The 56,280-nt window shown below is 31.9% G+C and overlaps 5 protein-coding genes across 6 annotated transcripts in view; 3 read left to right on the top strand and 2 right to left on the bottom strand.

Annotated features, from left to right (window-relative positions):
• The first annotated feature begins 20,999 nt into the window (after window positions 1-20,999).
• LOC8287417 (phosphoglycerate mutase-like protein AT74H) lies at window positions 21,000-23,184 on the top strand. Its single transcript, XM_002509796.4, has 5 exons — window positions 21,000-21,820; window positions 21,906-22,025; window positions 22,137-22,350; window positions 22,468-22,548; window positions 22,653-23,184. The coding sequence occupies exons 1-5, from the start codon at window positions 21,328-21,330 to the stop codon at window positions 22,744-22,746; spliced, it is 1,002 nt and encodes a 333-aa protein (XP_002509842.2). The 5' UTR covers window positions 21,000-21,327; the 3' UTR covers window positions 22,747-23,184.
• Window positions 23,185-31,223: 8,039 nt separating this feature from the next.
• Window positions 31,224-32,176, top strand: LOC8287413 (brassinosteroid-responsive RING protein 1). Its single transcript, XM_002509792.4, has one exon. The coding sequence runs from the start codon at window positions 31,444-31,446 to the stop codon at window positions 31,936-31,938; it is 495 nt and encodes a 164-aa protein (XP_002509838.1). The 5' UTR covers window positions 31,224-31,443; the 3' UTR covers window positions 31,939-32,176.
• A 3,209-nt stretch (window positions 32,177-35,385) lies between these two features.
• On the bottom strand, window positions 35,386-39,152 carry LOC8287412. The gene is made up of 8 exons (XM_002509791.4): window positions 38,778-39,152; window positions 38,667-38,688; window positions 37,771-37,827; window positions 37,605-37,686; window positions 36,366-36,461; window positions 36,138-36,262; window positions 36,030-36,048; window positions 35,386-35,930 (listed from the first exon to the last, which is right to left on the bottom strand). The coding sequence occupies exons 1-8, from the start codon at window positions 38,875-38,877 to the stop codon at window positions 35,697-35,699; spliced, it is 735 nt and encodes a 244-aa protein (XP_002509837.1). The 5' UTR covers window positions 38,878-39,152; the 3' UTR covers window positions 35,386-35,696.
• Window positions 39,153-41,048: 1,896 nt separating this feature from the next.
• Window positions 41,049-43,076, top strand: LOC8287411 (two-component response regulator-like PRR37). The gene is made up of 4 exons (XM_002509790.4): window positions 41,049-42,012; window positions 42,095-42,277; window positions 42,385-42,513; window positions 42,668-43,076. Exons 1-4 carry the CDS (start codon window positions 41,380-41,382, stop codon window positions 42,770-42,772), a joined length of 1,050 nt encoding a protein of 349 aa, XP_002509836.1. The 5' UTR covers window positions 41,049-41,379; the 3' UTR covers window positions 42,773-43,076.
• A 7,978-nt stretch (window positions 43,077-51,054) lies between these two features.
• LOC8287410 (general transcription and DNA repair factor IIH helicase subunit XPB1) overlaps window positions 51,055-56,280 on the bottom strand; it is a 7,169-nt gene continuing 1,943 nt past the window's right edge. The window contains exons 7-20 of one of the 2 annotated variants that reach the window (XM_015715598.3): window positions 56,076-56,216; window positions 55,231-55,311; window positions 54,949-55,036; window positions 54,411-54,748; window positions 54,238-54,313; window positions 53,961-54,154; window positions 53,703-53,866; window positions 53,540-53,612; window positions 53,013-53,126; window positions 52,611-52,691; window positions 52,433-52,492; window positions 51,919-52,002; window positions 51,699-51,841; window positions 51,055-51,622 (exon numbers count right to left, since the gene is read on the bottom strand). In XM_015715598.3, the coding sequence (XP_015571084.1) occupies window positions 51,451-51,622; window positions 51,699-51,841; window positions 51,919-52,002; window positions 52,433-52,492; window positions 52,611-52,691; window positions 53,013-53,126; window positions 53,540-53,612; window positions 53,703-53,866; window positions 53,961-54,154; window positions 54,238-54,313; window positions 54,411-54,748; window positions 54,949-55,036; window positions 55,231-55,311; window positions 56,076-56,216 (1,809 nt within the window). In that variant the 3' untranslated portion in view covers window positions 51,055-51,450. The remainder of the gene's footprint in view (window positions 51,623-51,698; window positions 51,842-51,918; window positions 52,003-52,432; window positions 52,493-52,610; window positions 52,692-53,012; window positions 53,127-53,539; window positions 53,613-53,702; window positions 53,867-53,960; window positions 54,155-54,237; window positions 54,314-54,410; window positions 54,749-54,948; window positions 55,037-55,230; window positions 55,312-56,075; window positions 56,217-56,280) is intronic. The other variant, XM_002509789.4, reaches the window with a different exon arrangement.

Genomic DNA, 56,280 nt, shown 5'->3' with positions numbered 1-56,280 from the left:
CTTTGCATTTCTTTCCCACTTTTTTTCTCCTCTTAGCACTTCATAAAGACTTTTAAAGGAGATTGAAAAGAAAAAAGAAAGACTTATTATTGAAAACTGAATATATATATATATATATATATATATGTATGTGCATCTTAATTATTTGTGTAAAACTACTCCAAAATGACAATCAGCAAAAAGGATCATAATAAGAAACAAAATGGTGATCCATATCCCACTTTGTCATCCCCTTCTGATAATGATCATACATGTAATTCAAATTTAATTAGTATAGTAATCACATAATTTATTAAGTTAATATTTAATGGTGTGCAATCGAACTCAAATATATACATATGAACGAATTTAAAATTTTTAAAATTTCATAACCAACTCGAATCAGAATTTAACAATAGTTCAATTTACATTAATTTAACCCGAATTTGAAGCTTGAACAAAAATACATATGCATGTGCAGTTGCCAAAAGGTGAGAGTGGGAAAAGAAAGCATAGAAATGGAGCTTTAATTTTTGTCCGTTAAAAGCAAGTGGTCCAGTAATGAAGCTTTCTCCGCCGCTTGCCAAATTTTAATTTGCCGTTCTCTTCTCTTCTCTTCTCTTCTGCCCTACCACCATCACCACCACCACCATCACCACCCCCTATACTATATTGGTACCATCAACCAATCTTGTGTTTCAGTTGCTTGTACTTTCTTCCTATCAATTTGCCTTATCCTACGCACCCCTTGCTCATCTTATATTCATCCTCAGTTGAGTCACACACAGATATGAAAGTGAGTGAGGTAGCTAGTCATACACATACTACAGTAACTCTCTTCCCTATCCTTGCGTTACTTTCATTGGATTTTATATGTTAATGGGTTCTTTTCTAACTGACCAACTGAAAAGCTTCCTGTACGGTTATGTATATGTTTTCTTGATGGGTTTTTCATCTTCTTGTTCCTTTGATTTTTTAAGAGATGGATAGGTCAATTTAGCACCCACCAAAGTCGGGGGTTAAAAGAAACTGTGGATTTCTGAGTTCTCACTGCCACCAGAGTACATTTTTAGACTATGTTTTGAAACTTGGAACTATATGTTACATAGGGTGGTCCAGTACTATTTTTAATTTTTTTTTCTTCTTTTTTATTATAGTTTCTTTGCATGGACCAACCTATGTTTATAAACATATATATCCATATGCGGGTGTGGTACAGAGCAGGTCTTAGGTTATGCAGCTTTATTATGATGGTGATAAACAGGTTGGACCTAGCTAGGAATGGGGAATCAAGAATCAAGAATCCAGATTGATGATGATGATGATTAATAAGTCAGAGTCTTGAGAAAACAAATCGAACCCTTTTAAAGTAATTAGTAACAATGTAAATCAAATGGTTATTAATTATTGGTTTGGACAAAAAAGAATTTGTTACATGCATGGTAATATAAATTATGGCTGTAGGGACCATTAATATTAGACAAGGTGTCCTTTTGACAGTAATCCATGTTGGGATATTAGGGTTATAAGGTTTATATGTTTTTGCTCTATGTTTATTCTATATATATATATCGTATGTGCTTGGGAGTTGAGCCCTTGGTGGATGGTTCTTTGCTACACTGCAACTGAGGGTACGTAGTTGTCTTGTCTGTGATCCAGAAAAAATTGCAAGGTTCGTTTCACATTTTCCTTTTAATCTATTTTCATTTTTATATTAGTTTCATTTTGTTTTTTGGTATGTTTCTTGAAATTTATTGTTAATGCAAAAGAAAAATTTATGGGTATTGCACGACAAATATCAACCACAGAGAAAATATACGCTTTCATATTGACAAAAACTACATATATAGTAGCAGAATCAGACTGTAGTTAATATATGGTCCAAGATTGAAGTTACTTGTATTAGTCGTCCATCATAAATACCGACTTCGGTCCTGCTAGTCAATTGCCACATCCCTTGAATGTCTGTCACCTAAAATACCTTTTGCCACATTGTTAATGGCGGCTGCATGAAAATTCCAGGGCATTTTTCGGTGCATATGCCTATGATTGATTCTTTAACCTTTTCTTTTCCTCTTAAAAATATTGGTCCAAACCATAAATTTTACTTATATGTAGTAACTTTAATTAATTGCAAATGTAAATCCCAATCTGGGAAGATTAGAAAAATATTTAAAAAAGCACCATTCAGATAATAAAATTTAATAAAAGAAAATTAAGACTTTTTTTAGTGGTTAATTTTGAAAAAGATATTAACAATTAAATTTCACAATGATTATTTCAATTATCAAATTGCTTTCCCCCTTTACTGTGGAACTAACTTTTCAAAAGGAGAAAGACTTTCTCATTGTACCTTCCAATTGCAATCCTACACATCAAACTGAGAGAAACGAATGCAAAACGAAAATGGTGATGTTGAGGTGTAAAATTTCCATGCTTTCAATAGTGACCTTATCTTTATTGGCTTCTTTTATATTCCAACTTTCGTGGGATGAGATAATGCAAATTGGCACTAGTGTGCTTAATAATACACCATAAAGATCGACGGCCCACATCAACATGGCAAAATTTTTATTCCATGTAGGCCACCATATATTGTTACTTTCATTCAATAAGTCCAAATAATAAGTTAAAAATGGCTTTCTTCTTATAATAATAATTATTATTTTTATTACTATATATTTCTTTAAGCTTTCCCATATAGTCGTTAAACCCAACATCAAAATCCTCACCCATTTCTTTTGTTATTGAATGGACTGTCAATATCTCTCATTGATCGTGATGCTTTTTCAGCAGCAGCAGCTTCCATCTAAGAATGTCATCCGTCAATTTTAATCCAATGTTTTTGAATTTGATCAGAACATATCAAGCAATCTAGTTTCATACAGTATCTTCAGATAGCTAGGCAGTTAAGAGACAAAAAAGATTTTCAACTTGGCCCTTCTTTCTTTTAAAAATGTTAAGTGAAAATGAAAGAATTGATTTTGATATATCTCATAAACCTATTGAGATAAAAGGAAACTTTTTTCCTGTTGTGTTTGCTTTTGGTACAATACTAATTAACTCTAAACTTATATGATCCTTATTGCTTGCATTCCAATTAGGGTATGTTATTAATTAAGCAACCATTGCAATAAATAAGAGAATATTGGGATCACACTGGTCCATTTGCATGAATCATTAATGATTCTAGTTTATGGGTATTGGATTTACTATAAGCATTAATTTTTTTCTTAATTAAGGAAATAGATTTTCTTACTAATAGGTGCAATTTAATTGATATAAGACTTTCATTAAGACTATGGGATATTGAGTTTAAAACTAATAAAAAAATGAAAAGAAAGATAGCCTTGTGATGACATGATACGGTATTGTGTTAAATTAACCTATATATTGTTCAAAAGCCATCAATTATTCCGTTATGCTGTTAATAATTCAGTGGTGAAGGTTCCAAGTTCTGAATACACCCATTTTTCCAAAGAAAAAAAAAAAGATTTCAATGTGCAGAAAAATGATTTAATCATAGGCCAAATAAACCCATTTTCAATCTCACCCTATTTTCCATTTCTGTGTCGGCATGTATAGTAAATTAATAAGTATATTTGGCATAGAAATCACGTTATCAATGCACATTTCTATTGACAAGACAAATCCAATTATCTAAGTTGAAATATCAACGCAATGATTTGATAATTAATTAATCTTAACCACGCTTTTGATTTTTATTTTAGTTTTTAATCTGTCATGTTATTTAGGAATATGATGATTTTAATTCATAATAAAACTCACTAATGGCAAGAATTTGAATATTAAACCACTTTAAATTACAAGATAATTAGTCCTCCACTCTAAAAAGTACCCCAGATTTATCATCAAACTGTTAATCCAATTACACTAAATAATATTTTCTGTCCATTGTTAATAGAAAAAAGAAAGATAGCTATGGTGCGTAATGCAAAGAGTAAAATTTGTATATGTATGATGCAGGTGCAGATGCAGACTGTAGTCTCACTGTCTTGCGGCAGTCCAAGCAAAATACAGGCAACAAGTTGTTTGACTTATATAATGTAGGAGAGTGGCCCCAAAAAGGAATTTGTTGGTGGGTTAATTTCAATTTTAATTTTGGTAGGTACTATGTTGATGTTCAAAAAGTTAAATCACTTGTTTCTTGACACTCATAATACTTAAAAGCTATATTTGCCTCATAAAATAGGTAACAATATAATTATTATTTCATCGTTATAAGAACATTTATATTCAATGACATATTTTAGCAAAAAAAATTATTTTCGTTGATAATTATCGACGGAATAATGATGCTTCAATCATAAAAGAAAATTTTAGAAAAGAAGAAAAATGATATTTAACAAAAATGAATATATTTGTCCTTAAATTAAAATTAAACTTAGTGCAAATTTTGAATAGAAATAATTAGCGTTATTTTTTTTAGTATCAATTTTAGCGAGAATTGAATAGAAAAAAAAAACACTTTAGCGATAGAATTAGAAATCTATAACTAAAATATGAGCATCCAAAACATTATCCATGAAAACATTTTGATCTGATGGTAATATAAACTTCAATTGGGTGCAAAAGATCTTATGAATTAATAAGTTCCTTAAGACAAGCAGAACTGACCTTCTAAAAGGCCAAAAAAATCAAGAGAAATTGATGGTCATAAAAAGCGCGTTTCCTTTTGTGAAAAATAATCTAATTGAAGAAAGGTCGGCTGATCTATCAAAAAGTAATTTATTTTATTTCTATTATTTTTGGTGAAATGCACATTTAAACACCCGTGATTTTAATCATTTAGTTTTTTAATACTTTAACGTTGGATTTGATTTGATAGATACATCAATTTTATTATTTGTAATATTTAAAAAAAAAAAAAGAATGGTTAGAATGTGGCTTTATTTAACATATCCATTTATATTATGTATAGCTATTATAATATTTTTATTAAATAAAAATTTAAGTGTCTATTAAATTATACTGGAAACTGAAATTCAAAAGATAATGAAAATATAATTTAAATGTTTGTTAGATAAACTGAAAGTTAAAGTATCAAAACAAATAAATCATCAAAATTTAAATATCTAAATATGCACTGTGTCTACTACTTTTAAACTATATAAATACTTTAGTAATAAAATTAAATATAAAAAGATAAATATAAATGTTAAGCACCAAAAAATATATATGTAAAATTATTTACTGTTAATTATTATCAATAGTGTTTGGGAGTAAATTCTGCTTTTATGAAAAGACTTTCTATTCAATAATACTAAATTACTTATTCACTTGACTTTTAAATGAATCTAAATATATACATACTATATTTTATATTTTCATTTACTTTGCTATTCTTATAGAAAAGGAATTTCATCCGCATTACTAGTTTATTAAAAAGAAACTCAACGCTTTTATAATGAAGAAAATATATATACCTATTTTATAATATAATAATATTTATCTATTACAATTCAATAAATAAATTAAAGCACTACTACCTAGGTTAATATATATATATATATATATATATATATATATATAAAGAACAAGATCATTGTATAGACTTGGCTAGATGAGCTCATGACACGATTCAATTAGGTGTAGGTAGAGTCTTTTCCTCATATTTTTTTGGTGTTCGAAAAATCTATAAATATATGAAAAGCGGTTGTTTTTGAAATGTGGAGGTCTGGAATTCAAATCTCCACTTCTGTATTGTATAAGATTTTATTTTTATTGCGAATGCAAAGAAATGACTACTTTCTATTGTGTAGTTTACTGTCCATTGAGCCTCCAGTGGATTAAAAAAAAAAAAAGCCATATGAAGTTTAGAATTTGAATTAGATTACAAAAGCACAAGTAAAGAAATTAAAGACCCAATTAAAAATCGATGAGAAAAATAAACCGGATAAAAAATGGTGTAAACCCAAAACCCTTTCTTGAGGAAAAGAAACCTCATTGGATTGGAGTGGAAAAGAATCTTAATGAGCAACAAGAGAAGTGGGGTTTAGTGCTCCAAAGTGCAAGTGCGAATTTATATATATATATATAGTGTAATGATAAAAACGTTATGAAATTTCACCCAATTTTTTATTATGTCATTAACTTTAATTTTTACCCAATAATTTAAAATATATTAAATAGGATTTTTGCGGATAGTGAATTGTTGTCTCAAGAATTTTAATATAAATATATATCTAAGAGTTAAATTTAAAATCTTAATTAAATTAAGAAAAATATTATTATCTCATCCATACCGTTGATTATATTTTTTATCTACCTAGGCAATGTTGCATCATGTTAGAAGACACTTATAGAACTTGTAATACAACGGTAGTCAACATATTTTAATTCTCACAATACAATCAACATAAAGTATTAAAAGATTCATATATTCAATTAAAAAAATATAAATTAATTACAGATTCAAAAATAATTGGATGATGTCATTAGGCCTAGAATAAATTGGGTGTAGAGCCTAATAAATTAGGATGAAAGGAGTGCTGTATATATTGAGGAGGTCAGGTGGGCGCAAAGGGGCATGCAAATAGGCAATAATAATAATACCAAAAATTGTGGTCCACTACTACAAGTCTACTGTTATTATCTCCAACACCATATCTTTTTCTTGACCTTATTCACTATAAATACAACTGAACATCCTCTGCCACCCACCTCCTAAATTTATACGTTTCTTGTTTTACATCTTATGGTCCACTATTCAAGTGTGAAAAACATCCAAGATGTATACAAAACACCCAACTTTTCAATAGGGTGGAGCATAAATTTTCTCACAAAATAACCGAATGAAAAAATTAGTTTATAAAATTATATATGAAAATGCAATTTTCTTTTTGATATTTTAGTTCGTAATATATATATATATACTGAGGGCGGGATTTGATTTGCAGACAAATCCATTATTGAAGGGTTAGAGGCTGGATCGCTTGCTCATCAAATTTTACTTCTCCCTAATAGGAGCTTTTACTAGCAAGGGCGTGTGGAGCTAAGGAGGTGGATGAGACTCTATTTCAAGGCTTCAGGTCAAGTCCCCTCACTTCAATAATATCGAAAGATTATAAGAGTCGCCTTTCTTTCTCCCAACATCATTCTCAAATAAAGAAAGTATGGATTGAGTGGGTCCTTTCTATCTCCTGTAGGGAGCGATAGTCGGTGTTTGGTTTTGGAATCAAAAAATAGTTGCTGAAACAGCTAACAGGGAATGGCCAGCCGCAACAATAAAAGGTTGCTCAACTTCATATACATTGGAAAAAAAGTCATTTATATCGTTCCATTATTCATTCCTTAGTCAAGTCACGAAAATCGAAAATAAAAATTACCTCATAAAAAAATATAATCCTTCGATTCTAGAATGATCCACGCACACTACTCTTTTTGTTAGGAATTTAGCTTATTAAAGCGGAAACCAATAACAGAGAATTGAGAATTACAAAGAAGTTAAAACTAATACAAGGCATTAAAATGCAGAGCCTATTTATACAAGCAAACAAGGAGATAAAAAATAAAAATACATGGCAAAGCAAAGAAATAGCAGTAATGGGTAGAGGCCATTACGGAAGTGCAGGTGAGTGGAGTTGAAAAAGTCCTAACTACTTTTGGGCCACTTATTATTTTAACAATCTCCACCTTGGACCAAAAACCACCATAAGATTAATAACTGGAACAACCAACTAAACTCAAGCATTGTTTGAACTTAGCAATAGGAATAGGCTTGGTGAGCATGTCTGTAGGATTCTCCAGTGTGTGAATCTTCTGAACAACTATATCTCCTGCAGCTACAATGTCACGAATGAAATGGTATTTGACATCGATGTGTTTGGTTTTGGCATGGTATGTATCATTCTTGGTGAGGTGGATAGCACTTTGACTATCTGAAAACATAATGGTCCGACCTTGTGTAGCACCAAGCTCCGTAGCCAAACCCTCGTAGCCATGTAGCTTCTTTGACACCCTCTGTGCTGCAATATATTCGCCTTAGTCGTTGATAATGCGATAGGCTGGGCGTAGCTTTCAAACGATATGCGATTCTGAGTGAAAATATAAGCTGGATAGTGATCGGCCTCAAGATCACCACCATAGTCAGAATCTACAAAGCCCACGATGTCGGTGAATACGGAAGAATTTCGATCAAAGACCAAGCCCAAAGAAGAAGTACCCTTTAAGTACTGTAGAATCCATTTTACCAGCGTTCCGGTGTTCCTTGCCGGGGTTGTGCATATATCGGCTTACAACACTGCATAAGCCAAATCAGGGTCTAGTGCATACCATAGCATACATAAGACTTAAATGACATTAGAGTAAGGAACATTTTTCATATAAATCACATCGGCATCCGATTTAGGACATGAATTAGAGGACGACTTGAAATGTCGCCAAGTGGGGTAGAAACAGACTTACAGTTTGACATATTGAATCGATCAAGCATCTTTTCAATATACTTTTCCGGGATAGATAAAGTTTACCGGCGATCCTGTGTATCTTCATACCAAGAATCTTCTTGCCGCACCTAGATCTTTCATCTCGAACTCATTGCTTAGTTGAGACTTCAACTTATTCACAAGAGACATGTCGGGAGAAGCAATGAGCATATCATCAACATAAAGCAATAAATAGATAAAAGACCCATTAGAATTTCTTTTGGAAATAGACACGGTATCATATTTGCTTCTTGAGAAGCCTTGTCTAGTCATAAAAGCATCAAAACGCTTGTACCATTGCCTAGGTGCTGTTTGTTATAGAGATTTTTCGAACACGGTGCTCTTTCCCGGGAACTTCAAACCCCTCGGGTTGATACATGTAAAGCTCCTCTTCAAGATCTCCATATAGAAATGCAGTCTTTACATCAAGTTGCTCTAATTCCAGTCATATAAAGCAACCAAAGCAAGCAACATACGTATAGAGGTATGACGTACTCTGGAGAGAAAATCTCATTAAAGTCGGTACCTTCGCATTGATCAAATCCTCGAACAACCAGTCTTGCCTTCCACCGTGCTTTCTCAACACCGGGATGCCATCTTTCCTTTTATAGATCCACTTACAACTCAGTGGGCGTTTACCTTTCGGTAAATCTACCGATTCCCAAGTCTCATTTTTATGAAGGCTTTCCATTTCCTCTTGCATAGCAACCGTACCACTTGGATGAGTTAGTACGGAAATAGCTTCCGAAAAACTAGATGGATCACTTTCAACTTCCCGTACAGCGGAGAGAGCATAAGCAACTAAATGAGATTCATCATTATCATCATACCTAGAAGGTTTCCGATTATCCTCCTAGGGCGATCTGGGCAATAGAATACTCTTATTGTGGCTGAGTAGGAGGTGCAATTGTAGTAGATGCATCATCAGTAACATCATCATTGATGTGAGTAGTATTCTCATTGGTCTCTAATACAAACTCCACCTTTTGCCCAATATTCTGCTCATCACCTGTACTGGGAGCAACAGTAGAATTTTTTCCAGAAGAGAATAATATTTGCTCATCAAAAGTGATATCTCGACTCATAATGATTTTTCTAGAATCAGGAGACCAAAGACGATACCCTTTTGACTCAGAAGCATAACCGAGAAAAATGCATTTAATAGCTCTAGGGTTTAATTTACCCGTACTAGAATGAGCATAAGCAGGACATCTAAAAACTCTCAAGATAGAGTAATCAACAGGATTACCTTACCAAACTTCTTCTGGAATTTTAAAATCAAGAGATGAGTGCGGAGATCTATTCACCAAATAGCATGCAGTGGAAACAGCCTCGGCCCAGAAGTCACGCCGCTTCCACATCCCAGCATTAGAGAGCATACAACGTGCTCTCTCCAATAGAGTCCTGTTCATACGTTCTGCGACACCATTTTGCTGAGGTTTTCCTGGCAAAGTCCTGTGTCTGGCAATTCCATTTGTTTCACAGAACTCGTTGAAGTCTGAATTGTAAAACTCCAAACCATTATCTGTTCTGAGCTTCTTGACCTTTTTTCCACATACGTGTTTCAACAAGAATTTTCCACCTTTTGAAAGTAGAAAATGCTTGATTTTTGTGCCTTGAAGAAATAAACCCGGACTTTACGTGAAAAATCATCAATAATTGACATGAAGTATCTACAACCTCCCAGAGATTCAACCTTAGTTGGTCCCCATAAATCTGAATGTATATATTCCAATACATCTTTGGTACGATATGTAGCAGTAGAGAAACTAACTCTCTTCTGTTTCCCAAAAACACAATGCTCACAGAAAGGTAATTTACCTGTACCTGAATCTCCTAGGAGGCCTTTCTTGCTCAGGATATGCATGCCTTTCTCACTCATATGCCCCAGACGCATATGCCATAGTTGAGTGAGATCAGTATCAACCACTGATGAGGATATTGCTACTGAACCTGTCACAGTACTGCCTTGCAACACGTACAAGCTTCCGGAGCGAGAGGCTTTCATGAGAACAAGAGAACCTTTGATGACTTTCAGAACTCCATCTTCAGCTGTGTATTTGCACCTTCCAGAGTGCCCAAGGATATCAAGTTTCGTTTCAAATCAGGAATGTATCGAACATTGGTAAGCGTCCGATTACATTATCATGAGTTCGATCCGCACACTTCCAATTCCATTAACCTTGCATTGAGTGTCATTACCCATCAAGTATTCCACCATCAATCGGTTCCGGAGAGATGAACCAATCTTTGTGAGGACACATGTGGAATGTACAACCAGAGTCCAGGATCCACTCAGTTTTGCTCCGTTTATCATTGCAGCTAACAGATAACAAAACGTCATCCTCTGAATCACTTGCAACAACACTAGCTTCAGCGGATTTCGTTTCTCTCTCTTGTTTGTTCTTCAATTTGAAGCATTCTGACACTTCATGCCCGTGCTTCTTGCAGTACTTGCAGGTTTTGTTGGATTTGCGTCCTTTGGACTTAGACCTTGATTTTTTACCGGTATTCTCCGTTTCAAGTGGACGCCCCCGAACAGCCAAACCTTCACCTTTGTCTTCGGACTTAATTTCTAAGTCAAATTTCTCCTTGGACAAAAGATTATACTTCACGTCTTCAAAGGTAAGGGTATCCACATTACCATATAACATTATTTCTTTGAAATGCTTATATGATACAGGAAGAGATACCAACAACAGAACAGCTCGGTCCTCATCATCAATTTTGATATCAATATTCTCCAAGTCCAAAAGAATCGCATTGAATTTATCTAAGTGAGACTTAATGGGAGTACCTTCTGCCATACGAATGGTGTAAAGTTGCTCCTTTAAGCGTAGCTTGTTTGCTAGAGATTTGGTCATATAAAGTGATTCCAGCTTTGACCACAACCCCGACGCCGTCGTCTCACCAACCACCTCACGTAGAACCTCACTAGATAAGCACAATTGAATGGTTGAGAGTGCTTTTTCATCCAAATCATCCCACTGCTCATCGGTCATTGTAGCAGGTTTCTTTGATTTCCCAGCCAATGCTTTGTTTGAACCATTCTGGGTGAGAACGGCTTTCATCTGGACCCTCCAGATAGAAAAGCTAATTTTCCCGTCAAACCTCTCGATGTCGAACTTGCTGAACGTCGACATATCTGGAAGTAATTCTTAATTAAGACAGCTCTGATACCAATTGTTAGGAATTTAGCTTATTAAAGCGAAAACCAATAACAGAGAATTGAGAATTACAGAGAAGTTAAAACTAATACAAGGCATTAAAATGCAGAGCCTATTTATACAAGCAAACAAGGAGATAAAAAATGAAAATACATGGCAAAGCAAAGAAATAGCAGTAATGGGTAGAGGCCATTACGGAAGTGCAGGTGAGTGGAGTTGAAAAAGTCCTAACTACTTTTGGGCCACTTATTATTTTAACACTTTTCTCCCTCATCCATATTCTAAGGTATAGATTGGGGGATACAGTTGAATACTCATCCAATACTCATCTTTTTTGCGAGGTAGGGTGGGAGAGTCTGAAAGAGTTGAATTACCGGTCCAGGCAGGACAAGAATGAAAGTCGATCGGATGAGCTGCTAGTTCTCTTGACGGGCTTGCCGAATCCTAAAAAATTGATTCTTAAGGAAGCGTGATAAGGGAGGGTAGGGGTTGTCGATGCCTAATGGAGGCAGAAGTCGGACCATTGGAGTTATTTAGTCGAGTGGGCTGATTGAAAGAGGAGGGAAGACAACTCAACTGCCAGCGCAAAAATAGAAAAAGTCATGCCTTTCAAAATTGAATTATTCTAAGATTTATTGCTCGATTTTGCATGCTCTGCACCCAAAATGCATAGAGACTCGCAAAGGCAGATTCGAGTTGATTGGTTTGAAAAATAATGATGAGAGAAGCAGACTAAAGTTAAATATAATAATATATTGGTGCTACTGTAGAATCTTATAAATGGGGTGCGCATATATATATAGTTTATGCTGCATGCTAAAAATAGTGTCACTTGATTGGAGGGTTAATTAGCTATGGTTATAAATGGGTGCATGAGATGTGGCACGAGATCATGGTAGCTTATTGGATGAATTATGTAAATTAATGATTTAACTCACACGGTCGTATAATTTGATAGACAAACCTCATTAAACACGGTACACTAATGCAAGATTTTCGACATCTTGGTACTTACGAACTTTCCACAGGCATGAATTTCTTATGTGAAACAATAATTTGATTTTTTTTTTTTATTTTTGTTTCGTTGAAAGCTATAAGTACTTAATTCTATTTAGAGTTTGTCTTTAGTTTCTCATCATTAACATAGCCATCCTGCTTTCTCTAAATTCAAAATTTAATTTTTGAATTTACAACTTATTTTATATTTGTGAGATTTATTCTCTTTATCCTATTATTACATGCTGCATCTATATACATAAACAAACCCTGATTATTTAATCCTAGCTCTTACCTTTTGGCAATTGGGTATATATAATAATAATAATAACAACAAAAAAAGAAAAAGAAATTCGAGAATAATATAAATGTTGAGACAAGATGTGTAAGAAGCTTAACAAAATGAATGGGGGCCTTGCAAATAGAGAAGAGAGAGGATGTCTTCTGATGGGTAAGTGAAAGAGTGTCACTTTCGTAAACCCACCTAAAATATTCACTTGGCACAAAGCTCTATCGTACAAGGACCAGCCAGCTCCATCATAAATAATGCCCTTCTATTCTATCTAAGCTCCACCTACAATGGGCGCGCTTCTGCATCAAACCGCTCCACCATTATAAGATTATATTTCATATATAATATTAACCGGAGTTATTTTAATGTATTATGACTGTCCGTTACAGTATAAATTTGTAAAAAATTAATTTTATTTTTATTTTAATATTTATTAATATAATAAAATAATATGTTAATTAGATATTATATAATATTTAATTATTAATCGATTAAATATATTATTTTTATTTATTTTTAAAATTTAATCAATAATACTTGATAATTATAAAATTAACTTATATAATTTTAAAAAATATATACAATTAATAAATTATTTAAAATAATATTGAATAATTGTCTATAATTAAAAATACATTTATAGTCAATAGTACTGTAACATATTTACAACTGATTTCGAATCATTTGATTATGAATCATAAACCTATAATGGTATTATATACTAATCATTTCCTTTTCCATTAGCCACTGAAATATGGTTCTCAAGAAGTAAACAAATAAATCTGCAATATGCATAAAAGTAGGAATAATTTGATAGCAAGCAGATGATTTACTGGGATCGGATTAATATAGTCAATTATTAATTAAATATTTGATTAATATAATTAATTAACTAGTATATTAATTTGATTTGGATAAAAAATTGAATTTAATTAGTATAATAAGAAATAAAATATTTTATATTTAAAAAAGTATAATTCTTGAAATAAAATAATTTATTCAATCAGCTTAAAAAAAATGAAAGATTTAAATCGATAGCTTTTCTAGAAAGGAAATAGATCATTAAAATTCTTGATGTTGGATCACTTTTGGATAAGTGGCGATCTCTCCTACTCCGAAGAATTGGAATCATCGAAACGTCAAGCTCACCAAGGGATCCATTCTCAATTTTTGAGTGGGTTCTTATTATGTTACCGAATAAAATAATTTGTCCTTTTAAAGTTTTTCATATCACATTTTGACATATTGAAAATGTGTTTTATATTTATTTCATCCTAAATAGCAATCTTTTTAAATTTAATTTTAAATTATTTTACGTTTCAAAAAAAACTACATATTTTAATCCAAAAAACATTTATTTTGTTTTATTATCAATTTATAAATATTAATTAGTAATACTAGAAATTTCTAAAATATCATATTTGATTTATTATTGTCATTCACAATGTGTTTAAAATTCATTATATCTATTTAGTTTACTATTAGCCAAGTGTTGTTTATTATTATTTTTAAATAAAGATTTTATAATAATATAATCAAAATAATAGTATTAGTATACTCCATGCTCTCGAGAGATGATTAAAAATAAACTTAAAGAAATTTTAGACATATGTCAATGATTTATATACATAGACATAGTATTAATATATTGCATTTAAATTTTTTTATTATTAATTTATAAATTATTAATATAGTAACTATTAATATTGAAAACTCCCAAAATACTAAAGATTTTATTGCAAAAATTATAAATATTTTTACATTTGATATAATGTTGTTAAAATAAGAAAGTCTATTCAATTTTTCCAAATTAACAAAAATATTTATTATAAAAATAATAATAATATTTTTATTACATGCATTTGATATATTATTTGTCAAATTTTATACACAATATCCTTTTAAAATAAGGCGGTGTATCTTTAAATTCTGAATTAAAAAAATATTTATAATTAAAATAATAAATAACATGCAGATAGATTATTAGTGTTTAAATTTTTGTAATATCATATTCAATGAGATTAATTGTTAAAATATTCAATAGAATTAAAAGAACATTTTAATAATTTACTGTTTGAGAAAAATTAACATTCTAATTTTTATATTTGTATCAAACAAAAGAGTAAAATAATAAAAACATTATTTAAAATATATATATTTCTTTTTTTATCTATTAGAAGTCCAACGGACATAAATATACAAAATTACAAATTATTCATTATGAAAACGATAACTCTCATTAATATTAAACGGTTTAGAAATGTGAATTCATTTGATGGTAAATATATAAAATTATAAATTATTTATTATGAAAATAAATTAGAATAGGTGTTATCGACTAATCAAATTATATTTATAAGTAAGTCTAAAAATTATAATTTATTATTAATCATTTAAAATTATTAGGATAGTTCAGTTCAAGTAGAAATAACGATACAACGGAACGAGTTATGTAATCTTAATATTTTATTAAATCTTCTAACAACAACCTTATACTTGTGACATGGGTGTTAATTAATTTGATTTGAGTATGAGTTTTGATACAAGGCGAAAATTCCGATCCTTAGATAGATTATTTATCCATGATTTACTTGCAAAATACGACTTAGAAGGGTTCATACTATGTGCCTAGAAAACCACTCTGAAGCTTAAATTAGTCATTGAATGAGATTTGAATATAAATGTTTACAATAGTTAAAATTGACCTTTTTCTTTGAGCAAGTGACCTCTTTGGATTTTTATAATAATGATTGTTGGGATTTTATTTTTTAGAAAATAGTTAATAGTGGTGTATTGGTAGTAGAATAAATAGATTTCTATATTTATGGAGGAAGTGGTGAACGTGGATTATAACTAAGTATGTTGCGCTAGTTCGGTTATGTGAGTAGCTTATGTTCTATGACAGGAGACCTGATCGGTATAGTGGCGAGCCATAGCTCGCATTATAAACATAAATAACTCACAACATTTATGTTAGTAAAATTCAAATTGTTGATAAAAATATTCAAACCTAAATCACATTTATTTTTAAAATTAATTGCTCGGTAAAATCTTTTTTTAAGAACTTTAGTTTTAATATAGTTTCTTTCAATCATCAGAAATTTTATTGTAAAAGTTAAGTCAGTTATTTTGAGATGAGCTGGTTAAAATATTTAATTCAAATTTGGATTGAAAATAATTAGACAACACGTAAATTATTAGTCTCTCTTAAAAATTAACAAAACATACAGTACTATGAGTATTTCTTAATTACAGTATATCAGAAATCTATGACCAGAGATTAGAGAAGTGTAAATAGGTTATTAATTAAATTAATTTTAATTTGGATGTAATTTTTAGCATGATGTAAATTAAGTTACCGGATTTACTTTTTTATATTATAATTTTTTTTTATATTTTCTTATTTATCCGATGTGGGATAATTATCACATCTTTCAACACAATAGATAAATTGAGTTAAAAGAAAAAGATATTTATAATTTTAAAAAAGAAAAAAAATCCATATTGAATAAGTTAATAAAATAAAGAATAAAATCTGTAAAATTAAATATAAAAATGAACAATTTAATTATTAAAAATAACAAATAGAAGACATCAAAAGATGAAAAATATATGAATAAAATAAAATTTAAATATATATATATATAAAATGAAATTATTATCCTCAATCAAATTTGAAACAGAATTTAAGATTTTTCAAACTTAATGTATTAATATTGCAAAAAAGTTGAGTATTTTTATGAGCTTTCTATGGGAATAAAAATTTAAAATTCTAATGATATTTTATTAGATAATAATATTTTTATGATCATAGTATATTAGATATATAAATATAACTTGTCAGGTGTAAATTGTATGAATCCAAAAACAGTTAAGGTAAAATAAAATAAAATTGTGTCATTTTGTAAAACTATATTATCACCCCTCAATTTCAGTTTATTGGTTTATAAGTATAATTATGAATTTAGTAGGAGTCCTCACTTGTCAAGATAATAGAATTCAAGACCAAATGTAGATGGTATATGGGTTCTGTTTTCTTTTAAAAAGAAAAATAATAAATGGGGTGGGGTGTGAGAAAATATAAATTATTTCCAAATTTTGTTGTTAACTTTAAAAAAAGGAAATGTTAAAAGAGATAAAGCTTTCTTAATAGCGACCAACAACTTCCTTCAACAAAAAAAAGAAAAAGAAAAAGTGACTAATAACTTAAATTCTGTGCCTAGTTTCCTAGTGCAATCAGCTCATAAATAATATAATTAAAAATAAAGTTAGTTAATAATAACAGGAATAATAATAATAATAATAGGTCAACCGTCAACTTTATTTAATTCAAAACATAAATAGGGATTTGTGACTAATGTCATATGTTGTAATAGTTAAGACCAGCTTTCCCCACAAAAATAAATTAAAAAAAATGGACCACTTTGGATAAAACCTTTTACCAACCGCAGATTGGAATTTAGTTTCCAAATAATCTTCAGGAATATTAATAAATGTCAAGTTGAATTTTCTTTCAGATTCCTCCACATATTTTGATTTCTTTCTTAGCAGAATTTTCTTGATACTCAATCATTTCTTTGATATTATTATTATTAATCAACTAAAAGTATAAAGTTTTAAAAAATGTAATAAAAAAAAATATGATTGCTCTTTTTTGAGAATAGTTACTTGTCTTATTTAATATACTTATGTTGTTTATATAGCAAAAGATAATGAAAAAGGATCCCTCAGTTGAGTTATGAACCCAAACATGCAAACATGCTATTTAATCTTAATTTTCAAATGGAATTTTTGCTAACCTTAACTAGCACGTAAGGGAAGTCACCGACAGAACTAAAGTCAATACAAATGACAAATGAAAATAATTAAAAATCAACCAAAAAGAAAAGAAAGCTTTTGGCTTCTTGCATCAAGTGGAGATCTATCTGTTAAAGCATGTTATTTTGTTTGCTAATGATGGGTTTGTTTCTTAATTTTTCTTTTTACAGTTCTATAAATATAAAATACATAAGAGTGCACAACGCTTTGTAAGTTGATTTTCCAGAATAAATTGAAGTTAATTATGCTTGCACGTATGCAATATTATATAATAAACCCTTTTAATTGCATTGTCAATCACAAGAAGTTTCTTTGAAGGGTACTGCCAGTTATGCGATTGGGTAATTAACAAAAGGTTAAATTTTGTTTTTGTTTTGGGTAAGAGACAAAATCAACGAAAGCTACTCTCTTGTAAATAATTGCATATTGAATAATTCTAATAAATTTCTACGAACTGGGTCCTTGTGTTTGTAATGGAAAGAGATAGCTAGGGGATAAAGAAGATGGAATGCATGTGTAAGTAAGAAGTAAAACAAACTACCGTCGATTTCCACAATTAATTCAACATCTACGGATAAGGTTTCACATTCAAACACACTCCCTTTTTAGAATACTCGAATAATTTCTTCAAGAGGTAACCAAAAAGACACATAATTGCAGTAGAATGTATACTTCCTAAATTGTGCATCACATTCTTATGTATGGTTATTAGTTTAGTTACTCCTTCCCTCTCTCTCGATCCCTCTATTATGTCTAGCATTAACAAAATAAATGATTCTGAGTTCTGACCTTCAATTCTTACTTATCAGTTACTCAATTCTTACTTTTTGAGACTTTACTGAAATTATAGATATGAACTATAAGAGGGGGAAAACCAGAATCCTATTAGTAGAATGCCACCAAAAATTAATAAATAGCCATCTACCTCATGCTCCGTAGGAAATATAAGAATTTCAAAGCTTAATCCAGTTTGCCAATTGGGGACGCACCCTAACAGTTGTTGTCAATATCCTTTACTTGATCTGTTTTAACTTCCAAAGGGCTTCTTTCAATTCTTTTTTCCTCTTAAGTGTTTGGAGTTAATCACTCCATCCCAAGAGTTAGGGGTATATATATATATATATGTGTGTGTGTTTCGTTACAAAATAAATATCATTTTCCATTGACTAATTGACACTATTTTTGAGCTTTATTTCCATTGTCACAAAACTAGAAGTCCAAGTTTCACTTCCCATGATCACCGAACAGATTTATTCCATCCTTGCTTGCTCCATCAAGACTTAATTTCACTTAATACCTACAAAATATATGAATTTAATTGTCAGCATATATGAGGAGATATTAAATTCCAAAAGTCAGCCCAAGAACATATTAATGGTAGCCGAGAAGAATCCCTGAGATGCTCTTTGTGCACATAAGCGGATACAAGGAATGTCACTGCCAATTTCCAAGAATCAGTCTCAAAGGGTCAATATCATAAAGAAATCTCTACATGCCTTAAGCCCAATTTGCATCAATATTAACTCCAAATTATATAAACCTTAATGCAGGTCAACTATATAATGCTTACTTTAATATTTCTTGCCTATGCCTAGTATTGTTCCTCCAAGTTATCGACCACCTTTGTCAATAACCATCTTTTGTGGTACTATTAATCTACAATAATTAGTAGACTAATATCTTACACATGTGTGGATAGTCTTGTTGAAACTAAAAAGTCTTATGTGCTTTTCCTCTCTCTATTTATTTTATGCATAATAACAAGATAAAATGAGGCTTTTGGGAAAGGTATTAATTATTAAAAAGATACCCCAAAACACACACACGCACAAGAGAGAGATAGCGATAATAAGTAAATGGTTTTTATTACCCAATAAGAGTGATTAATCACTACAAGCCTTACACTTCCCTAGCTCTTCCTCCAAAACTGGAGGCAATTCCTTTTGGTCTACGACAAGACGCAAGACAAGGTATGGTCGTAGTACCTTAGGTTTATAGAATTCTAAATATACATATTAATGTCTAGAACAGCATTAAAGATTCTTACATGAATTATGCTCATAATGCTGTACGGGACAATGTTTGACTAAATTAATAGAACTTGAGCCAATTTATGTGACTAATTTTGTTTGAATGAAGTTAACGAATCATGGGTTCTTACTGAAAAAACTAGGGTTTAGTAAAAATATAATCATTTGCTTATAGGCTACGGTTAAAGGAAATGACCTTATTTTTATTAATGAACTAATTAAGCATGAGAACAATCCACTTAATTAATGCCTAAGAATTTAGTTTCCCAAGTGTAGGGTAGTAATAATAGTTCTCACCTACTCAAAGAAAAAGAAAATGCTAGATTTCCGACTTCTGACTATTCAAATCAATTAATGCCTCATTATTTCGATGGTATAATATTCCCACTAAATCAATCATTCTTTCCTCATTGTTAATTTTGAGCACATACTTTTAAATACTTGGAAAATATTATGTTTATTTTTTTGAGGTCTACAAGGTGAATGGACCACTTCCAAGGCATAATTTTCATAAATCACTCGAGCATCTTAGAAAATTCAAAGATGATTGATACGTTTGTGTTTTAACTCGGAAAACCTTTTCAAGGATTTGCAGGGTCCATTCTCAGCCCAGCAGCTCAAAACTCGGCCCTAATTTGTATGGTTAGACTATATAAATATACAGATTATTGGGCTTAGACATCGCCTCATTAGAAAGAAATTCACATATTTGAGATCCCAAGATGGGGAAAGATTTATGCCGTAAAGCTGAACAATTTTTAGTTGGATTACTTCACTAATATAAGTATATTTTTAATATTTATATTATGAAAAATCTAGTTTTAAATTTCATATAAACACTTTCTTTTCACACGTGAGCATTAATATATTAGCAGTTTTTTTAGTTATTAGCAACATGTTAATATTTAATTAATTCGTTATTCTAAATAGCTGTTTTACATTAAATTTTGGATTTAAAGTTTTGAATCATTTGGTTGATGTAATTATTCTACTATATAGATGTAATTAGGACAATTTATTTATATAAAATGAAATTAATTTTAAAATATTTTAAATTTTTGATATCTGTAATAATAAGAGCGAAATAACTAATATAAATATATTTATCGATTGTCAAAGATTTAAAATGAAGGGAAATTGATGGCATCACCAAAGAGAGAAAAAGAAAATCGTTGAAAGGAAAGACATAACCAAAGCTCATTCTCATTACCTCAGTTCCCTATGAAGTTATGTACCACAGTATAACAAAATAACGAAAAGGGTCCCCTACCCATTTGTACCGCATAGAGCCATATAGATAGATAGAACAAATATTGGCCACACACGATGGCATAGGGCACAAAGCAATAGCACAACTGATGCCAACTCTAGCAAAGAAAACCAAAATTTTCATCCTGAGTGCCTATCGTTTTAATTACTTGTCCTTGCTGCAGACCGCATTGAGATTTTGCCAAGTTTTCATTAGCCAGCAACCGTAAGCTGTATGTGCTTCGTATATCTGCAATCAAAATTAACAAAAGCTACACTTTGAACATGACTCAACCACCCACTTTTCACCTCCTAATTCTCTTGACATTATCTCTGTTTCTTCTCAAGAAATGGCCTCATTTTCTCTTGCATTCTTCCCAGCATTATCTCAGTCACTTCCACAGCAAAAACTGGCTAGTTTCAGCTCCATTCAATGCTGTAAGAACCCAAAGGAATCCACTGAAGTCTATACGAATGGGCAGGTTAGTTTTCCTGAAAGGAATCCTCTTTTGTTGCACTCAACAAGAATTCCACCACCTAGGCCTCGCCGGATAATACTTGTTCGACATGGAGAAAGCGAAGGAAACGTTGATGAAAGTGTGTACACAAGGGTTGCTGATCCAAAGATTGGACTTACTGAGAAAGGTAAGGCCCAAGCTGAAGAATGTGGGAAAAGAATCAGAGAAATGATTGAGAAAGATGGAGTTATTGATTGGCAGGTTTACTTCTATGTGTCGCCATATAAAAGAACTCTTCAGACATTACAGAATTTGGGTCGAGCTTTTGAGCGTCCAAGGATTGCTGGCATGAGAGAAGAACCTCGTTTAAGAGAACAGGATTTTGGTGTGTATTTATGAATGTTCTTTTTATCCTCTAGTAAATTCAAACAAGATATGATGAGTGCATGTCTTTGTTCTTTCTTTGTAAGGAAATTTTCAGGATAGAGAGAAGATGCGAGTTGAGAAAGCTCTTAGAATGCTCTATGGTCGTTTCTTTTATCGGTTTCCTGATGGAGAATCTGCAGCTGATGTTTATGATCGAATTACTGGTACTTAAAAACTATTTATGTCTTGCCATTGCTATTCTAGCAAGCGACTGAACGAAAACGATCTTCTTTAAATTCCATGATTTTGATACTTTTTTTAGTGCTTATGAACAGGATTCAGAGAAACGCTGAGAGCAGACATTGATATTGGACGATTTCAGCCGCCAGGGGAAAGAAGTCCCAACATGAACTTAGTGATTGTGTCTCATGGCCTCACATTGCGAGTGTTTCTAATGAGGTGGTACAAATGGACTGTGGAGCAATACGAGGCCCTCCACAACTTTGGCAATGGAGGAATGATGGTTATGGAAAAAGGTTATGGCGGAAGGTAATCCTACTTCACGTGCAGTTGAACCAAAATTGGAAGTTAATCATGTAGAAACACTTGGAAGTTTAGGTAACAATCTCTGCTAATTACAGTAGAGACCCCATCTAATATTTGCAGGTACACCTTATCAATGCATCACACAGAAGAAGAGCTAAGAAAGTTTGGATTGACCGACGAAATGCTGATTGATCAGGAATGGTAAAAGCTAAAAATCTCAACTATACATTTAAAAGTTTCAAATAGTGAATTGCATAACCCTGTTTTGCCCAACTTAAAAAAGTATTATATGGCTTCTGATAAAGGCAAAAAACTGCAAGACTTGGCGAACTAAACTATGATTGCCCTACGATGAATTCTTTCTTCACCCATTTCGATGATGAGGGCTGTAAAACATGATTCCTAGGAACATGTATTACTCATCAACTCAGCGTCCTGCAGCGAGAAAAGCTGAACAACATCAAAACAGGCTACAATGCATTGCAGAGTTGGCTAACAGCTCCAGAAGAGCAGACCATTTTTCCGTGGTGAAACATTTTATATTGTGTAAAAAAAGCCCATGGAAGGTAGGCATACTTTAGCAGATCATGGCTTAAGATTTGTATGCTTTAGAGATCTTGGTTTGGATTTGTCTAATGCTGTGTAAATCCTGCACATAAGCAAAGGGATGCCAACTTTGCCTTGTGCTTGGCAAGTCTCTCCCCTGTTAATTTTACCTACTGGTGTTGGTAAACTTTTGTGTTATCAGATACAAGCAATGATTTTGGCTTGTAAGAGACTGCTGAGATACTCAACTCAGTTAAAGAAGTGGCTATAAAAATGTTCTTTTTATTTGAATTATTACTTTTTTTTTTTTTAAAGATATCCAGGTGTATGAAATATTTATATGAAAAAAACCCACAGTTCATTCTTAAGTATGGCTTCACTTGCTGAAATTTGCATGTTTTCATGAGCATATACAGGTCACCAAATTAGTGCTGAGTGTTAAGAACATGCCAATTTAAGTGTTTCGGGGGTAAGCAATAAAATTCAGGATGCCAAATGGTAACGCGGAAGAAGTTAAGGTGCTTACATATACAATTAATGTAAAGAATTAAATAAGAATTCATTTGAAATTAAAACATATAGAAATTGATACATAGAAATTTTTTAAAGAAAAACAGGAATCAAAATATAAAGAATAATTGGAAAAAAAATCGTATTCATTTGAAACTAATGGATTCATGTTGATGAGCTAACTATTTTTCAAAAAAAAAATGTTTAATGCCAATACAAAATAATAAGAAGAGATGAAAATAGGAAAATGGGGAAAAACTTAGAAAAATTGTAATTTGTTTGTATATATGTATTGGGTTGATTTTTATACAATCAATGTTTTGTTAGATCATTCTTAGCCCATCATCTATTTGGGTTGGATAATTCTTATGTTTGGGTTTAATGGACCACAATAATGAAACTTGCCATCGATTTTAGGTTTGTGATATTGTGATTCCATTCATGCAAAACTGCTAATGGCCCAATAGGGAATGGAATCTAATTAGCAAGTCCTGAAGAAGATATTGATAGGCTTATGGTCATTCAGCAAGCAAAAGGGCTCGAAGTATACTTTGTAATAAATAAATAAGTAATTGAAACTACTGGGTTTAGCTGAAGTTCACGAATATATCATTGATTTTTGTACGAAAAGAACTATAAAAGTTTTACTTTTGCAGCAGACAGACAAGTGGCCCTCCAAACGTTGATGGGTGGTGATCTTGTGACCTCAACAGGGTTTGCACTTTTGAAGGAAGCAATGGAGATATCCTTCCAGAGTAATTAATGACCTCGACACACAAATATTTCTACTTTTGCTTTTGAATACTTTTTCTTGGACATTTCGAGTTACATTAACTGCAATTTTCTTTTAAATTAACAAACAATAAATTAGTTAACATTGTGTTTGATTTAAGAGATTTTATAAATTCTTGTGAAATTTGTCTATAAATTTAGTATATGATATAAAACCAAACTAATTATAAATTTTATATCAGTAAGAATAACCAGTTTTATCACGATAAAACTATTTGTGATTCAACTATATACTTCCTCTCTCAGTGAATTATACATTTATTATAAACATCATTTTTAAACAGAGTTTATCTCAAATTTATTTATAGATGAAATAAATATTTTACATAGTATTAAAATCAAATGAAACATTATTGTATGAATGATTATAAATTAATAATTCAGGAAATTGACAAGGGCACTTCCAGATTCCCACTCGTATTCGTGTATGTGGGCTGGGGAAGAAGGTACCTAACACAAATTGATCTTTAAATTTGTACTTTCGACACATCATATGTCAAAATCCTAAAAATGGGCCTGGATTGCCCCACCTAAACTCTACGAGGTGAACACAAATGGCCACTAATTTCATATGTTTGCCCAAATTGCAGAACCAGATTACTAGAGTCGAACTTTTTACTTTATGTATTTGGAATGAAAGCAATAAGTTTCTGACTTATTATATTAGAACAACAAGCATTCCATCACTAAATTATCATCACCATAACAATTTACTAGCTTTTCATATACAGAATTTCTTAGGAGTTGGATTTTTGGTCACATGTAATAGGAGACAAATAATTTGATGATTGGCCAGCTGCATGGATATGCACAATTGATTATGAGGAAGAGCTATGAATCACATGTGTATATATACATGAAATTCATGTATTGTATTGTATTGAGAGAGAGAGAGAGAGAGAGAGAGAGAGACAAGAGTCACATGGAGTCTATGTATATAAGTACATGTAATGCAAGTAAGGTAAGATTTAGAAGGAAATTTGAAGAGAATGGAAGAACAGCAGACAAACCCACATGCCAAAATGACCCACTTTTCTGATTTATGTTTCTCTTCATATCGTTATCTGTTCCTGTTCTTCATCCCTTCACTATTCCTTCTTAGTTTATTACTTCTCTCTCTCCACATCTCCCTTTCAATTTTCTTGGCCCTTTTCCCTCTCTTTTTTCTCAACTGACTATATATAATAGCCTTCTGCACAAATTCTTATTCTATTTTCTAGACCATAATAGACTCTATATTTCAATTATATACTAGTAAATGATTTTGCAAGATGCTGAGAAAAAGTAATTTAAGGTATATGAATCACAAAATTATTGATGTTCCGCTTCTATTAAGATCTATTGGCGAGATGAAGTAACAAAAGGGTAACCTTTTAAACTAACATAAAGAAAATTGGTCCAACACAGTGCAGGTATATTCTAACGGTTGATTTAATAGTTCATTCATTAATTTCAAGTGCAATATACATGTAAATAAAAAGAAAATGCTATTGAAATCTGAAGATTTCCTTGATTAACTGTGACAGGATTAAAAGGGGAACATTTATATCTGTACCCAAGAAATTGACTAATGGCTAAAGAAGAGCAATCTAGACAATGACAACCCATAGAGAAGAGAATCCAAATCAAATTTCTGAAAAGAACACCCACTCCCAAAGTACATAAGGAAAAGATTGGAGAGAAAGAGAGAGATTAACGAAATTGATAATTGTCAATAATTTCCCTGTATATATTAATTATTAATTTAATTATACATGAATAGGTACCTTCTCCAAAATATTCCTCATTGTTACATAAACAAAAAAGTAGTAGAGTAAGTTTTGCTTAAAGCAAAAACATTAGTCTCTAGTACTAAAAAAAAAAAAAAAAAACATGTCTGGAAGCCACTCTTAATTCCTTTTTCAAAACACTAAGGGAGACATAGAGACATTTGTTTCAGTTGTTACATCTCATTACCTAGCTGTAATTTCATCTTTAATGATTCTCTTGATCTGCAATTTTCTCTGTAATTCTAGTAATTTATTCCATATTACTTGAGCAACTTGTTTGAAAAGATAATTAAGCTAGCTAACTAGTTACCTACTCTCTCTCTCTCTCAGCATAGTTGTATCTAAAATTAAAGGTGAGTAGAATCAATTCAATTACTTAAAATTTTAAAAATTAAAATAAATTTGAAAATTATCATTCAAATAATTATAGATACATGCTTTTCATTTTCAATTAAATCAGTCAAACGTCCATACTTATATTTTTATAAAAAAAGTTTAAACTCAAATGCAGCTTGACTAAATCTTTTTCTGGAGAAGGAAATTGAGGTGAAGTTGATAGAAAAGAAAAGGATTAGGATTGTAAGAAGCAAAATTGAATTGTATGGTTGTATAAATGTGGTCAGTTATTTTTGCACAAAAAATAACAAATAGTATGATAATAGGGGCAGACATGATAATTAGGTATAAACAAAGAAAAAAAATGCAACAATGATTAGTCATTCAATTTCGCAAAAAAAGGGAAAAGGACAGTAGAGAGATTAAAAGGCACATGGTCTTAGTCAGGGGTAAGCTATATGGCCAAAATTGCTAATGATCAACATGCTTTCACATGTCAATTCTAGGCATGACCCAGAAGACCATTTTGCAGTAGCTTTACATTGCAAGTTGCTCTTAATTGTCTCATTGTATAAAAATACGCATAAGCCCATTAATTATGATTATTCAGCTTGGCATTATCTTCTCTTCTGCTATTTGTTTTGAAGGACAGACCGTTCCTGACAAGCAAAGTTGGATGCAATTTGATTTTTATAGCTTTCTTGTAGACAGTTTCTGATTCTTAGTTAGACGTAATGGCAACCAATTTCTGATTTTCCAAATTTGAATATTAGATTGGAGTTTTGGAACTAATCGAGAACAAAAATCATGGTCTTTTTTTTTAATCATTATTATAATATCAAGACAGAAAATGAATTACCCCAAGAAATTAATAAATAAATATATGGAATGAATGTCTTACACTTTCGGTTGATCAATGTTGGATTTAGCTGGCCTACCTCTTAATCTCATCCAAATAGGGCCAAATGCCAGCAAGCTTAAGCCAATAAATCACATAAGCTCGCCTTGCCTCATTTTAATTGTGTCCGTCTTTTTTCTTTTTCTTCTTCTATTTAAGTTCAAAAAAGAAAATTCAAAACAACCAATCAGCCAATCAATGATTTTCTTTTTTTTAGGCCCATAGATGGAAATGGTAGCTCTCTAAATTTATTTATATTACAATTTATTAGGAGATTTAAATTTTGTCAACTATACATATATGAGTAAATAAATAATCATGTCGTATTATCAATTTAATTAATTTCATAAGAATTTATATAATACATATACAGGACGAGTAAGATGATGCACATCAATAGATAAATTCATCTACGTCATGGATAAAAAAAAAAAAAAAAAAAGGTTCTATGAATGAAAACCAAACCTTATCATATAAAAAATAATAAAAAAAAAATGAGGAGGCGAACGTACATAAGGAGAATATTATGTACATACATAGGGAGATAATATATATATATATATATATCGTTAAAACAAAAATGATTGTGATTCTGATGGAGACTCAAGGGTGTGTACACGAAGACAAGAAAAGAGACAAAGGAGGTGGTGAGCAGTAAGAGCTCCGCCCCTAGCGGTCAGGGGTTGGGTCATGGAAAGGTGTGGTGGCGACACTGGTGGGTGGGGCCTGAGCTGTCTTGGCTGTATTGGACAAATGTCAGAGGCAACTTTGGCAAGGTGGTGGTGTTGTGCATGCCATTGGTAGGGATGAGTTATATAATCCCCTACCCACATAAGGCCATGCCCTAGCCCATCTTGTTTGGCTCTGTTGACTAGCTAGCCCTCACTCTCTCTCTCTCTTTACCTTAACTCGACACTCTATCCCCCACCACCAACACCATATTACCAGTTCACCAGTCACCGCCACCATCCCCACACCCTCTCTCAATTACCTAAGATTATCATATCCATCAAGGGCAATACTAATGTACTAAATACATAATCACTAAATGTCTGTCTGGTGGTATAGCTTCAAATTTTGATAGCTTTGTTGTTGTTTTCTGAAAAAATTTAATTTCCTAACTAAAATGATTTCTTTTTTTCTAACTGAATTTCATAAAAATATATAATTATTTCTTAAACTCTAATCATGGATCTAACCACTAAACGTAATACAAAAGGAAATAGCTAGCAAAATTCAATTAATTAAATAGGGCAATCAAATAGAAAAACTTTATAATTTTTGACCAATATATACATAATAATAACAATATCCATAAATTGGGATGGGAATTCTATAAAAAAAATGAAAAAAATAAGACTCTGGAACAATTCAGTCCTTACACTACTGATAAGCTTCAATTCCATGCAATTATTAGGCAATGTATATCATATAGGGATGGGTGAATCCTCCAAGGACAATTTGTTTTATTGGTTTCATTTTGATGAAGTACTAAATTATTGGGTTAGTACTTTCAGAAAGTAATGAGAAAATAGGACTAGGCATGCTAATTCTCTTTACTAATGGGATTTGAATACTTGGCTTTCTTCTTCCACCAATAATTAAGAATGAATTCATATAAGAGAAAATGAAAAACCCGTGCCAATATTAACAGTAGAAGAGTCTATTTTATTATTACTTTTCTTGATTAACATTCATAAATTAGTTATATTGTTATCGGAATTCATATATTTTTAATTGTCAATTTCATATAGATTAATAGGATTTGAAATTGTGATAGAGTTAGAGGGCCCTCTACGCCTTATCACCATTGCTTAATTGACGCCTCCTGTGGCATTTTGTGTGAAATTACTTTTATGATGATTATGAGTCCATAACCACTACTTAATTATAAAATCATACAGCTTCACGTGACCATATCATATTGATCGTTTGTTTTTTATTTTAACATATTTATGATTTGGACACCCATAACTGTTTTATCTTGTATAGTTCAAATTATAGTATTTTGGATGGGTCAGGAGTTAAAAAGATGATGGAGCAACATCTTGAAAATAGATTTAACAAAGAAGAAGACCATAAGGGAGAGTGAGATATCAGACATTAATCTGTCTCAAATCAGTCCATACAAAGACCATTTGGTGTGTGAGTGGCAACACCCATTTGATAGATAGAGGACAATGACACCATGATGTGTCAAGGGCACCAAATATATATATTCATATCCATGATCTCTTCAGCTGTTTATATAATGTCTAAGCCTTGTGTTGTTGGCTACTCATAAGGTTGATTGGTAGAACAAATTGCCCACTTCATGTCTAGGACACCTCAATGCATGACTTCTCTTGTCCATTTTGGCCCATTACTTCATAATTGAGTATCCTTAATTATATATATATATATATTATTTGCTCAATCCACTATTGCTATTTCATAGCAAATACAGCTAGTGATTCTGTGGATTAGGCATACATGCTGCTGCTATATTTAATCACATAACATTCTTATATGTCATAGTTTAATGCCTTTTATTGATAATAAGAAAAGAAACCACTTCATTTTCAAGATCTATACAAACTCGAATTACTATAGTTGTTTAACATGTGTAATAGTGATTAATCCATTACTAGAGATAAGATGCAAGGAATTGTGAAGCCAAATTTAGAAATGCTGTTGTCATATATAGTGCTAGTTAGGCCCAAGTAATAACCATTAATACATATATTATAGTTGTCGAAATTTGTGGGTCCAATCCTATGTAAATAGCTGTTAATGGAATGATAACGGAAATTGCAGAAAATTTGTGCGAGTGGATTCCTTGATTGCAATGACAATCATAAGCAATAATAGGCTTTTTCTATATCATATTTCCTGTATAACCTTATTTAGCCTTTTCCAATCTCTATGTTATGTATATTATTATTATTATTATTAATTAATTAAGCATAGGCTATATGCCACATATTCTTTTGCTACCAACATATTACATTGGTTTAGGCTTTTGAATTAATATTTAAAGTATCTTTAGTTTAGTTTATGGTTATGGTCGAAGAACCAAAAAGGTCAGTTTTTGGATTTACAAAAACTTATAAAATAATTATGTAAACATATACCAACTAATAATATTATAACTGGTAAATAATATTTGGTGACTGAAAAAAATATAAACATGCTCATTTTTTATGTAACTTTTTGTTTGTACTTAAAATTATGTTAGAAGTATAAAATTTAGATAAGTTCAAATGTTTAAATAGTCTATTAGTGAAAAGGGAAGTGACACCAAAAGATGATTTCTAAATAATTATCTTATAGTGTAATCAAATTAATAAAAATAAAAAATATATAGAAATTTGGGGCCTAAGCGTATAGAGCAGTTTTTGGCATAATTATATGCATTCCATGAACATGACATATTAAAACTCAATTTTAAATTCACACCACATAAAAATGATTATACATAAGTAGGGCTTCACAAAAGTTTGATACCGCCTCAGCTTTTCTGATTCTGTTTCAAAAGATTTAAGTGTAGATTACTAATTAGGACTTGACCTGTCCTGGTTTAATTTAATTTCTTATGTTAATATATGTGATACATTTATTATATATAATTAAGTAATCAATTCATACGGGTTAATAGGTAAAGGATCCTATACATTAAAAAAATAAAAAATGTAATTTTAGAAGTAATTTTAAATTAATAAACTTTAAAGTATCATAGTTACATTAATTTTTTTAATATTTTTATCTAATTAATAAAAGAAATTATAAAATTTGAGTACAAGTTTCAATAAATATAAAAATTTATTTTCTTATTATTATTAATACATACAGAAATTCCAATAATAGATGGAAAGATTTAAAGAAGAAAATAGAAAGCTACTAAGGAGAAAAAGAAAATCATAAAATAAGATTGTTGTTAGAACAAACATTAACCTACCTGTAAAAAGCCCCAAGAATCAGACAGCAGTAAAATTCTCGTACACTCAGTTTTGGTAATATCATAACATCATCATCTACTCTCTCTCTCTCTCTCTCCCTCTCTGTCTACTGTCATTGTACTCTGAAGCCTCTATATAATTCCCACCCATCTCTCCCTCTCCCTCTCTGTCTATCTCTGTCTCTCTCCAACATCTATCTCTCTCTGCAATACAAAAGCAACACTGCTCAATACCCATTATCACTGCACAGCAGCAACAACACCAAAAGAACAAGAATTCTTCTTTCTCTCGCTAAACTTGCAAAGCTATGGGCTTTCCAGTAGGTTACACAGAGCTACTACTACCAAAACTACTTATCCACACACTTTCCATTCTGGGCTTCATTAGAAAACTAATCAACACGCTTTTTCGCTATCTGGGTCTTCCTGATTTTCTCGAACCCGATATTTCTTGGCCCGAAACCCCTTCTCGGGTCCCCGAATTCTACTCCGCATCCGCCGTTCTCATCCGTGAGATCCTTCCCGTCGTCAAGTTTTCCGACCTCGTGGACCCACCTGATAGTTGTGCTGTTTGTTTGTATGAGTTTGAAGATCATGATGAGATCCGACGGCTCACAAATTGTCGCCATATTTTTCATAAGGCCTGTTTGGATAGGTGGGTCGGGTATGACCAGAAAACTTGCCCTCTTTGTAGGACTCCGGTTATTCCTGATGATATGCAAGAGGCTTTTAATGAGAGATTATGGGCTGCTTCTGGTATTCCTGACTTTTATGGCGACTACTCTCAGATAGGTGCTTTATAGATTTTCTTTTTCTTTTTCTTTTCTTAAAAACAAACTTTTTTAGACTCCAGAAATATTTTAAAAAAAAAAAAATTACCTTTCTGTTGCCTCTTGTTTTTGAGGTGGTTTAAGGTTGGATGATGTATGTAATTATACAAGAACGATGGAGTTATAAAGAAAATGAAAGAGAATTAGCTGATTTTGTATAGTCCTTTTCTGTTTTGTTTCTTGAGTTAATGAACTTATAATTTGAGTCCCATCTATGATTTTGTTTAGTTCTTTCGTTTTCTCTTTTTCTTTTTTGGTTACTTAGATTTGGACAGCAAAAATTTGAAAAGGTTAAATTGGATTTGATTGAATCAATTTAAGGTTATTTTGGATTATGGAGGGTAAAGTCTATTATGTAATTAGATGGGTTTTTCAACTATATGTTAATATGTCTATTACAATGTGACATTACTAATTTGTTGTTAGAGATCTGGACAAAACTGATGTCTTTCTGGACATTAATGTTTTTTTTTTTTTTTTTCTCTTCTTTGAAAATTCAAATTAGGAGTACCAAATATTATTTTGAATCTATATATGCCTGATAGAATAACAGAACAGTTAATGCATGTATAGCAGCATTGTTTTTGCTGTCTCTCACTACTTTGCCTTTCTTTAAAGGTAAGTGATGAGTTAGTGTGCAGTTCTTGAAAGGTAAGTTAACAATTGACATCATTAACGATATAACATGATTCACACTCATAAAAACTAACCAAAATGGAGTTAATGAGTTTTGTGTTTATGAAGCAAAATGAAGACCTCATTCATATCAGTAAACACATGAACATGGAATCTGTCTGTCCAGGTTTTGAGGTGTATGTTTTCTGCTCCTTGGGTTTTGGAGAAATAATAAAATTGAATTATCAATTTCTTTTAAAGAAAAGATGCAGAGACCATAAATTTTGAATTTCTAGTACGTCATTAACTATTCAATAAGAAGTAATTATCAATTTATATTTGCCATAAAAAGATTAACTCATTTAGTGCAGAGACTAGGATTTGATTCTAAATCTCTATCTTTTAAGAGGAAATTTACTTGCTATTTGTTTTAATACTATTATTTGATGTTTAAAAAAGAAAGAAAAGAAAAGCTTATATTGGAGAAATAGAAAAATCCAATCTTTAAAGTTCGTGCCACCTAAAGCACAGAAATGAGCCTTTGTGGTGGAGCAGTCTTTTTCATCTTCTTTCTTCCTTTTTCTTCCTTTCACAAACATCTTTATTTGAGAAGAGAAAAAAGAAAAAGGGTGTTATGGATTTGCTAATATTTTCGTTTATCATGTTTGTAACTTTGTGAAGAACAATACAAAATTCAACAGAAGTAAATACTAACAATACCAATTTTAGATAACTAATTGTTGACTGTTACTATAAACTACTAAGGGGTTTCCAGAAGAATGACCTTTGATCAATAATTATAAACCAAGAGATAATTATTCATACGTTTGATACATAATAATTAGTGTCCAAAACCGAGGAAGAATGGACAAGATTCCAGTCTAATTTATGATAAATTCATTAGATACTTATCAAAATAATCAACAAGTAACAGAAAGCTTCTTAATCATAACTTATTTCAAATTTATGTATTGAAAAGTTATATCACCAAGAAAGATTAAAGCTTCTCCTATCTTTATCCTCTTTAGTTATAATATCTAGATTCCTTGCATCTTTTTCTTTTTTCTGGTTGGATATCTATTATCTATTGAGAATAATTAGTTAGATTTTAGAATATGTTATTTTTATGTTAACAATTGTGTTGGCACTTGTTTCTTTTATTATAATATAGAATTGGCAATTTAAAGTTGTTTAATATTAACAAATCAATAATTTAATCCCAACCCATCACCCTACCATATTTATAAAGGAAGACGTGTGCTGAAGGAAGCATCATCCCTAAGGCTAAGTAGAACATTCTTAAATTGCCAAGTGGAAAGAAAATGATCATTTTGCTTATGCCTAACTTTAAAAGACTAGTACTTACATGGTTTAAGTTGTTTCTTTTCATTCATATATTAATTAATAACTTAAATGATGATTGTTAATTATTTTAAATTCTAAACCTTCTAGATACAATTATTACACCTTTAAATCCCAAATACAAATATAATAGTTTAATTATTTGGTCTATCTTTTAAATGTGGAGTGTCCCAGAACAATTTTCTAAATTGTAATGCTAGACTATAATAAATAAATATAAAAAAAAAAGGAGGAGAAAATCCAAATTATTCATCCATAAAATAACTTTCAAAGTGACATGGTCAAAACCCACTTCTTATGCAAAACAAACAACCCTAATACTATAATTAAGGGACTAAGACATCAAATTGTGCTTCTCTTTCCCATAAGAATATTCTAATTCAAAAGAAGAAGCAAAATTTTACGAAACAAGTTTCACTCAACCAGTTGACTTGTCTCTACACTTTTCCAAATCTTGACATTTTTTATTATTTACATCATATCACAACAAGCAAGGACTCTTCAGAGTGTTTCTTTGGGCTTCATTCCCTTACGATAATTCAAGAATGGTTAAGACTATATTCGCCAAGGTTAGTAGATACGTTGGTGCATGGAATTAAAACTGTGATTGTGGTGGGTTGAGGTCAAGGCAGTTGAAGATTTGGCTTTTAGATTGTAACTAAATATGGATAAGCTACTTGTTAGGTTGCATCATCATCATCGTCATCATGGGTTAGGTGAGGGTTTCATGAGGTTGCTTTAGTCCAAAACTTCAAGATGGGTTGGGGGGTTGGTTGGATTTAGAAACTATAACAAGTCTTAACAGTTAGTCCTACCATTAATTTACAATGGGTTGATTCTGGGTCATCAAATATTCATCCACCACATTTACATAGAGATTAATGATAGACGTTAGCCAAAGTAGCCTAATAGTCAAGTCACTGCCTTGCCGAATGCTGACTGAAACTCCTGATAACCCAGAACAGCATCAGCATATTCAGGTTTTCAATCACTCCATAGAATTATACTTATTGGATGATAGACCCAGAAAAATCCTGAAGCATTGCTGCTGCAACCTTAAAGATTCGCTTACAGTATTGGATGATGTTTCAGCGTCTAAACTTACAATTTATGGCATATGCCTACCTTACCAATGACGATTTGAGATTGTAGCAATGGATGTAAGAACTTGTTCAAGTTAACATCTGTATCTAAATTTCTTTAACCATGAAAGCGTTTCTAAAGTCAAAATTTATCAAGGATATGGAATTTGGTAAACCACATGAAATATAAATTAAGCAAATGCACAAAAATAAAAGAGGGTGAGATTTACTAAATGCCAGACGCAGAAGCTTTTGTTCAAATGATTTTAAGTTATGAATGACTAAATAATAATAATAATCAAATTCCTAGAGCCACCAGCAGGAATAGTATGTGCAGTCCCTCAACGAAGGTACACCAAAATTTAGTGAACGCAAGAAAATATTAAATTTACATACTGGTAGTAGCATGGGATACAAGGACATGGAAAATATTCAGGAGAAAAACAATTAGGTCTCAATTCTCAGTTCCTATAAACGCACAACAATATCAAAGCACACCCGAATTTCGTACTGTGTATTTACCCCAATGTAAAATTAACAGAAGAAGTAGCTCCCACTCTTTTCCCCACTGGATACACAACTCACAAATTTGGAATTTATCAGCACCAAATCAACACCTACTCTAGAATTCTCCTCTGGGGTGGCAAACCAACATGCGTCACAGCGAAAAGATCACCTAGAATAGCCAGAAGGTGGATAACCAGGTGGTGGGTAGTTGGATGGAGGAGGGTAACCAGATGCAGGATAGCCTTGAGCATAAGGTTGTCCATACGCCGCTTGGGGTGGATATCCAACAGAGGGGGGGATTGCCTGATCAATGCGGGACATCTGCTGAACCGGGGGCACTGCCATCACTTGAGGCCCAAATTTTCCATCCCGTTTGTCCATCTCGATCTTGTGTTGTGTCTGTACATAACCAAGTTAGCACAGTACAACATGATTATTCATTCCAGATAATAAATGTAATTTCCCATTTCATGCCTTCTAATGGATCAACATATATACCTGCATACAGGCACAGACCCTGCCACAGAAACATACAGAATCAATACGACAGTCACAAGCCACCTTGGCTAAGTGTATTCAATAGTAAGAAAAGGATGCAGTGCTTACGTGCAATACACCATATCAGCCAAACATGAAAGTAACTGAGAAGCCTCTGAAATTTCCTCACTCCCCACAATCATTGCAACGATGGAGAAGATGCATGCAATTTGTTGGAGACAGAACATAAAACCCTGAAAAGAAAGAGGCAACACAGTTAACCAATCACAAAGTGACAACAAGTATGCTATAAGACAAAGGGAGAGAGAGATCGAGAGATGGAAACATAGTGCATACAATGATACAATTATCACATTTTGTTGTCTGGATGTTGAATTCATCTTGCAATAGAAAGCGAGTAGAGGCCACAGAATTTCCAAAGCAGCAGAAAACCTGGCAATATAAACACATTTATCAGTGATAGAGGCAGCCCACATACCTGGCATTTCAATTTAGAACATCTGTGGAAACTATAAAGCACAATTAAATGATTATCAACGAACTTATGTCGTCAAAAGTAATCGTACTTTATCCTAAATAATTACTGAGGGAGAACACACAATTCTGGCCATAAAGCGGCAAGGTCTCAAGTATATTGTTTCACTAAGATGAAAATACTGAGAAAAAAATAACTCAAATATTTTCAAAACGAAACCGGACTGGACTGGTCGGTTCAAAAGGGAACCGGAGATCAGACTGCTCCAACTACCTATAATAATTGGATTTAAGGTTAAAACTGGATTAAACATGCTAAACCTGAATGAACCGGTTCAATCGGTTGCTTTTAGTTAACTGGTCAAATTTGTTAAATAAAAATATCAAAAAGTAGAAGAATAGATTGAAACACCAAAGATTGAATGATCTTATATTTGTCCTTTATAGCTTGCATTTAAAAGAAAATAATAAACTTTTTTAAAATTTAGGTTTGTGCTTATAATTTATTTCTTGCCCCCCTCCCCTCCCCCTCCCCCTCCCCCCTCATAACATGCCTATGGACAAAACTAGATTGCAACAAAAGGCGAACAGAATCTTCATCAGTTTCTATTAGTGAAAAAAAAACATACAAACATACAACCAATTTATCCTTTGTTTTCTCCAATTCATTTGACTGTTTGTCAAAACTTGCGTCAAAAAGAAAAACTGGGACATACAGAAGCTCGCCTGAAATGAATGGAAGAGGATAAGATATTTGACCAGTGTTCACAAACTAATAGAACATAACTCAGAAGCCAATATTATTTTCATTGTCAAACATTTTAATTCTAAATGCTACAACTAGCAATGGCATTAATTTGATCTGTCAGAAAATGCTGTATTTGCAGAAGGTTTTAAGAAGCAAATTTATCCATGTACATAGTTAGGACAGCTATCTTTTATACAACTTCTATATGTATCCCTGAAATCCCATTTCAAGATCTCCCTTCCAAACAGTTTATCTTGGAATTATTCTTGAGTGGAATCATTGACCAATGACATTATGTGCACTGAAATACAAGACATCATGATGACCAATGGAAAATTAACTTCATTTCGTACCTCTGTGGCAAGACAAAATTCTGGGCATCGACTTTCACCACACCTGCCACTGCAGGGCATATAACCAGCACAACAGACATACCTATGACAAACAGCAGAAGATTTATTTATGAAGGATGTCACAAAAATATCAAAGGAATGTGTGTGAAACGAAAATATCAATTACCTTGACATGTCATTGTAAAGAGCTCGTTTGCGGAGCAAGTAAGACACACATGGGCCACTACAAATGGAAGAGAATTAGATGCATTATGAAAATTCCATAATTTAATGATAAATTCTCTAATAAGCAAATATAATGATATATCTTGCAGCTCATGAATATCATAGAGCAACATGTGATAGCAATTTTATAATAACATTCTACTGAAATATCTAGTTGATAATTCAGTTAATGCAATGTTAGGCATAATTCAAGGACGCAAGGTAGCAGAAAAAGAAACAACAGAATAAGATATCATTCATGAAATGTAGGAATCATATAGTAAGAATGAGCTGAAAGAATGGTCTGGTGTGTGAAAGAAAGCCAGAATAAAAAGTTTGGAGAATTGAAAAATTCAACAGGGCATTGCGGAAATGAAAAGAAGATTAATAATAATGTATTTGAATTGCAAGCATAGATAAATGGAAGTCATACCAATTAATGCTTTGACGGACCTAAGGTTTTAGAAACTATCTATCATGCCTCTAATGCTAATTGATTTAATCAGAAGAGAGCAGAGTAACAGAAAGCTGTCAATATTCAAATCGGCAAAAATGAAGTGATTGTCAATCTAATACAAAAGTATAAACAAAAGTGTGAACTGCATTCTGCAGAATAATATTTTGTTCAGAAATCAGAAATCTTAGGCATGAGAAGTCAGAACAACATAGCTAAGCATCATGATATCATCCTCCCTCCTAAATGATTAATATTGATCAAATTCACGGCATCTATCAGAATCAAGTCAGCCCTATGTCACAGCAAGTCAACAAGCCGTAATATTTCAAACACTTTCCAGTAATCTAACAGCCAGATCTACATTTCAAAACCAAAGAAACAGTAGATCAAGGAATACTCACCACCAAAAAGAAAGGCAACAATCTGCATCCACATACCAAAAGAACAAACAAATCAGACAAATCAACAGAGTACGGGAATACCAAAAAAAAACACATATAGAACAGACATACAAGGGGCGTCAGCTTGAATGGTGTGCATAAGATCAGTGTGCCAGAGATTCCTGTAATTCTGGCGGAGCTGCATCTTGTCAAGATGCTCTTGAGAAGCCATGGCTGACAAAATATAACGATCTTTTCCTGTAAGACAGAAATTAAAAAGAAGAAAGAACTTTTCTTTTTTGCGAAGAATAAAAGAAGAGAGTACTTGATTGTTGAAAAGTGAAAAGTAAGAAAATTGAATCAAGACCCAGTTATATACAAGAAATGGAAAAGCCAAAGAAAGAGTCTTTTTGAATTTCTCAGCAAGTTTCTTAGCAATTTAGACTATTTTTTTAATTAAAAACCGGTTCTTCAAACTTCGAAGTTAAGAGAAACAACAATGACGACGACTTGGACGGCAATTATAAAACCCAAATGAAAAAAGAAAATCTGCCAGTTGTTAAGACGTGTTTCGTCATTTTTATTGGTCATTAACTATTGGACTTTCTTTATGTGCTTCACTAATTACGAGAAACTAAATAATTTAATTGCAAATTTTTGTTTCACAGCTATAATGTCAATGAACAAAATTAACTAATTTAAAATGCATTTGCAGTTTGATCGTATAATTATATTTCAAAAAACATAATTATTATTAATTATCCTATAAGAGAATTTCGAGCTACTAATAACTTCTTAAGTTAAATTTAAAAGAGTTTGAGATTATTATTGAGTTGAAATTATGTAGTTGACAAACAATTTTTAAAATACTAATGATAGTTTAATTGATTTATAGACTCTTTTACTTTTTATGAAAGTAATAAAATTGAACATAATTAATAATTTATTTCGGTTAAATGGAAATAGAATGAAGATGCACTGACAAAACAGTGTATTAATGTCAGAACATGAAGGTTTTCTATGGAAGTATTTTTCGTTAATGCAAAGGCATTTATAGGATTAATATCAAAAACTAGAAAATAATAAATGTGAAAATTAAAGAAATAAAAAAATAAAAACTTGGGTCAGAACTTGCTGATGTAGGAAAATGCACAGGCAGAATGGACATAAATGATCGAGTCAATTTATAAAGATAAATTACAGGCGGCCGCCAAACACTTCCATTTTGAGCATTCCGAAAATTATTTAAACTGATTTGATGCATTTCACCCAAATATATAAGTGGGGCCAGACTGCACATTCAGCTGATTATAGAATTTGAAAATCTAAAATTACTTTTATTTTGAGGGCTTCAACTACATCCGATGACATGTTTATAATATTTGAGTTTCACACAATTTAATTTAATTTTTTTTGATAATTTAATGAATAAATTTAAATATGTTGTACTAAGCTTAAATAAGCTCAATTGAGCTCAAATAGTAAAAAAGTTATTAGATTTTAAGATGTTAGATAAAGATAACAAATAAATCGTGTGTTTACAGGTCTAATATATGTTTAAAAAATATATATATTTAAATTTAATTTTTAACACTCATAAGAGTTAATGTAATGTTATAATCTAAATTTTATACTCAGAGCGACGATTTCTCGTTTTATATTAAAAAAATAAAATTTAAAATATTATTTTAATTTTTTTTTTAATTTAAGATATAATTGTATTTTAATTGTTTTATTCCAAAAAAAATTAAAAAAATAGAAAATAATTAAAACCATAATTGTAAAAAACTAAAAATTTATATTTTTAATATTTTAATATGATAAAAATAAAAAATATACTGTAAATTAATAAAACATAAAAGTGAATATTTTTAATATTTTTTTGAACAATATTCGTTGAGAAAGTTAAAAACTCCAGCTCTGTTCACTTGAGGGCCCAGACAAACAAACAGTGGAGGCTCCAAAAGGAAGATGAATGCAAATAGGAAATGCATACCCATTAGCCCATTTGGAAGAAGTAATTATCTTTGCTTTGTAGTTTCTAGAAGTAATTATTGGTTTCTGAAATTAAAAACCTCAAATTGAAAGAAAATATTTCCTTGTCTATAAGGGGAGTTAGTAAGACAGACCATTAAGAAAACCACCTAAAGGATCTCATATTATATTATAATTTAGAAAATAGGAGTTTTCTTTTTAATAAAAGCCAAAAAAATATTTTTAGAGGGGGATAATGGGTGCAGGGTACGAAATGATATTCAAATAGCAGAATGGTGCAGTTGTGGAATATTTTCTATTAATATTAAAGTACAAGGGCAAATATGCAAAGAAGCTTGCTTTATAAAGCACATAGGTGAAGTGGGCGGGCTAGTCTCTCCTTGTGTTTTTTGGGACTTGCAAAATTTCCATTGTTGTAGATAGAGAGAGAGAGAGAGCAGAAATTGACATGTTTTTTTCTTGTAGCAAAGTGAGATTTCAAGCTTTGATTAAATAAATCAGAGCCCAAGTGACCCAAAAAGAAAACGAGTGAGAAAAAAAAAACAAAAAAAATCAGAGCCAAGCGTCACTTGTGCGGCTTTGTGGCAGTTTTATTGCCAGTATACAAAAAACAAACTAGTCCAACAAAAAAATTTGTAATCAATAGAAGCAGCAGCAGCAGCTTCTCTCTTAGCTCTTTGTATCAGTCTTCACTTTCTAGAGTTCAATTCAGTCAAATAATTGAACTCAAGAAACTACAATGTCTTCTGATCTTTATTTTTACGGTAGCTCTTTGTACCACCGTTCAAGCCCAGAAATGGTCTCTTCTGATGGTGACCTTTTTTTCCCTGACCCATTTTCCCCTTTTTGTGATTCTTCAACTGAAATCTTTCAAGATTTCTCGAACAACCAAAACACTCAAAGCCCACCTCAAAATTCTAATTTGTTGGACAATTTTAGTCTAAACTTGCTCTCATCTTCCCCCCCAAGTCACCAACTTGAGAATTTATCTCTCTATCAAACGACTGCCCGTTTGCAGCATCAGCCTCTTGCAAATGTTTCTTCAAGTTGGTTTCCTGGTTTGGATGTTTTGGGAGTGAAAACCGAGGAATGTCAAATGAGTTTTGACCCTTCTTACAGTAATAAAAATCAATTCTTTATGCCTCATAGTCACACTAGCGGTATGGAGAATGTGACAAAGATTATGCAAAGAAGCTACAGCAGCAATTCTTTCGAAGGCAAACCTGACGTTCTTTTTCAACCTCACTTTGACACTCTCCTAGAATCATCTTCGTCATCTCCAAATTATCATCAAAATCAGACCTTAAGCCCACCTGAAAACACCTTTCTTGCTGGTCATATGAGAAGAGTTTGCAGCACTGGAGATTTACAGGTAAAATCCTCTGTTTCTTGCATCTCCTTTTGATTCTTTTGAATAGTTTAGTAGCTAACTGAAGCTGTTTTCTTTTCTGAAGAATACAAGAACAGCGCATACAATTACAACACAGAGATCATTTTCAAGTCCTTCTGGTACAGAGAGTTCATTTACAGAAGAAGCAAATTTTAAAGTTGGTAGATACAGTGCTGAAGAAAGAAAAGATAGGATTTCTAAGTACAGAGCTAAACGTAATCAGAGAAACTTCACCAAAACAATTAAGGTAAAGAAAAGCCAGTTCAGTTGAGAACATAAATAATCATTTACTGTAATTTACATGTATGGTGGGTCAATGTTGTTAATGTGAATTTTCTTTTCTTTGGTTAAAAGTATGCATGTCGAAAAACACTAGCAGACAACAGGCCTCGTATACGTGGCAGATTCGCGCGCAACGATGAGACTGGTGAGATTCCCAAAGCTGCATGTTCTAGCAGACATGAAGACGAAGATGAGCTATGGGTACCTTACTTATTATTGTTGTTTTACATTTTGTTTACATGTACTTTTGCTCTCTTTTATCCCAAGACAAGTCGTGCAACGTTGTGAATCCTTATGCTATAAAAGAAAAACTAATGCAGAATGTAACATTGTGTTGCTGTATTGGTAATTGCAGTTTGATGGGGTGCATATAGAGGAAGACGATGGAGGAATTATAGGAGGAGGAGATTTCGTTAACACTAGTTACGGCCAAGCTCAGTTTCAGTATTACAGTTACTGAAATTGATCAAGTTGGTGAAAGACGACTGTGTTTTTTAAGTAGAAGAGTTTTACTTTAGGACCTCAAGGGAAAAGCCCTTTTGAAGAAAGGAATTCAAAGGGGTCTTGGAAATAAGTCATTGCTAAAATTTTTAGTCGGTAGTTGGAGTTTAGTTTTAGCAGTTAATATTTCTGGTAGGGTCTTTCTTTTTCTTTTTCTTTTCCTTTGGGGTTCCCTTTTCACTGTTATAGTTTAATCATTTGTCATTTCCCTTGTGAATGTATATGGTACTAAATAATGACTTACTACAAGGCAATTTATTTGACTTCTTTTATGAGTAAGATTAAGTGGATCATTTTAATACAATATCTCTAGTGTTGTTGTGGTGGAATTTTTCTATAATTTGTAATTAATCTAAGTGGGTGGTTAATTTGACCAACAAAAAGAAAACCTTAATCAATTGACTAATTAAATACACAAGCAATTAGTTACCTCGAAGCTATGCACAATAAAAGGTATAGACTTTATTTCATCCTATATATGAAGGAAAATTATGTAAATTCCAAAAGGGTTTAGCTAAAATTTTGATACATGTCTAATATATTTTATTGAATTTTTGTACTAATGTATTATAAAATTAGCCACAATTATATGCATAATAGTTTTATTATATTCTAAGGCTATTTTAAGTTTGACATTTTGGCATTTGAGGGATATAAGTTTTTTTTTTTTTTTGAAGAAATACTGCTTGTTTTATTTTTTAGTCACTTTTATATACATTGTCTTCTCTTTTCTTTTATATTATAAATATTAATATAAAAAATAAACTTTTAATAAATAAAATATTTTTTAAACAATTTAGCATCCAACTAAATTCTTTATAATCATAATTTATATATATATATATATATATATATTGTTTTTAGTTAAATTTATAAACTAATTTATGTATGATAAATTATTATTTTCTAATGCACCATCAATAAAAGTAAAGCGTGCCAAAAAATTAAAATAAATAACACTCTCTTAATATAGTCAAAATAATAATAACCAACACAATTTCACTAGACAAGTAGTCATTTGTCAAGCTTGATTTACTTTTTGTTCATTGAACTGAGACCTCTTTCAGCTGGCATTCGAATACATAGCTAGGTAAAGTGAACTGAAGAAATTAAGAACAAAAATTCAGAAAAGGGAGGAAAGCAGTAATTATGATATGTTTGATCCATGCAGTGAAAGTATAATAAAGGGAATTTTTTGTATAAACATACGGGTATTTGTGGAGAAAGATAAAGTACAGAAAAATTGCTTTCTAAATTTCCATTATGTAACAAAAGCAAAACCTTTTTTTTCTTTTCATTATTCTGATCTCATAACTTGCAGAAAGCGCAAGTAAGTTTCCGTTCAGTGATAGATCGAAGCATGTTTAATTTCAATAGTATGATGTGTTAATTTGGCGATTAGCGCGAGGCGGAACGATTAATTTTGATCATAAAGGACTTTAATCGAAATGAATTATGCGATATTCTGAAATTAAAGTAAATTAAAGATGTTAATATGGTGGATAGTAATGTTCAAGTTACAGCTTTTGATTGAACTTTTAACATTAATATCTGCAACTGTAGATGCTTATGCTTTGCTTTGAATAAATCATGCACATATAATCTACAGTATTCATACTTCAGCTTCATCTTTCCTTTTGCAAATATTGGCAAAGTTGAAACCCATGTGATTAAAATGCTTCAGTATTTTGTAAATGTTTTTGATTTTATTGCCTTTTTGCTTAAAATTGTAAAAAGAAGAAAAATATAGTCTAATTTATTTTGAATACGACTGTATGTACATAGAATAATTTAATCTGAAATGATAAATAATAGTACATCAACCTTTAGTGTTTGAAAAGAAAAATGAGCATCTATCTGTTTGTTGCAGAAATAAATGTATAGTTTAGGTGATCTTTTAGGAACCCCTTTTCTTCCTTAAAGCTGTCATGGAATAGACATAGATTAGTTCCATATTCCTCAACTAAAGCTGTCACAGCCTTCCTTCATTATAATTAACTATGTAAAACTATCTTAGTGCACTTTCCTCTGGTCAATTTGACTGTATGCTGCACTAATGAAGCAAGGATCTTGTCAAATTAAAGAAAACAAAAAAAAAAAAAAAAAAAAAAAGGAATAGTGTGCTTAAATCCAACACTGAGAAATTTACATCTGTTCTTCTCGTTGTCATGATGCAATCAATTGGGCAGATAGAATTCAAGAACACTGAATAGCCGACCAAAGATTGACTACTCACATTTTGTATGATATAAAGCACTAACAATTTGCTTCTTCTTTTTTTTTTTTTCTTTTCTTTTTTGGTGCGTGATTATGTTTATGTCGTATAACTAAATATCATGGTATTTTTGTTTTGTTTTATATGTATATATAAGATATATATATATATATTTATTTATTTTACTCTAATTGGTGTAACATAATCCTTCAATATATACCCAAAATTGGGTCGGAACAAGCATAAATGAAAAGGAATTGTATAGTTTTGTAATAGGAAAAGTTAGATGCCTCTAAGCACCAATCAAAGAGCAGTCAAAGAATTTCCAAGGCTATTGGATTAATTAACATTTAAAAAATGTTTTCACCCCTTTTAATTAGTGTTGTCAAATCTGTGGTGTTAATGATAGCTTACCACACAACAACTTTGAATTGTTAATATAGAGTAAGAAAGGCACAACCCACTCTATTAGAAGCTATTATAAATGCTTCAATTTTAAATTATTTCCAATTAATAATACAGGATGCAATGAAAATTTACATCTAAGAAACCCATTTCAAAAGCAGTTCTTTGTTTTGCATCAAAGCATGACTATTTTCTAGAAAAATACTTCTTAAAACACAATAGAAAAAAGACTGCTTAGAGAGTAATTAGAGTCAATCTAGATAGCATCTGATTGTAATCAAAAGAACTAAAAGGAATTAGGAGCTTTATAGCAAATTAAGTATAGAGCCAGGATGTGTAGCACTGTCCGCCTAGGCACAAATATTTTAAGTTCACACTATCAAGAATGGAACCTAAATCTAAAGGATGCGATCACTTCAAATAGAAAATTTGGAATAATTATACATTTTAGAATATTGAGAAAAAGATTTAATTTATACCAACCTTCTAGATTTGTTTATTAAATTGAAATGTGGCAGCTACATATACATATATATATATATATAATTATGGGTCTTTGTGATTGGTGTATTTCCTTTTTAGGTTGCTAGATAAACAGATTCTTGTACGGAATAATTCGAATAGAAGTCATAAACCTTGTCAAGCAAATAAATATACCATCTTCCTGATGTAAAATAATTATCTTTACTTGGTACAATTCAGTGGTAGTTGAGTTTTCCGTTCTATTTCCGACTCTATTCTTCTCGCTAACATAAAAAAATTCTAATTTGACTGGTATCATATACATTAGATGTATATTTCAATTTAAATAAGTCTCATATTTGAATTTTTTTTTTTAAAAAAAAAGAAAAAACCTCAATTACTATTACAAGAAAAAACCATTATAATAGCTGCTATAAAAACTCATTCTAAACAAAAAACGCCAATAAGGAAAACTATGCGCATCAAATAAGAATCATAAAAGGGAATATTTTGTTTTCTTGAAAAGAGAAAGAAAGAATCGAAACTCACCAGTCCAGAGCTCTGTATTTGCGTTTCTTGGTCACAGAACCTATCATAACTTCATCACTTTGATTACTAGTAGGAAGCAAGCCATTCTCTTGCAAGAGACACCTAGTTAAAGTTAATGGAAGAAGCAGTAAAGAAAAGAATGCATATTATATTTGATCATGTATATAATTAAGCACCCACAGCAACAATGATTCCAAAGCCTCACTTTTGACCAAAACAATATAAGAAGAAAATAATATTAATTATAATTTATAAATTACTACTTCAATATATCCTATCATTGCCTAGCTATAGATTATGATATGATTAGTCCCTTAGGCTTATTTAAAAATGCCCCCAAGAAAGAATTTTCTTTGGGAAGAGGAGAGATGTGCAGGAATGGAAAAGTTTGTCTGCTCAGCTGTCCCTTCTGTTCAGTGTAGGAAAAGGGTTTTCGTTTCCAAGTTTTTCAATGTATTTTATTCAGTGTTGCAATTAATTAATTATTCAGTAAGTAGTAATTATATATATGAGGTACGTGCACCAGCGTTAAATGATTGTTAAATGGACTGGCTAAACATTTTAAAATATTATGCGTATAGCAGACAAGAGAAACCTCCTATGTCATTGATGATTAATCTTTTAGTTAAGGCAAAGAAAACTAAGAAGAATCAAAAAAGCCAATACAAAGGAAAGGAAAAGAAAATTCGAAGGTGTTCCTTTTCTTTATTTAGCTAAGAATTTTTTGTTTTTCTAAGTAGTCGCATAACAGCTAACAGGGTTTAGACTTGTAGGCAAACCAGAAACCCTAAAAAGATCAATATCGTATTAATACTGTTCCATTCATTTATATAACCTCCTAAAGTTAATAATAGCATTATAATTCTGTCTGTTTATATTAGTTTGAGTCAAATATTCTTTTCCAATTCTTTTTCTCTTTTTTGATAGATGTAAATTCTATTACCAAGACTTCGATTATTTGAGCCAATAATCGCAGGATTTACTATTGAGAAATGACAAAGATGGATTACAGTTGACTGAAACAAGAAAAAGGTTGTGTTGGAATAATTTATCACCTCCTCTTCTTTATGAACTTGGTTATAATTTGTGCATTTGGTCTTTCTTTGCTGCTAAATGTTTATTCTTAAGTTTAAAAAAATAACTTGTTTATTCTGCATTGTCTCCACCACTTGTAGAATTAGGAGTGGTGTCCTTTTCAAAATCAAAGTATTGTAGTTCGCTCTGTACACAACTTCCTTTTTCCTTTTCCACTTGTCTTTAGCCTTCTCAGGTGAACATATATGAGCAACCTGACCTGTGCCTGGCTATTTTGGCTTGGTGAAATGGATATTTGCTTGAAGAGAGATTGGGTTTTTTGTTCTCTCTTTTCTTTCTTTTCCTATGAGCAGTACCTAATTGGTGTTATTACTCGCTCTATATAAAGAAAGCATTTTCTGTTGTTGGTTCAGTAGCTTAATGGTCAGTATAGAAGATTAAGGATAAATTCTAATATCTTTTTCTTTGAAAACTTTTAATTATTATGTCTATTCGAATTAGAGTGTCTTCTCCGTTATACACCAATACTTGTGAAAATAAATAAATAAAAAATTCTGAGTGAGTAAAAGGAAAATGAAGAACTAATAATAATGTAATGCAATTGCAGCAGAATCTCTCGAAAAGCAGTCAAATGCTGGAAGGAAGTCGCTCTCTAGGTAAGGAGTCCAAGGTGTGAAGAATCCATAAAGGCATTCATCAACACAATCTCTTTCTTTCCATCAAAAGTGTGTGCATGTGGGGTTTTCTACTAACCTCAAGATGGTGACAAGTTCATGTCTTAGAAACGTGTATGTGGGCAACTTGGAAATAATTCAAAATTTACCAAGCACAACTTGAAGCGTCAGTAATAGTGGAATTCATTTGTGGGTTTGATTCTATTAATTATTGATGAGGCTGGGAATGGAGCTCTTAATTATATTAGTTTTTTTTCTACTCACATTTCCATCATAACTTGTGGAATAATTGTACTCACGTCCTTTATTTAGAGTCTACATTCATAAAAGTAACCTTTACCACTTTCTTTCTTTTACCAAAGTTTGCCTTTTCGACCAAACTAAAACAATACACAAATCTGATGGAAAAGAAACCAAGAAGAAAAAAGCAGATTTACTTCTTCTTCTCTTCATGGTTTGTAACTTCAATATTGATAAAACTTGACAAACATAATTAAGACACAAAAATATGGATGAACATTAATTTGCAGAATCTAGTATGTATATTACATATATAAAATAAGAAAAGGAAAGATAATTAAACTCTCTGTAACTATCCGCCTTTGAATAAAGAACATCTCTTATTCGTACTAGTTGAGCAACTAATTAACCATTAGTCTAAGCAGTCAAGAAATAGATTTTAGCTTGCTGATTTTTTTGCATTCAGTTTCTCTTTTGATTGGGGACTGCCTCTAAAACATTTTCAACAATTGGGGGATGGGATTTTTTTTTTATTCTTTAATATTGAAAAACATGATGAAGTTTTTGACATAGTACAGAAAAATGAGACATGCATACCCTTTTACTGAGACCAAAGCAAAGTGATAATGAATAAGCTAGTCCATTTCCTAAAAACAGCATTAGAATAAAACCATTACTATAGTAACACCACATTCTATAAATAAGAAAGCAGTCAAATCCAAAGCTTGGATGCCAAGTTGTATTTACAACCAGTACTACTTTTTATTCCATCCCTAACACTATGCATGGCAAGGAAGAGGAGAAGGAAGAAAAAGATAATTTAAAGACAAGAGGAGGGAGTTAAAGGAAAGGGAGAGAAGAATTATTATTCTACCATGTTTGTTTGGTTACATAAAAATAATCATTAAATGAAAAATAAAGAAAACATATAAAATTTATTTGGATTAGTGGGAGGGAAGCAATAATAATTATTAAAAGACACAAATACCCTTAAATTGATATAAATTCCCAAAAAAATATATCATTACATATAAAATACATATAAGTTTAATTAATTATAATGTTTAGTTTTAAATAAATTTATAATTAAATGCATATAATTTTTTTACTTTAATAAAATCATGAGATAATTAATTATGGAATATGGGGAATGATGACATTATACAAATATTAGCTAAGAAATATAAAATTTCATGTAAAGCGAAAAACATGTCTTATATAAAGTAACAGTTCCATTTATTATGGCAAAATTAAGAAAGTGATAAATATAAAAACTTAATAGAAGATAATTTAAAATTTATATAAAAGAGTTATTTTTAAATTATTATTAAAAATAAAAAGATAAAAAAGACTTTATGTAAATGTTTTAATTTTTTACACCCTAAATTGGAGTATAATCAATTTCACCTTTACTAAGGAGAATGAAGGGAAATTATTTTCTTTCTATTCCCTCCCTGTCTTAAAAAACTAAATAGCCAAATATAAAGATAATTCCATCCATTTTCTTTCAATCCTTTTGAATTACCTCCTATCGATGCATAGCGTAAGCGAAGAAAAATAATAAATATACTTTCTGTTTTTACATTTCTATAAGCTTGGTGCATCTGTAGGATGTTATTTACACTCAAAATTTACTTTGCCTCAAAGCCAATTAATTTGTAAAACCCAATTCAAAATTTTCGTTCAAAACCCATAAAATCCCTAAACTATGAAGCCTAACCCATAACACATGATCCACTTTTCATAAACCGTGACCTACGAATTAAGGGAGATGTGAGATTTAGTAAGATTTGACATGTTAAAGAAATAATTTACATGCGTAAAGATGAAGTATGGAGTTTTGTAATGTGGCCAAGGAGTTATTATGGAGTAAGGGTAAATTTTGCATAGACTGTCCCTCCCTCAACATGGAGAATAAATTATTATATAATCTGATGTTCTAATTTTATAGGGTAATCTACGCTGCCTTCTCCAAGCATGCAGAATATCAGGTTTTGATATTGCTTCTACTGCTGGCAGGAATTTATGTGAATTCCCTCTCAACGCCACAAGGGATGTTCTCAGCATCTTTACAATAGGGTAATGTTGAAATCGATTCAGTAATTCTTCACCAATGCAATTTCGGGAACTAATATTTTCCCATGGAAAACTGAGGCGATTGTTCAGAAAAATCTCTTTTTTTTTTCTCCAGTTTAGTGAGGCTTAAACCTGACAGCCCATTTCCTAAAATAGCTTACTGCACCATTATTCTATTGCAAAACTTTTGTGATTTGTTACTTCAAAGAAAGGGTACCTTGGATTGTCTCAAAGCAATTCTGCGATCTGCTTTACAGCAATGATATTCAGTGATTTTATAGAAGAAAAAATGTGCTCAACACGGAGCAACAAATTTTCTGTACTATTTGTCCCCATGTTACAAGTAAGAATAATAAGAAAACAGTGAATAAAATCAACATACTGCACAAAAGATAGGTGAAATAACACAAAATATTGCGTCCACTCTTTTACCATCTGCACCATGCTGCAAATCCTTGAGACATCCACGCACCTCATTTGTTAAATTGTAGAAAGGAAGACTTGAAGCATAGGAATGGATAAACAATATTTTTCCTTCTCAGTAAGTAACAAATGTTCAGATAGCTGATATTTGGACACCCTTAATGTTCATCTATAAGAATTTGATTGAAATTGAAAATGACGTTCTTCAAGGGTGCAAATGCATCTCCCTGTTTCTTCATGAAATATTACAGGAATAGTATACAGGGACTTGATATTTAAGAAAATCTCTGTTGGAGAAAAACTACTGCTATTCACCAGTCCTTTTTTTGATGAAGAAAGATGAAAAATTAGCTCTCCCCTAGCACCTTATGCCAATAAAAAACATAAAAAGAATCAAACTGAAAGAACACCCATGCCCCCATTATTGGATTTTTTAAGGCCTGGCGAAGGCGTCCTCACATATCCAACATCAACCTCATCTATTATAAAATAGACTTCTTTCATATTCATCAGATATGTATACAATAATGCCTCCTGTAAATACACTCCTATATGGTCTTAGCCATAGCGTCTTTTGAACAAATAATGACGCTTAGCTGGATCCTTGGGCTTACTCTTAATATGGCCCTGCCCAGCAAGTTTGTTTCTTCCAGTACTGCAAATGAAGAGGAAACGGACGATAGATTGATGGAGAAGCAAAAGGAACTTTTTCATGCATTCATTTGTATATCTGTATCAAAACCTATAGATTCACCAGTAGCAAAATGTGGTCCTTGACAGGCAAAAAAAGAACTGTTATACTGTACCTGTATTCCATATAAACCATCCCCTTTGCTCCTGACATTGCACTCATTGAGCCCATGGAGCGACGAGCTTTATGAAGGGCTATGTCATCAGCATCTTCTTCTAACTGCTCTAAGCCAACGGCGTCATCACCAGCATTCAACACCTGATGCATCCATCATGTCAAAAACTTCCACTTCTGGAATCACCTAGAAGGTGACCAGCGAAGTAAAAGAGAAATACCTTTGCAAGGAGTGCCAATTGCTCATCAAGATGATAGTAGCTCAAATCAGGACCAGAATCAAGCGGAGGTAAGCTTGTTATCACCTGTTAAAGAGTATTACACATGCAAATAAACACCATAAGTAAACAGCATAATGTGAACGTATCTATTTTGACTCCGATGTGCATAAGCTTTGACACTAACAAACAAATACAGCATTAAGTTCAATCAATCAATCAGGATATCATAACTCTAGCTATAACACCAGCAGCGGGATAACTCTTGTTGCATCTAAAAGTTACAAACAGGTATTATGGGTATATATCAAAAGAACATATATCCCATGCTTAGCTCCATATTACATTAAAATTCAATGGCTAACATATAAGGCACACCCCTTCAAACCAAAACATAAAAGAGGAGGCATGACACATACAATACAAAACTGGTCAATCACATACTATCCGCAATAGTGATATTTGGTTCATTATCAAATTGCACTGATTCAAAAATACAAAATAAAAGATGATGTACCTTAAAGCTGTAACCTTGGTCAATCAGAAACTGCTGCCTTTTGGTTGAGTAATACATCTCCTATATCCAGACAAAGGATTAACTAGAATATAAACTTTACCTAGAACACGACATTGTTGACTAGTGACATGCATGACTTAGGAATTTTGGAAAGTTCAGAATAAAGAAAGACCTTTACCTGTGTATCAGTAGAAACAAGGGAATAGAAAAATGCATTGTACTCTTCTTTGCCACCTGCCATCCTATCTTGATGTTTACCCTGTTGACTCGAATGAATTTTTTTAAAATTTCAGCAAGTTTAGGAACACAGAAGCTTGCATCAATGTAGTGTGTGTGTTTGTGTGTATTTATATATAACTTTGTTCAGAAGAATTCATGTAAGAGGCATGTTAGCTGAATTTTTATATTTAGGGATCACATGGAAACCAGTCAATCACACATGGAAACCAGTCAATCATAGTTTATTTAGAATTAACAGATTTTTTAATGACACAATCTTTACCATGCAAAATCAGAAACTTGTCAATACATTTGACTGGAGCGATTTACAAATATACATGAAGAAGGCTGGATAATTAACCTTTGCCCTAAGAATACGTCCTAATCGCTGGGCTTCTTGTCGTCTAGAACCAGCATGTGATGAAATCTGAATGATCACGTTTGCCTCAGGAATATCTATTGAATTATCACCCACCTGTAAATTTCAGAGTTAATAAAGATGTGGCGTCTCGACTCTCACCATCATGTGACCAAAGACATGAAAGAAAAAACTAATATTTACGAGGGAGAGAGAAGGTTGCTTCTTAGACCCACAACAAAGCTAAAGCCCTTAACAAAAGAGGGAGAGAGGATAAAAAACTAACAAACATAATAGCTGAAATATTATCCAAGTAAGTGATAAAATAAATTGCGACTTTGTGAAGCAAGAAAACGCAAGAGCAGCTGAATGTTTTCATCGTGCAATGCCTCCATTCCATGTTATCTAATCACAAGCATAGGTGTATATCAATGCTTAATGCAAACACTTAAAGAAGTTAATGAAGGACCAACTGCACCTTAGCAGCATCAATAGAACCTATAGTAATATAAGAGTTTTCAACAGAATACCTTTGACAGAAAGACCGTGTTTACATCCTTACTAGTTTTGAAAGCCTGAAGAATTTTAGTCCTCTCAGCATGGCTGCACCATTGCACAAATGAATGGACTTATGATGCGAAACATTAGAAGTAAAAAAAAGATTCTAAAGAAACCTATGTGCAAAAGAGCCACCTGGTAGCACCATAAATCATAGGTTTGCGAAGTTTCATAGCATACTCCGTGAGTGCAAAAAGATTGTCAGCAAACACAATAATCTTATCACCACGCTGCTGTTCATGGAATCGTATCAGGAACTCACATGCCCTGAACTTATTGGGATTCATCACATATAGTGCCTGAAAGAATAAAAGAGCAGTTAGTACATTAGAAGAAAGGAGATAAACAAGAGACTAGTACAATACATGCCAAGGTAGTCAAAAACTAGCAAACCTGCTTTTTCTTGGAGTTCTCTTTCTTCAGATATTCAGCAAAAAACTCCTTAGTCATTGGACACCATACTTCAGCACATTGTACATTTGCTATAAATCCTCCTTTTACCAAATCCAACCAGTTTGCTTCATACAATTTGGGACCAATAAGGAAGTTCAAATCTGTAATTCTTTCATCTTCTCTTACAAGTGTTGCTGCAGTACCAAGCCAGTAAGATTTACTTCTTTGGCAACAAAAGATAAACGCTAAAAAATGGAGGTATACCCAAATAAATTACCAGTTAGCCCGAGTTTACAGTGAGATTTAGTGAGGCTGATAACTTTACGAAACATATGAGCTGGAACCACGTGGACCTGAACAAAAGATACACATTCTTAGTAACAAAATGCATATAAAAGCTAAGTATATATTAAGCAAAAGCTGGTCATATAAATCTTTTTGCATGATTACCTCATCCATTAGTAGAAGTCCCCATTCTCTATTTCTTATTTCTTCGATGATCTTCTCAGATTCTTCTGATCGCTTACCACCAAAAGCAACCATGTTATATGTTGTTACAACCACCCCAGCGTTGCCTTGGAATCTTTCTTTGCTGTCAGATGTGAATCTACAAATTTGTTCCTCCCGAATAGTTGACCACAGCTGGAACTGAAAGGCCCACTGATCCACAGAGACAGCATTTGTTGCCAAACAAAGGCAACTTTTCTTGATTCGGCATGCTGCAGAAACCCCAACTAAGGACTTTCCAGCACCACATGGTAGTACAATGATGCCGGATCTTGCTCTACCTGCAAATTCAACCAGCATGAGCAATTAATGTTGCTCAACTCAAAGCTATTAGATTGACATAATACCAGAAGAAAAAGAACAATTGAATTATGATGCTAAAATATGCAATATGGAAATACATGGATTAATTATATTCTAAAGTCCATCTGCCCATCCATGGTATAAATATGAGGGCAGCAGCAAATGCTTAGTATCATACCATTTCCAAACATTTTACTAAGGCTTTTTTCTTGATATGGTCGTGGTTGTGCATGAGGCTTGAGTTCCATGTCAAGGTCTGGATTGACCTGTAGTGTCAAAAGAGCATTAATCAATTATGTAAACTGGATATATTCTCTGAAATTATTAGCAAGCTTCTTAGTCTAACATTTATTTGTAACACATCAAGCGACCAGTATTTATCATATAGCAATTCACCCAATTGCTAATACTTATCATATAAAGATTTAAATTTGGACAGAAGTACACAAATTTTGCATACAGTATCATTTCTAAAGTCGTACTCCTCCAACATTGGATAATTCAAAGCATTCGGCAAGCACCTCTGCTTTACATTTTCAACCTGTCAACATCCCACAAAAAGCAATAAAGATTTCAGTTGAAGTTTAAGGACCAAAATTCATGAACACTGGCATGATAGAATCTTCAGGGAAAAAGAAAGCAGGACAAAATACTAAATCCAAAATAGCATAAACCGACAATACTCTTAGTTCTTAGTTCATAAATTTAGTTCCGCTTTTTCGTTATCTTTTATTCTTTTCTTGTGTGCATGTGCGTGCTAACGCCCTATATATAGTGCGGGGGGTCGAGGATTTGGGAAGGAAGGAAGTTGGAAAAGAGGAACAAGGGATGAAAATCTCCACTAGTCTTTAACAGAGAGATAATGACAAGAATAAAAATGTACAAAATGGATAGGTAACTTAAAAGTGGTTGAAAGCTGCCAATACAGATCTTTAAAAGTATCAGCACATGGAGACCAACTTAATCATAAGCTCGGTATTGAAAGGCAGAAACAATAATACAGCCCGAGTCACTTAAGCCCTCACATTGCCAAGTAGTTTCTAGATGATCTGTTTCATGACAGTTCATGTTCTGAAATCTTTAAAAGGGAACAATGACACTGTCCATTTAACTGTGCACATAAGGTCCATAACTGATCCTCGAATGACCGTAAATTAGATGATCATACAACTTGTGTAGCTGAGAACAGCTGGCTCTTGTTATATGTAACAGATTAGGGCCTTTTGGAGCACAAAAGTTAACACCATTGGAGTAGAAGCATGCCAAATGCATGATTACACCTACAAAAGAATCAATGCAAATTACCTGTGAAGGATCAACCTCAAATGAATGAGTTTCTTTTTCTTCCGCAGCAGCTGCCAATTCTGCTTCATTTAGCAACCCATCATGACTCGTTCCAATTTCTCCTGCAGTTTTGCTGATGGTAAAAGAACCATTTACATGTGCCTGCACAGACATAAGATTATGAATTGTTCCAAGATACAAATGTAGAATCACAGTTAACAGAAGA

The sequence above is a fragment of the Ricinus communis genome, chromosome 5 (assembly GCF_019578655.1).
Source record: "Ricinus communis isolate WT05 ecotype wild-type chromosome 5, ASM1957865v1, whole genome shotgun sequence".
Taxonomy (NCBI): Eukaryota; Viridiplantae; Streptophyta; class Magnoliopsida; order Malpighiales; family Euphorbiaceae; genus Ricinus; species Ricinus communis.
This window is presented reverse-complemented; position numbering and strand designations above follow the sequence as displayed.

Coding starts and splice junctions, on each gene's coding strand:
- LOC8287417 (XM_002509796.4), top strand. CDS start 21,328: ATGGCCTCATTTTCTCTTGCATTCTTCCCAGCATTATCTCAGTCACTT. Junction 21,821..21,905: donor TTTAAGAGAACAGGATTTTG/GTGTGTATTTAT, acceptor TTTCTTTGTAAG/GAAATTTTCAGGATAGAGAG. Junction 22,026..22,136: donor TGTTTATGATCGAATTACTG/GTACTTAAAAAC, acceptor GCTTATGAACAG/GATTCAGAGAAACGCTGAGA.
- LOC8287412 (XM_002509791.4), bottom strand. CDS start 38,877: ATGGCTTCTCAAGAGCATCTTGACAAGATGCAGCTCCGCCAGAATTAC. Junction 37,828..38,666: donor TGTTGCCTTTCTTTTTGGTG/GTGAGTATTCCT, acceptor TTCCATTTGTAG/TGGCCCATGTGTGTCTTACT. Junction 36,263..36,365: donor AATGTGATAATTGTATCATT/GTATGCACTATG, acceptor CTTTCTTTTCAG/GGTTTTATGTTCTGTCTCCA.
- LOC8287411 (XM_002509790.4), top strand. CDS start 41,380: ATGTCTTCTGATCTTTATTTTTACGGTAGCTCTTTGTACCACCGTTCA. Junction 42,278..42,384: donor ACTTCACCAAAACAATTAAG/GTAAAGAAAAGC, acceptor TTTGGTTAAAAG/TATGCATGTCGAAAAACACT. Junction 42,514..42,667: donor AAGACGAAGATGAGCTATGG/GTACCTTACTTA, acceptor TGGTAATTGCAG/TTTGATGGGGTGCATATAGA.
- LOC8287413 (XM_002509792.4), top strand. CDS start 31,444: ATGGGCTTTCCAGTAGGTTACACAGAGCTACTACTACCAAAACTACTT.